The sequence below is a fragment of the Miniopterus natalensis genome, chromosome 6, assembly GCF_054644295.1.
Source record: "Miniopterus natalensis isolate mMinNat1 chromosome 6, mMinNat1.hap1, whole genome shotgun sequence".
Classification (NCBI taxonomy): Eukaryota; Metazoa; Chordata; class Mammalia; order Chiroptera; family Miniopteridae; genus Miniopterus; species Miniopterus natalensis.
The window spans coordinates 6,297,893-6,369,981 of NC_142086.1; the positions used below are offsets into that span (position 1 = coordinate 6,297,893).

General features: G+C 40.9%; 1 protein-coding gene across 2 annotated transcripts; it reads right to left on the reverse strand.

The window, feature by feature from the left end:
• Positions 1–771: 771 nt before the first annotated feature.
• On the reverse strand, positions 772–37,031 carry PLSCR4 (phospholipid scramblase 4). 2 transcript variants are annotated; one of them, XM_087818068.1, is made up of 9 exons: positions 36,924–37,031; positions 20,945–20,976; positions 19,719–19,829; positions 10,646–10,881; positions 7,639–7,681; positions 6,372–6,598; positions 3,701–3,862; positions 2,204–2,362; positions 772–1,387 (listed from the first exon to the last, which is right to left on the reverse strand). In XM_087818068.1, the coding sequence occupies exons 2-9, from the start codon at positions 20,949–20,951 to the stop codon at positions 1,343–1,345; spliced, it is 990 nt and encodes a 329-aa protein (XP_087674194.1). In that variant the 5' UTR covers positions 20,952–20,976; positions 36,924–37,031; the 3' UTR covers positions 772–1,342. The 2 variants fall into 2 exon arrangements, with proteins under 2 accessions (XP_087674194.1, XP_087674195.1); XM_087818069.1 differs by lacking the exon at positions 36,924–37,031 and adding an exon at positions 21,734–21,809.
• Positions 37,032–72,089: the final 35,058 nt, after the last annotated feature.

Below are 72,089 nucleotides of genomic sequence, written 5' to 3' on the forward strand. Positions count from 1 at the left end.
AACCACCAAATCTAAGGACACTCAGCTGGCTGTTTAATAAGGAGAAGAACACATTCCACTCTACGCACTGACTGTGTTAAAAAACACACAGTCCAGGTCCAGGCAGGAAGCTAGAGTGCACTAGAAGCAAGTGGGTTTATCAGAGTGTAGTCACTGACACACGGTGCTGTTAGTTAATACAAACAAGTACAATCTATACCTTATGTTGATCTTATATAATCTGTACTGATCCTATGTAATCTGTAGAATGCTTACTATTTTCTTATCTTTGCATAGATACAGATTTATCTATTATTTAAAAAGCAGCAAAGCAAAATAGTAAGCAGAGTCAGAATTCATAGTCCTTGCTTTTACAAAGTGCTACACAGACTGTCACATTTTAAAATTTGAAAACAAAACTCCAACTCCTGCCAATAAAACAGCACAGTGATTATCAGGGATCTTTTTTTTTTTTTTAATTTATCTTTATTGTTGAAAGTATTATAGATGCCTCCCCCTTTTTATAGGGATCTTCTAAAAAGAAAAAAACTTGTATCTTCTGTGTTACATCAAAGGAGATATGAAGGTTCAATAGGCAATCTTAGAAATTTGGACAAAAATATTTTATATATAAGGCATCTGTGACCAAGAGTGGTTAGATGTATTAAACGCAAGCTTTTATAAGGGCACTGATGCCTCTAAGTTGCTAAGAGCTCGAGAGTGGCTGTGGCCCTGGTCCCCTTCTTTCCTGAGTGTCTGACCTGGTCTTCATATGTGTGACAGCTGACGAGGGAACAGGCATGGAAAACATAAACCTTACGATAAAAATTTTTATAATAAAATCAAATTTTCCATTGAAACATCTGTAAATTTTGCAAAATGAGGCTTTGATACATGTGCACAAGTAAAATGCTCCTTGTACAGTAAGATAAAATATTTCTGTCTGCCTTTCTTTTTCTTTTTAAAGATGAAGAGTGTCATCCTTTCCACCTCAGATCAAAGTTGTCTTTGGTGAGAGGACATGCTGATGAACAGTATTACCTATTAATGTGAGGGCTCTGGGGTTCACTTCCCCCATCTCATATTAAAGTGTTTTCAACCTCCTCATATATACATTTACTTGGTTAATGAGTCATAGCTTTTTCAGGATGAATTCGTCTACCACACAGATGAGACAGATACTCAATTGAAACACACATCAGATTGTGTTCTTACACTCTCAGGCTACCTGTCAAGGCTAACACCAAATAAAAGCAGTCTGCAAAAGCAGATAAATACATCTGCAAATAATTGAGGGTTGACTGTAACTCCAACCCAGCTTTTCTACATTTTTTTAAAAACCGTAATTGCTGATTTGCTGTGTCTATCTTCTATTTTGGTGTGGAGATCTTTCAAAATACATGAAGTCCTGAAAAAGAGAGAGAGAGAAAATTATATATATATATAAATAATTTGATGTAATGCATAAAATATCATCCTTTATAATTTATCTGGCAATCTTCCCAAGCCAGTTAAGAAATAAATCTAATAAATCTTTATAAAGAGGACCGAATATAAAAAGCAGCAATTACATACTTAAAATTGTTGGTAGCCAATATGTTTTCCATTTGGGATACTAATTAGCTAAATTTTTATTGTTAAAGGGAAAAAAAACTTGATAATCAATATTAAATATGTTAAATATACCAACTGCAATATGTTAGTGAGCTCTTTAGGGTAAATATTATCAATTTTATTTCTATGCTTTACTTACGACTATTAACCACTAGTCAGAAATACAGCAAGGGGATTGCACCTGCTAGATCTAAGGACGGTATAGCGCCAAGAAGCTCACTGGAGAGGCAGGAAGGTGGAGGAGAGGGATATCCGTTTTAGAGTTATTTTATTTCATTAAAAAGTCATAGGACAGGATTTTTTAAGTAGTAAAAATAATCCATAACATGCAATAATGACCCCATTGGATGCCTAATATCTTTCAAGCACTCTCCTGCCCCTTTATTCATATGGTAGCTAGCATTTATAACCCTGAAAATATCAGTATTTTATCTCCATTTTACACATGAGGAGACTGAGGCTTGCAAGTGCTAAACACTTTACAAAACATGTAACCAGTAAGTGGTAGAGACAGAAACTGGTCTAGTTTCAAAGCTATTGCCTTTCTACTACACTGCTTCTCATCAGAAATAATAATTCTCTCAAGATAACGCAAAAGCAAAAGGCTTACAATGAGGAAGCAAGCTCCAAAAATCATAGCTTTCATCTTCACATCCAGGTCCAAGGGGAAGCGAATGTCGAAGTGGTCAGCCTGGCCCATGGCTGACATCAAACCGTTCCACTTCCTAATGATGCTGCCGACGCTGGAGGCACCGTCCAGGGACGTCACCTAGGAGGATAAGAGGCTGCCTTTATGAAAACGGGAAAATATTGTAAGACATGTTTTATTCTTCTACGTAGAAGCAGCTTCACTGAGCTTAAATGCAGTGCAGGAGATGAATAAAATGTTAATAAATAACAATTTCAAATAGGAAATTATGGCCAAGAGGATTCAGTGCCTTGTAACCGGTTGATAACTGAGCTGGAATGCTGTGTATCTTACACTTCTCAGCCAGTGCTCTGGCTTCGTCCTCAAGGGAGTTATTAGGGAGGTTGTTCTTTTGAGGGTCTTCTCCACATAGCAAAGGGTGGGAATTGGGGGCTAGAAGGGAATTTCTTCCAGCCTAGGGAAACACATAAGCAATGATGCATGGTTCCATGCCCATCAACAAACTCCATATAATCACCTAAGCTTCTGTGTGCCAAACAAATTGACCCTGTCTCCTTAAATTATGCCAGGATCCCAAAGGACTTCTGCTTCAGAAAGGGGAACCCTGGCATTTGCCAGAGGGAAACCACTCAGATACTGACTCTAGGTGATCAGAATGGTCCCACGCATCCTGCCCCTAAAATCTGGCTTATCTATATTTTCTCTCTCTATATATGGTCTTTCAAAAAATGAGCAATGCTTACTGACATGGTGACAGAAACTGAGAACTAAGGAAGTTTACTGGGTGTCACAGGCAATGCTGGGAAGAGCACTTTAGACGATGAGTCTGCTGAATTGCAAGGTGCTCAGGAAAGGCTCTAAGAAGCTCAGGGAATGTTTCTAGGAATCTCCTTTGTCAGATTCAGAGGATTATAAGCAAGCATTTTTATTCACTGAGATAAAGGCAAAACAAAAGGATTTCTCTTTTTCCTGAGAAAATGTTATAACTATGAGTTTGATTCATGTTATCAGCATTGCCCTATGTCCTGAGGACACAGACTTCTATCCTGCAAAAGAGCAATGTGCTCAGCTCAGGGGTGCCACACGATCTGTGATAAGATGGACACTTCCCTTACTCAGGATGGATTTTCTGATCCTGGAAATCTTTGGTAAAAAGCAATTAACTAAATACAACCAAGAATAAGATAAATAGATTTATGTCAGGCTACTTACTCTCAGGATTAATGTTTTAATGGTCTCTCTTATCTTTACCAAACACTAAAATCATAAAAAAAAAAAAAAAAGCTCACATTTTGGAAAACATTAAGCGACCCACTAGCCATAATCTAAAAATCATAGCGCATCAACCGGTCAACCGCTCACACCAATTTACTGGTTCTCAAGAAAGTGATCTAAACCCCAGTCTCTGTGAAGCCTGCGGGCAGGCGGGAGCAGGGAAGCGGCCCTCGGGGTGCGCACCTGGAACACGGAGTCCGCGCCGCAGCCGTAGGTGGAGCAGGGCCCCCGCACCCGCAGCGCGGCCTCCCTCCCCGCGTCCTGGATGCTGTAGACGGCGCGGCACAGGTTCCAGTGGTCGCGGACGAAGCCGATGGTCACGCCGGGGGGACACTGCACCTCCAGCTGCGGACGAAGCACGACGGGCCGTTACACACAGGCGCGCAGCCCGGGTGTGCTCCAGCCAGCCGAGGACGGGCCGCTCCCGGGACGCCCGCTCCACCCGGGCTACTCCTCAGGCTCGGGTTTCAGCGAGCAGCCGGGAGAGCGGAGGCCACGCTTCGCTTTGGGACAAGGTTCCCCAAGCTCCGTGTCCTCGGTGGCACACGCGGCCTCTCTGGGCTCCCCCGAGTGGGCCCGCGGAGCTGGGGCCCAGGGGACCTGCACGAACAGGCCCAGGCCCCTGCGGCCTTCTGCGCGGGAGCGAAGGCGGCTGTGCATGCGGGTGTCCTACAGCTTCTGGCCCAATCCACAAAAACAGTGACAAGCTAACGTCCTCGGCTTAAATCTCAGACGTGACAATTGTAATAGAAAACAAAACAGAAAAGAAGTATTCTGGACACGGTGCTGGGAAAACAACAGAATGTGTTATGGGTATATAAAGCCATTTTTAAAAGTTTTAAAATGTCCAATAAATACTCTCTTACAGCTAATTATCTTTACAATGCTCCTTTGGGAAGAACCAAGATCTTCATATTTAATAATAACAAGAGTCATTAAATTATTTGGTAAAAGACCAAAATATAAATTCTACTGACGATGTTCCTGGTGTTATATATAATTTCCTAAGAATTTTGTGTCCCCTGCATCTCATCATAGGGCAAGACTACACACTTCATGAATTGTGAAATCGATATTATTGTTCACCCAGCTGGCGTGGCTCAGTGGTTGAGCATCGACCTCTCATCCCAGAGACCGCGGTTTGAGTCCCAGTCAGGGCACATGCCCGGGTTGCGGGTTCGATCCCCAGCCAGGGGATGTGCAGGAGGCGGCTGATCAATGACTCTCACCATTGATGTTTCTCTCTCTCTCTCTCCCCCTCTTTCTTCTTCTCTCCAAAATCAATAAAGACATATTTTTTTAAAAAGATATTAGTTTATATATATACAATCACACACATATACAAACACAAATATGATAGCTTCCTAGGACTGAGATTTCATGTAAGTTTAGGTTTGAGATAAAAAAATCAAAACTGTATACAAATAAGTTTTAAAAGAATCCATATCATTCAGTTATAAAAAGGAATGAACTGTTGATACATGTCACAACTTGTATGAATCTGTTTCTACGACATTCTTGAAATGACAGTTCTAGAGATAGAGAACAGATTAGCGGTTGCTAGGGGTTAGGAATGAAGAGAAGGGAGGGAGGTGTGGTTCTAGAAGAGTTTTTTGGAGTAATAAAGCTGTTTGGTATTTGAATTGTGGTGGTGGATACAGGAATCTACATAGCTGATAAAACTGAATGGAACTCACACACACACACACACACACACACACACACGGGAATGATAAAGAAAAAGGTATCTGACAGCACTAGCTAACATCCAGCAAGCACTGTGCTTGCCAGGCACTGTGCTAAGAAGTTGACTCTCATTTATTACTTAATCCTCACAACAATCACCCCATGAGATAGGTGTTATTAGCATCTCCATTTTACAGGAAATAAATCAAGGTGCAGAAGGGCTGTACAGAAATTACTAGAGTAAATGCTGGACTTATCATTTAAATATCCTAGTAATTGAGGGGCTATTTTTCTGCCCAGTGCACAACACTGAGGATCAAAGAAGTTAAATTATCCAAATTTAAGCAGGTGGCATACCTGAAGTTCAAGTCCTCTTGGACCTCTCTAAAACTGCTTTACTTTTCCCTGTAGCAAACAACTTTCCTAGGACGAAACAGGTTGTAAACAGTCACCAAACCAACCCAGAACGTCTCTTTTCCGGCTCGACCACGGCCGTCTACCACGTATAACGCCATCAGCAGGCACATCAGCAGGTGTAGGTTGTGGTAGGAAGAGTAAAAGTATTTAAAGTCCCTTCCAATTCTAAAAGTATATGGTTACATTCCACATACCTTATCTGGGGACATTTATTTTTTTATATCTTTTTACTGATTTCAGAGAGGGGAAGGGAGAGGGAGAGAGAAACACCAATGAGAGAGAGTCATTGATCAGCTGCCCCCTGCACGCCCCCTGCTGGGGATCCAGCCGGCAACCTGGGCATGTGCCCTGACCGGCAATCGAACCGTGACCTCCTGGTTCATGGGTGGACACTCAACCACTGAGCCACGCCAGCCGGGCTTATATGGGGACATTTAGATAAATGTGTGTGACTCCTGTTCTAGGTGACAGGTAAACTTCTAATACAGTGGACACAACTCATAGAACTGTGGTCACTGAATACATAATTTTGCTTGATCCACCCATTAGCACTGAAGAGCATAAACCACAAGAAAAAGGCCTTTGTGACTTTCCTTCCTCAGGTGAGGCCACGCGGCCGCCTCCCTCCCCACTGTCCTGCTGCATTCTGAGGGGCGGAGCCAGGGGACACCCGTCCTGTGCGGCCTGGAAGGCGCACGGCCTGTGGGAAGAGCGGGGCGGGGGGAAACGGGGGTCAGGCTCCCACCCTGACCTCCTGCCTGGTGGAGGCACAGCAGAGGCAACAGCAGGTGCATCTGAAGGGCCTCTGCAGCGTCATGACCTCTCGGCCCGCACAGTCAGTGACCCGGAGCACAAAGGGCCGCAGCGTCCGGTACGCGTTCCTGATGAAGTCCCCGGTGTCTTCAGTTACCATGTAAACCATCTGGTCCAGGCTGTTTTTAACATCATATTTATTATTACATTCAAAACGTGTTATCACTAAAAAGTAAAACAAGAAAACCATCTTAAGTTAGAAGTAAAGGGGGCCTCAAAAAGGGGAGTAAGAGATATAAACCTCCAATTACTAAAAGCAAAAAAAGTCACGGGGATGTAACATACAGCACAGGGAACAGCCAATCATAGTGTAACAACTCTGTATGGTGACAGGAGGACTTATTCTGGTGAGCACATCATTAGAAATATAAATGTCGAACCACTATGTTGTACAGTCGAAACTAATATAATATTGTATGTCAACTACACTTCAGTAAAAAAATAAAAATAGGGGCTTAAAGCAAAATAGCTTTTATAAAATTTCAGGTAAAATATATATAATGGATTAGAATAGTAAAATAATTTGTAAGTAATTTTTAAAGTTTTAAACATTTCTATTATGAAGTTCAGGGTAAAATGATTTTTAAAACTTTTCCACAGAAAAGCAAAGATTGAAACAGTATTCCTAGAGTATCTGAATTCAGAAAACGACTATACAACCATATATATGAAATTATATATAATAGACCATAAACTAATCAGCTCATGGAATATGCTGAGATGATCAGGGTCAATACTAACTGCAAATAAGAAAATGAACCATAAAAGTCAAAGGCCCATGTGGTGGTCAAAGGAATGTGCAGAGCTGGTCCAGGGAGGGTCAGTGACCTTGTGAGAATGGCCTGAGAACACACCGGCACCACCACTGATTTCTTCTTACTTCCCACCGGGCTAGAGCCCAGCAGACCGCTGACTGCGGTGCCCGGGCTGACTAACGAGACGGTGACATGGAGGGGCAGGGACGGGCGCTGGCCAGGGCAGCTGTCCAGGTGAAATGTGAATCTCTGTCCAGTCTCAGAGCTTACGTGTGATGTATGAATAGAGAGTTATACAAAATCTTTCCTTTCATTACTTTCCTGAAAAGAGGAACTCCTTTTCTCCTTAAATCACTAGAAAGTGATCAATATACATGAGGAACCAGGTACTGGATAATGCGAATTGCCACCTGGTTCAAATACTACTGAACACTACTGAATTATACATACTTTCCAGAGGTTCAAAATGCTGAAGAACATGTATGTTGTCCAGCTGTTGGGAGAGAACAAAGCAATTAGGATAGAAATAACAGAATTAAATCAAATCTGCACTAGAAAAGAAACTGATGAGATAGGTATCAAAATTCATCTCTTACTACCAAAACATATTTTTGAAATTGAGTGAAATACAACAAATTTTGATCAAGTGGAATTAGCCTATCTGCACCTGATTAGATGGTTATTAGTAGAGCTGTTGAGATAGGAAAACACTTTCCTCCTGTTTCACTGTAAAAGATTAAAACATTTGTCTAAAATATCAGAAAATCACCTCCCACCACAGTAACGGCACCTGGAAGCAGCTGGGTTGACACAGGGTGTCCCTAGCTCAGTTTCTACGCACTGGTCTCTGACGTGTCACTCACACACCGGAGATGCCCAGGCAGGCACGGACAGGTCGTTTTAGCATGGACCAGCCAGAGTTAAAGCAATTTTCTCAGTGGCTTAGGGAGAGCGAATCAGCCAGGGTGGATTCCACTCCACACAGGACTGTCCGATTTTCTATCATTTGCCAGGTACTTCTGAGAGATTAACTTACTGACTTCCACTCACTGGAGCTACTAAACACCAAGACGTCCCCTAGGTACACACTTTAATAACGGGAGGGTCTGAGAGGGCAGGAAGCATGTGAACATGATGAGGACAAAGGGGAAGAAACTTCAGAGGTGGGATCCCTTCAAAAGGGAGACTGGGAATATCATTAAGTACACTTCTCACTTTACTTAGGAATCACTCTAACGGGAGACGGTTTAATGGGTCCATTATGTTATCCTTGGGAACATGCTAGCAGAAGAGAAAACCCTCCTTGCAGACACACTGATCATTTCTACACAATTTTAGATGATATAGATTAGATCATTCCTAATCCCTGAGCCCATGCCTGAAATGCCGTATTTCACCCAATATTGTTGAATACATTAACTAATGAAAAATGCACAAATGTGATAATAAAGAAAATTTAAAATTACCACTTATGTGAATGTTTTGTGGTGTGACTGAGTATCGGAGGGTAGAGAGAGCACACAATCCTTCCTCCAATCAAAACTTTTCTTGTATGAAAACACAACCAGGTGAGAAGTCTAAACATTTAAAAAGTATCCAAAGTGGCCACTAAGGTGGGTTACAACCCCTTAAAAAAATCTAGAATGTTAAAATCTAGGCTTAAGAAGTAAAAATATTCACTGCATGTAAAAGCATCTACTGCTGAACAAAATTTTCTAAGGACATGACGCCCATTAGCGTGGTTCTAAGAAGTTTGCCCAATGAGATACTATGGCTGTTAAGAAGCAGATTTCTAACAAACTGGTGGAGGCACTGGCCAAACCAATACCCTATAAATGATACAACCCTGATCCTTCGGATGCTACAATCTTGAGAGTCCTGATAAAGATCCGTGTGATCGCACAGGAGACGGCAAAAAGGCCAGGCTAAAGAAAATGATGAAGGTGACGGGCTGGGCTCCACGACTTCTGCTCACATCCAAGGGGTTTTAAGAATAAATGCACACGGCTTTCCTCTGTGGGTGGGCCCTGTGTGCCAAAAATGTTAGGTACGTTACAAGCCTTACTCAAGGCTGTGCGGTAAAGGGGCAGCAGGGCTAGAATTAAACACCAGGTTTGCCGGCTCCAAACATGTTTTGTTTCTTTTTCATTTTTTTTTTCCCCCAACTCAAAACAGTCAAGAAAGGGAAAAGAGAATCCATGAAATGTTTATGCAACATTAGTCAGAATAATAGAAGAAACTGAGAAACTGTTTTTAATATTAAAATAAACAATATTTAAGCTATACATTTTCAAAAGAGAAATGACTCCAGATCTTGGATTTCCAAGGACAATTTCAGTTATTTATCGAGTACAAAAACGGCCTCCTAAACTTGATTAACTTGTAAACATTTCATAAGCTTCTAAAGCAATACAGGGGTTTATTCTAGCACTTTACCTGAATGGCTGGCTTTGTATTTTGTCATTTTGACAAAACAATTTAATAAAAACTTTGGCTCATGTAAAATCCCAATTTTCCTCATGCAGCTGTACCGACTTCCAGGCACCCACACCGTGACACTGCACCAGTGGCTTCAATGCAGAGGACTGTCAGGGTCCCTATCTTTATACAAAATTGAAAACATACCAGCTTCAAGGAGTATTTGGTTGACTACATGGGAAGACACGGATTGAACTATCAAGTCCCTTACTTGTCATGTATTTCAACACTTCCTTTTTCTAAAGGCGAAACATGACCCAGCAGTTTCTAAGGGATTTCCGACACCAGCTTTATCTTCTTTTCCTTACGCAACCTTTTTCAGTTTCTGGCATGGGTTTTGAAACATACCGTTTGGTCCACCAACCCGGCATATCGCCATTTCTGACCTGGACGTCCTGGCAGCTCCAGCATGTTGACACAGATGGAAATCAGAGTTGCTGTGCTACGGGAAGGGGTTCTCTGGAACTTGGACTGCAGGGCTATCTTTGGGAGGTCCCCTATTTTTATTTGCATTGCATGTTTTGGGGGGTGAGGGGCGTGGGTGATAAAAGCTATGGTTGGTGAGAAAAGGCAACGGGCTAAGGCACTCAGTGACTCGTTCGCTGTCTGCTCTTCTGTTACTTTGTTACGTTGCTTTTCTTCGTGTTAACTCTACTTCTAAGCAAAGAGCACCCTGACAGGCATCTTTGAGAGCTTCTTATATTCGTATTCCTGTATTTTAAACTGCCTTCGACAGAGCATCATGAATGTCTGAGAAGTCAACATATATCCTTCACAGAAGCCACACTCATCACACCAGAAACATGCCTGTACTCTGTCACCTCCTTTCACATTCCTAAAATCAGTCCCATCACTCAGTCTCACAAACCAGGCATCTGTCAGCACTAACCCATGTTATCCACTCACTTCAACCTTCTGTCTCCTGTTGGATCCCCAGTCATACTTCATTAGGAAATATAAACTGATTTGGGTGAAGTACCTGGGTTAAGTATTCCAGACCAGGAGGGCAGTTGGGCACAAGAGTTGTCCCTGGCATCCACGTTATTGGAGCAGGCTGGCTTGACACTGGATATTTGCCAGGCTGGTACTGGATGGGATGGGTACCACAGATTGGCTGGCAGTAGGGGAAGGCCCTGGGCTGCTGCAGACCATAATATGCCATAGGCAAGCCTCCTGGGTAGCCTGCAAGAGGAGGGACAGCTACTCCAGGGGGTCCTGTGTGAAAAACAAATGCGAGTATTATATATCATTAACCCTGCAATACGCTGGAAGTTAGCATGACTTTTTACGTGATGATGATATGGATCACATGACATTCACTGACAAATAACACGATGTTCCAATTCTTAGTGTGTGCCATGTACCAACACTGTACTAATGGTGTCACACGCCAACTCACTTAATCCTTAAACTTTATGAGATGATTACGCCCGTTTCAGAGGCGTAGAAAGAAGGCTGAGCCATGAATAGGTTAAACTCGCTATGCACGAGGATTGTTCCTCTCGTGAAGAAAGAATATACCTACTTCATTAGGCTTCAGTGGGATGACCACAAGGCTCGCACATAATTAGCACTGTAAACTTCTGTTACACATCACAGAGAGTAAGGCCTACCTAACTTTAGAGGAGTGCTGTAATGACTGCTACCTGACTCCAGAAGTTTCATCATCCATACCCATTAGCAGTCTTTCCCCGCCCCCCGCCCCTTCCACAATTCCTGGAAACTGTCCCTACAGACCTGCCTAATCTAGGTATTTCACAGAAATGGAACCAAACCATACAACATGCAGGCTTTGTGTCTGTTTTCTTTCACTTAGAATGTTTCCAAGGTTCATCCATGTTATAGCATTCCTTTTTACTCTTTTTATCTTACTCTTTTTTAATATTCAATTAAGTTTGGATTTATTGTAATGCTTTTTTTGTTTATTAAGAAATAATTTACATACAATACACGTAACCCTTTCTTGGTGTACAGTTGATAAATTTTCACAAACTTACAGAGTCAGGCAATTACATCCACAATCAAGATACAGAACTTTTCCAGGATCCCAAAAGTTTCCTTCAAACCCCTCTGCAGGTCATTCCTTTAAAAAAACTTGTTTTTACTGATTTCAGAGAAGAAAGGAGAGGGAGAGAAACATCAATGAGAAACACCAATCGGCTGCCTCCTACACTGGGGACCAGCCCACAGTCCGGGCATGTGCCCTGACTGGGAACTGAACCGTCAACCTTCTGGTGCGTGGGATGACACTCGACCAACTGAGCCACACTGGCCGGGCACTTCCCCCCCCCCCAATTCTTTTTGTTGCTTTACTTTTTATGGGCAACTAACATTCCACTGTATGGATATGTCATATTTTATGTATCCATTAGTCAGTTGATGGACATTTGGATTGTTTCTACTTTCTGGCTATTCTAAGAAACACTGCAGCGAACACTGGTGTAGCAGCTTAGGTGTAGATATATATTGGAGCTGGCAAATGATAACTCCATGTTTCGCTTTTTGAGGAATTGCCAAACTATTTTCCAAGTAGCTTCATCATTTCACACTCCCACCAGAAGTGTATGAAGGTTCTAATTTCTCCACATGAACACCAATATTGTCTTTCATTTTAGTTATTTTACTGAGTGTGAAGTGGTAACTTAGTGCGGTTTTGATTTGCATTTTTCTGATGACTAATGATGTTGAGCATCATTTCATGGACTTATTGGACATCTGTGTATCTTCTTTGGAGAAATGTCTATTCAAATACTTAGCCCACTTTAAAACGGGATCTTTTGTCTTTTTGTTGTAGCATTTTAAGTACTGTTTGCATATTTAGGATAAAAACCTCTTGCCAGATAGTTTACCAATATTATTCATTCTGTTGATGGTCTTTTCTCTTAGTATTAGTCTTTGACACATAAAAGTTTTTAATTTTTTTGAAATTCAATTTATCTATTTTTCTTTGGTTAATTGTGCTTTAGGTCTCATACCTCAGAAACTTGCTTAGTCCAAGGTTATGAATACTTATACCTGTATTTTATTCTAAAAGTTTTATAGTTATCATTCTTATATGTAGGTCTTTGACCCATTTTTAGTTTGTCGGGGGTTTTTTTGTATGCAGTATAATACAGGGGTTCAAATTCATTCTTTTTGTATTGACATTCAGTTATCTCAGTACTATTTGTTGAAAAGACTATTCTTTCCCCAAGGAATTGTTTTGGCACCTTTGTTGAAATCAATTGGTCACAGATGTTTGGGTTTGTTTCTAGACTTTCAATTCTATCCTGTTGGTCTACATGACAGTTGTTATGCCAGCACCACATGGTCTTGACTATGGTAGCTTTGTAGTAAATCTAGAAATTGGGAAGTGTGAGTCTTCCAAATTTGTCTTTTCCCCCCAAGATTGCTTGGGCTATCCTGAGTGGTTTGTATATCTGTATGTATTTGAAGATTAGCTTACCAATTTCTTCAAAAAAACCTACTGGGAAATTGTTAAGAATTGTGTTGAAACTGTAGATCAATTTGAGGAGTATTGCCAATTAAAAATATTTACTTTACCCAGCTCAGTGGATAAGTATCGACCTATGATCCAGGAGATCAAGGTTCGATTCCCAGTCAGGGCACATGCCTGGGTTGCAGGCTTGATCCCCAGTAGGGGGCGTGCAGGAGGCAGCCGATCAATGACTCTTTCATCACTGATGTTTCTCTCTCCCCCTCTCCCTTCTTCTCTTTGAAATCAGTAAAGATATATTTTAAAAAATAAAAATATTTACTTTACAAATTTATTACTATGGGCTATCTTTCCATTTGTCTTCTTTAATTTCAACAGTATTTTCAGTGTACAAATCTTACACTTCTATTACATTTATTCTATGTATTTTATTCTTTTTGATGTTATTATATGTAGAATTGCACTATTACTTTCTTTTGGCTTGTTCATTGCTCATGCATAGATATAACGGATTTTTGTCTTGTATCTTAGTACACTGGTGAACGCATTTATCAGTGCTATGTGCATTTCTTGGGATTTTCTGTATACAAGATCATCTCATCTGCAAAGAAAGATAGTTCACTTCTGTATTTCCAAAATCCGGATGACTTTTACTTCTTTTTCTTGCTTAATTACCCTGGCTAGAACCTCTAATACAATGTTGAATAGAAGCGGCATGAGAAGACATCCTCTATTGTTCTCAATTTTAGGGGGAACACGTTCTACTTTTATTAAGTATAGTGTCAGCTGTGGGATTTTTCATAGACGCCTTTTATCAGGTTGGGGAAGTTCCTTCTCATTTCTAGTTTGTTGAGTGTTTTTATTATGAAGGATGTTTCATTTGGTCAAATGCCTTTTCTGTATTCACTGATGTAATAATGTGGTTTTTGTCCTATACTCTATTAATATAGTATATACATCAACTAATTTTTTTAATTAAATTTATTGGGGTAACAAAAGTCGATAACGTTTTGTAAGTTTTAGGTGTACGACTTTATAGTACATCACCTGTATCTTCAATTGTCAGTTCATAGCCCAAAGACTAGTCTCCTTGCTTTCACCATATGTGACCCGTTACCCTCTTCATCTTCCCCCACCCACTTCCCTCCTTATAGCCACCAAAATTTTGTCTGTGTCTATGAGTTTATTTCGTTTGTTCATTTGTTTTTTGTTTTAGATCCCACATATGAATGAAATCATAGAGTTCTTGTCCTTTTATGTCTGCCTTATTTCACTTGTATCAATTAAATTTCAGATGACAGACCAACCTTTCACTCTTGGGATAAATCCCACTTGACCATGGTGTAAAGCCCTTGTTATATATTGCTGAATTTGGTTTGCCAGTATTTTATTGAGCATTTTTACATCTATATTTAAAAGGGAAATTAGTCTGTAGTTTTCATTTCTTGTGATGTCTTTGTCTGATTTTGCTAATAGGATAATACTCGCCTCAGAGAATAAGTGGGAAAGTATTCACTATTCTTTTTTTTTTTTAAAGAGTTTGCAAAGGATTGGTATTAAAATGTTTATTGAGCATTTGGTAGAATTCCCTAAGGAGGCCATCTGACCTTGGCTTTACTTAGTCAGAAATTTCAAATTACTAATTCAGTCTCTTTACTTGTTATATATTATCTATTTGGGTTTTCCATTTCCTCTTGAGTCTGTTTGAGTTGTTTGTGTCTTTCCAGAAATTTGTCTATTTCATCCAGGTTTTCTAATTTGTTGGCATACAGTTGTTCATAGTATTCCCTTACAGTAGTCTTTAATTTCTGTAAAGTTGTTAGCAATGTTCCCATTTTCATTCCTGATTTTAATAATTTGTGTATTATTTTCTTGGTCAGTTTGGCTTAAGTTTTTTCAATGTTGTTGCTCTCTTCAAAGAACCAATTTTTAATTCTGTTGACTTTATCTATTGCTTTTCTTTTCTCTATTTCATTTACTTTCAATCTAATCTTTAAGGTTTCCTCCTGTTTGTCTTGGGTTTGGTTTATTTCTAAGGTGAAAAGTTGGATTACTTATTTGAGATTTCTTATATTTTAATGTAGACGTTTATAGCTATAAATTTTCCTCTAGGTACTGTGTTAGCTGTACAACATAAGCTTTGGTATACTGTGTTTGTTTTTTCATCTCAAAGTGTTTTCTAATTTTTCTTGTGATTCTTTTGCCCCTTTGATTACTTAGGCGTGTGCTGTTTAATTTCCTCATATTTGTAATTTCCCAAATTTCCCTCTATTGCTATTGATTTCTAATTTTACTTAATTGTGGTAGAATATACTTTCAATGATTTCAGTTGTTTTAAATTTATTGAAGCTTGTTTCATGGCCTAACCAGGAGGTGTAGCCTGGAGAATGTCCTATGTGCACTTGAGAAAAATATGTATCTGCTGTTGTTTGGTAGAGTGCTGTATACATCCATGTTTGTTTTATAGTGCTGTTCATGGCTTTTACTTCCTTTCTGATCATCTGCTTAGTTATTCTACCCATTATTGTAAGTGAGGAATTATAGTCCCCAGTTATTATTTATTGAATTGTCTATTCTGCCCTCTAGTTCTTTCAGGTTTTGCCTCATGTTTTTTGGAGCTCTGTTTTTAAGTGTATTTAATTGTTACACACTCTTGATGGAGTGACATTTTCACTATTATAAAATGCCCTTTATGTTTAGTAACACTTTTTTTAATCCTTACCGAAGGATATATTTATTGATTTTAGAGAGAGAGGAAGGGAGAGAGATTCCCCCACCATCCCTTCCTCCCTGTGGTTTTTAACAACTCGAGAAATCCAAATCAGAGTTTCTAGTTAGTGGAAAGTACCATTCCCCCTCCATTTCAAGCCCAAGCCTCTCCCTTTTGAACTCTTTGTAACTTTTACTCTGAGTGTTTTACAACCATGTGAAAATGCTGGTAACATGACCTCCCTAGGACATCTGCCGGACTATCTCCTGGAAAGCAAACAAACTGCAACTTCTCAAAACAACCTCCGGAATCTGGAAAACTCCAACGCAATCCCCCAAGTCCTCTTCCCTACTTTTTTCAATTTGCCCCAGCTGTGTTTACTCCCTCATGCACTAATAAAAGAACCACCATAGAGATAAATGAAAAAAAAAGAACAACCCACCCTATCCTAGGTGCCTTGTGCCACCAAACAGCACCTAGCCCTTTCACCCTCGGCCCAGGGAAAGTATAATAATAAGCTCTCTTTTTGCATCTATCTCTTCTCTCAGTGTGAGTTCTTTCACAGCCTGTGCTGGCCAAACCCTAACAGTATGTGGGAGGTACCATTATTATCCTTAATTCACAGAGAAGGAAAACTGAGGTATAAGGAGGTTAAGTAACTTGTTAATAGCTAATACATGGCGGAGTCAGAATTAAAACTCAAGCATTCTGACTGCAGAGGCCGCATTGACTAAATTATGACAATGCTTCTCCCTAGATCAGAGGCGAGGAAGATGAACTCCCAAAATGGGATTCTGTGGAGGGCCTGGAACTATAGACTGAAAGAGCAGCTCTAGCTAGCAGCTATTTCATGTCCTTCAGTCCTTGGGTTCTGCACTCTCCCATTGCCCACAGAATACCACAGTGCAAGGAAAAAACAGCTTAGCTGGCAGAAAGATGGTCTCAGGACAGTACAGGGCGACCAGCATAGAGACAGAGCGTGATCTGCAGTCACCTAATGCTGGGAAAGCCAGCCACCACCAGGAAGGGACATGGCCCGAAAAGTACTTTCGAATGAGAAATAAAACAATCCCTATAAGGCAATTGGACAGAGGCTCAGGTTCCGCTAATTTGGGCATTAAAGGGAAGTGTAGCTTTTGAAGCTGATGAAGTCTGGGAGATTTTGGTTACTCATGAAAGTCATGAATTGTAAAACCATTTCTCTTAATACTGAGAGCAAGGCCATGGAACGAATCAACATTCCTTTATCGCGGAAACAGTCCTCAAGCCCATTTCAAGAACCAGGTGCTGTGCTTACTGCCAGAAACAGGAAGGTGCACAAAGACATGTCTGTCTTCAGGACATCCAGTTCTATGGAGAATTCACAAACTGATAAGAAAAAATGAGTGGCCATTATGAAGCGAGAGACTGCTGTAATCAGAGGCAGACGCTCAGTGTGACAAGATGACAGAGGAGGGGCAGCTGACCCAGGCACAGGAGGCACCGCAGAGGGAAGTGCTGACACTCAGCCCTCACCAGCGACTCCACCGGGGGAAAGGTTCCACAGGGGGAAAAGACGCAGACAAGGGGAGGCTCAGTACTGCGGAGGGGGATGGCCACAAATGGAGGGAGACTCAGCAGGTGAGGTAGAAAGGAAGGTGGGGAAGGAGTGAAACTTACAAAAGATCTGTACTCTGCACAAAGAACTTGAACTTTATGCCAACAAAATGGAAAGTGGAGTGAACAGTTTTACATTTAGAAGCTTTATGAACGAGGTTCGCTTAGGCAGGGGCTGCCTGCAGCAGTCCAGATGGAAGGCGGTGAAGTTTGATTGTGATGAAAGGAGCAAAAAGTGCAGAAATAATGACCAACATTTAAGAACAGTATTGTCTTAGTAACAGATAGGATGCCAGGAACGATTCTCGAGGTTCTGCCTTGGGTCCCTGTAGGGGACAGAGTAGAGAAAGAATAGAGGCTATGTGTTCAGGAACAAGGTACCAGAATTGGATTGAGAAGCACCAAGTTTGATATCCACGAAAAATGAATATGTTCTGAGCATGGTGACTACAGTTAATAATCCTGTACCATATACTTGAAATTTGCTGAGAGTAGATCTGAAGTATTCTTAGCATTAAAAAGTTAAAAGGTAACTATGTGGGGGGAAAAAAGAAGTCTGTTATGGAGCATTTTCCCGCCAATACTAGTGTGAGAAATACTGCCTTGTGGGGTTTGTGTTTTCTTATTTTGAATACTATTATCCTTTTTTATTTCAAGAAATTATGTCATTTTCTCTGTATAGACTACATATAACAAAGGTTTATTAAGTATTCTTTTAAATATATTTTGGACAAAATCATTTTGGGGAAGAATACATACCCAGTACTATAATGCAAATGGAAATTGTATAACTGAATTTAAAGAAATTAATTAAAGCCAAATATTTCAAGTATAATATTTCAAGTTCCTTAATGTGAATCTGTCACCATAAGAAAGTACATAGTTCAGCCACTAGGTGGCGGTCACAGAAAATTTTTGTTACTATTTCATAACAAAATTCATTAGTTGTATGCTCTGCATCATCGTATTTTTCCACTTATCTAGTCATTTAATTTGAAGAATGTCTCCTACACTCTTCTTAATTTTTTTTATATATTGAGGAATAAACGCTTTCTCAGATGACCAGAATATGACTGAAAACCAGTGTTTATGTCTTAGAAATAGTGGAACTTCTGTTCTAATAGAATCTAGGTACCTGGATAGAGTGACTGGTAAAAATAAGACAGATTTTGTAGATTGTGTTGATAGTCACTGAAATAAAATATAATGAAATGATCAGATACACTAAGATTATAATTTTGGATTGTCAAAATCTTCGATTTAGCTGGGCCAAGCCAGTTATGGGGGTTATACTGGATCAGAGCCACACAATATGCATGCACATGAGGGAAAGGGGAAAAATAAGCCCTGCTGTTTCCAGAAAACACTGCAGGGCAAAGGCTACCTGAGCTCCATGGATCATACATTTAGGGATAAAACAATACACATCTCTGGCATCTCCTGTGGATATCAGGGTTTCTTCTGCCCTTTCACAGCCTAACTCAATGATTCCACCTCTAAATGTACATAAATATATGTTTGAAGAAATACTGCTACAACCTTATCTCTCATTTTCTAAATCATTAAAATGTATTTGAATACAATCCAGATGAAAACTATTTCCTTAGAAGTATATTTTTAATTTTAAAGATTTTATTCCTTGCAAAATCACTTTCTAAAAAGACTGTACCTCAGATTTGCATTAGCAGTATGTGTATCCATTTTCCTCAGTCACCACCAGCGAGCACTGAGACTGGAACACCTGCAGAACTACGAGCTCCTGAATGAGCAGGCAGGGCCTCTCACCTCCATGTCCCTTGCCGTTTGTGCCCTGCATGCTTCAGACCAGACCTTCATGACCTATGCTTTCGGATACATTGCTCTTTCAGCCACCCATGGTCCCTGCCCCCTCCCTTTTGTTTGAGAACCTATTGTGCCAGCACAAAATGATCTCCTCAGTCAGGGATCCCCTCAGATCTCTGGTAGTCAGTTACTGTCACCTGCGCCCCTACAACGTTCTCCTCACATTTCCATAACCGAGCGAAAAGAGTGGCATCGATGTTTGCACCGCTTCCTTCCCCAGTAGCCTACACAGCCTATGAAGGTAAGAGTATGTTCTTGATTGACACCTAGTAAAGCACTTGGCAGCCTGTAGGTACTTAATATTTATTGAACTACTCAATTAATTTATTTTATTTTTTCCATCACCATTTATCCTCTCTATGCCTCCTTTCATCTCTACTCACCCCCCTAATTATTTTTAAAAGCAATCTTAACTATTACTATCATTGTCTGGAGAGAGGAAAGAGCCTTTCTGAATATGTAACGTACCTTGCACAAAATGGGAATTGTAGTCAGGAGGGGCATCAGGCCTTGGATCGGGTGACTTTAATTCCTTTTCCATTTCATCTGCCTGTTGCTCAGGGGCTGTGGGGCCTAAACCTTAGGGGAGAGACAGGAGACATGATTTATAACAGAATTGATAATATAACAGAATGCATTCATTTTTTTCTTGTTGGCATGGACCAATTCATATAACCAATATAAAATACACTTATATTTCATATAAAAACATAACTCATATGTTCAATAGACATCAACCTATTAATATATTCGATGAATTTCCAGGCTGAAGATGGATTTAAAAAGAAAATATTAAACCACCGTGCTATGATCAAAGCAACGAGCTTTCATGCTACTAGCTGGTGGATGCTGATTCCTACCTACATAAATTCCTTTCACAGTGTCAAAAATCCTTTTTACTAATATGTACAGCTGGATATACAGTAAATCAGATTTTTCCTGAATTCACTTTGGAAAATGGCTGTTTAAATAAATTCAAAACGTAACACAATATTTGGTAAATTCAAAACAGAGCATGATGAATACTAAGCGGTTTAAAAGCCGGCGGTGCCACACACAGGTCAATGAGAGGCGGCTTAGTCTACATCTCCAGGGACTCACACTTCCACCCTATTCTTCCCAAAAGACCTAAGTCACTGTAATTGCTTCAAGGCAGTACTGAAGCCACTTTTCATGTTAAAACCTGTCCTCTTGTTGAAATCAGAGAACCTTCTCCTTGGACTCACTATGAACCTCTTAACTAATAGACTTTTATCTAAAAACACACACACACACACACATCCCGTAAACGCGGTGTTTCTCTCCTTACGTTACCCTTATGGCGCTTGAAAATGCAGGCGCTGCTTTTGAGCCCCCCTCTGTGAAGGCGGCTGCCACCCAGGCTTTTATTACTACTACCTCTCTTTGCAGACTTACTTTCCTACCTTTATTTTTCCTTTACCCAAATTTCTCCACACACTTTAGAGGTCTTTTAGTACATATGTGCCAATATAATTCCCTTTTAATCCTTTTTGTCAAAGATAGAAAAAAAATGTTCACATGTATAAATGCGTCTATATACATGAACATACCCTCTCCAAATACTAAATAATAAAAAACTTCAAAATGAAATAAACTCCTATTTTTAAGGAAAGCAATCACACAATTCACATTTGAAAACAAATCATATTAAAACTTTATTCACAAACACTTACCTGACATTTAATCCAATTAATTCCAATTAATCCTGAAAAATAAAAATATTACATATATTATAAAAAGTTACTATTACTTAGTGATACATGTAACTAGTTCTATGAATCTTTTAGCCTCCAGTTACCTTCCACTCATTCCTTCGTTAATTCAACAAATATTTACTGAGTACCACCTACTATGTACCAGGCACTATTATAGATGTTGAACATATAGCAGTAAACCAGATGGACATGCTGCTGGACACTATATTCTAGTGGAATCAGATTTAAAAACATAACAAATGTTTGAAATTAAACTTAGTACAGTTATGAAGAAAGTGAAAAGTTTAAGGAAAACATGAAGGGAGGGTAACCCTCTCTCTTAAACTATTTGAACTATGGAGACACTACACCAAAAACGTGGGAAGAGTTCCAGAAAGAGAAGTAGGGACAAAGGGCCTGGTGTGGCACTGAGCTTGGAATACTCAAGGGAGAGAAAGAAGTCAGGTGTGGCCGGGACACAGCGAATAAAAACCCGAGGAAACAAAAGGAGACAGAGGTCCGGTCATTCTTAAAGGCCGCGGCAAAATGTTTGGAATCTGTTGCAGTTGCAGTGGAATGATCAGATCTGACCCATGCGTTGTCTTTTTTAGTTTTCCCATCACCTTCCATCTCCTCCATGCCCTCCTCCACCTCGAGTGCTCCACACAGCAGTCACCACGCCTGTCCAGGTCCCTGAGTTCTGTTTTCTTCTTCTGCTCAACCCCCCAACCCCCTCCTCCCGCCCCGAGCTCCCTGCCTGCTCTCTACCTGCGTCTGTCTCTATTTTGCGCCGTAGCGCAGTTCGTTCATTAGATCCCACAGATGAGGGAGATCCCGTGGTACTTGTCTCTCTCCGACGGCTTGTTTCACTTGGCATGTCGTGTCCAGGCCCCTCCATGCTGTCCCAAAGGGTAAGAGATCCTTCCCTTTTACAGCAGAGTTGCATTCCACGGTGTGACTGTCCCCCAGCTGTTTTATCCACCCATCTACTGATGGGCACTTGGGCTGTTTCCAGATCACGGCGATTGTGAATAACGCTGCTACGAGCACAGGGGTACATACTTTCTTTTAAATTAGTGTTTCAAGTTTCTTTGGATAAATTCCCAGAAGAGGAACCACTGGATCATAGGGCAGTTCCATTTTTAATTTATTTTTTGAGGTAACCCCATACTGCTTTCCACAGTGGCTGCACCCGTCTGCATTCCCACCAGCACTGCAAAGAGGGTTCCCCTCTCTCCGCACCCTCGCCAACACTTGTTGGCCTATCCACAGTCATTCTGACAGGTGTCAGGAGATACCTCACTGTGCTTTTAACTTTAATCTCTCTGAGGACTACTGACGTTGAACCACCTTTCATAGGTCTACTGGCCACCTGTACGTCTTCTGGAGATATGCCTATTCATGTCTTCTGGCCCCAATTTAACAGAATTCTTTCAGTGTTTGTGTGTGTGTGTGCGCGTGTCTTGAGTTTTATAAATTCTTTATAAATTTTCAGTATTAACCCCTAATCATATGTATCATTGGCAAATAAGTTCTATTCAGGGGGTTGTCTTTTCTTCTTGTTGATGGTTTCCTTTGCTGTGCAAAAACTCTTTAGTTTGATGTAGTTCCATTTGTCTAATTTTTCTTTTATTTGCCTTGCCCGAGGAGATATATCAGAAAAAATATTACTACAAGAAATGTCCGCAACTTTACTGCCTATGTTTTCTTCAAGGATTTTTACGGTACTGAGTCTAAAATTTAAGACCTTTAATCCATTTTGAGTTTATACTTGTATGTGATGTAAGAAGGTGGTCTAATTTCTTTCTTTAAAAAAAATACCTTTACTGATTTGAGAGATAAAGAAGGGAGAGGGAGAGAGAGAGATAGAAACATCAATGATGAGACAGTCGTTATTGATCGGCTGCCTCCTGCACGCCCTCAACTGGGGATCGAGCCCACAATCCTGGGCATGTGCCCTGAGAATCAAACTGCAATCTCCTGGACCCTAGTTTGATGCTCAACTTCTGGGCCACGCCCAGCTGGGCTAATTTCATTTTTTTAGCACATCTCTCTCCAGTTTTCCCAACACCATTTATTGAAGACTACCTTTAGTCCATCCTATGTTTTTACCTCCTTTGTTAAATTTAATTAACTATAAAGGCATGGACTTATTTCTGGGCTTTCTATTCTTTTCCATTGTTCTGTATGTCTGTGGGGTTTTTTTTGTTTTTTTGTTTCTGAGAGTGGAAGGGAGAGCAAGAGAGATAGAAACATCAATAATGAAAGAGATGCACCGATTGGCTCCCTCTTGCACACCCTCTACTGGGGATAGAGCCCAGAACCTGGACATGTGCCCTGACTGGGAATCCAACCGCGACCTCCTGGTTCATGGGTGACACTCAACAATTGAGCCACACCAGCCAGGCTCTATGTCTGTTTTTATGCCAGTACCACGCTGTTTTGATTACTATGGCCTTGTAATATAATTTGGTATCAGGTAGGGTGATTCCTCCAACTTTGTTGTTCTTTCTCAAGACTGCTGTTGCTATTTGGGGTCTTTTGTGGTTCCATACAAATTTTTGAAACATTTGTCCTAAGTTCTGTGAAATACGCCACTGGTATCTTAATAGGAATTGCATTTAATCTGTAGACAGCTCTGGGTCATCTGGACATTTTAATGCTATTAATTCTTCCTATCCACCAACATGGAACATGGTATATGCTTCCACTTATTTGTGTCTTCCTCAAATTCTTCTGTGTCTCACAGTCTTCTGAGTACAGGTCTTTTACATCCTTGGTTAAATTTATTCCAGATATTTTATTCTTGTTGAAGCAATTGTGAAAAGGATTTTTTTTAGTTTTCCTTTCTGATAGTTCATTATTGGTGTATAAAAATGCAATGAATTTCTGGATATTTATTTTGTATCCTGATTGCCAACTGAATTCATTTATCAGTTCTAGTAGTTTTTTAGTGGAATCTTTAGGGTTCTCTATATACAGTATCATGTCATCTGCAAATGATGACAGTTTTACTTCTTCCATTCCAATTTTGGATGCCTTTTATTTCTACTTCTTGTCTGACTTCTATGGCTAAAACTTCCACCACTCTGTTCAATAAGAGTGGTGACAGTGGACACCTGTCTTCCCTGATCTTAGGGAAACACTTTTAGTTACTGCCCAAGGAGTAAGACATTGGCTGTGGGTCTCTCACACATCCTTTATTACGTTGAGATACGTCCCCTCTATTCCCACTGCTGAGAGTTACCATAAATGGGTGCTAGATTTTATCAAATGCTTTTTCTGCATCTATTGATATAATCATGCTATTTTCATCCTTCCGTTTATGCGATGTATCACATTTATTGATTTGCAGCTATTGTACCAACCTTGCTTCCCCAGAATAAAGTCCACTTGATTGGTATATGATCTTTTTAATGTATTGCTAGATCTGGATTGCTAATGTTTTGTTGAGGATTTTACTATCTATGTTTGTCAGGGATACTGGCCTATAATTCTCTTTCTCTGTAGTGTCCTTATCTGGTTTTGGAATTAGGATAATGCACACCTCATAAGATGAGCTTGGGAGTTTTCCTTCTTCTTGAATTTTTTTGAATAGTTTGAGAAGGACAGGTGTGAGTTTTTCTTTCAGTTTGGTAAAATTTACCTGTGATGCCATCAGGTCCAGGACTTTTTGTTTGTTGGTAGTTTTTGATTACTACTTCAATTTCATTAGTTATAATCAGTCTTATCAGATTTCTGATTCTCTGAGTCTTCCTGATTCAGTTTTGGAAGACTGGATGTTTCTAGGAATTTATTTCTTCCAGATTGTCCAATTTGTTGGCATAGAGTTTTTCATAATATTTTCTGTCAATCCCTTGTATTTCTGTGGAGTCAGTTGTTAATTCTCCTGTTTCATTTCTTTTATTTATTTAGGTCCTCTCTCAATTTTTTTTTTTTTAATATATCTTTATTGATTTCAAAGAGAGGAAAGGAGAGGGAGAGAGATAGAAACATCAATGATGAGAGAGTCATTGATCGAGTCCGCAACCGGGCATGTGCCCTGACCAGGAATCGAACCCCGATCACCTGGATTCTAGGTCGACGCTCAACCACTGAGCCATGCCCGGCCGGGCTCAATTTTTTTTCTTGATGAATCTGGTTAAAGGTTTGTCAATCCTGTTTATCTTTTCCAATAACCATCTCTTGGTTTCATTGATCTTTTGCACTTTTTTTTTAGATGCCATCCCACTTATTTGTGCTCTGATCTTTATTATTTCCCGCCTTCTACTCATGTTGAGCTTTGTTTTTCTTTCTCTAGTTGCTTTAAGTATAAAGTTAGACTGTTTGAGATTTTTCTTGTTTCTTGAGGTAGAACTGTAATGCTATGAATTTCCCTCTTAGTACTGCTTTCACTGTGTCCCATAGATTTGGGGCTGTTCTCATTTTCATTTATTTCAAGGAATCTTTTGATTTCTTCCTTGATCTCATTGTTAACCCATTCATTTTTTAGTGAAATGTTACTTAGCCTCCAAGTCTTTATGTTTTTCAGTTTTTATCTTATGATTGATTTCTAGTTTCATACTATTATGGTCAGTGAAGATACTTGATATGATTTCAATATTCTTAAATTTATTGAGACTTGTTTTGTCCAAACATGTGGCCTATCCTAGAAAATGTTCCATGTGCACTTTAAAAGAATGTATAGTCTGTTGTTTTGGGGTGAAATGCTCTGAAGACATCAACTAAATCCATTTGATCCAGTGTGTCATTTTAGGCCACTCATTTGTGAAAATGTCTTGATGTTGATTACATTTCAGTTTACATAATTTTAATGGCTGCACCACAACTTATAAAACTGGCTGCTTAGTGATGAAAATTTAAATAGTTTCTGAATGTATACTATTATACAAACAATGCTGAATTAAACTAATATATTTCTTTGGGTGCCTGTGTACTAAATTCTTGGGACCAGAAATGCTGGATCAAAGTTTTATGCATTTTTATTTTGACATGTTGTCTAACTGTACTACGAAATATTTAAATCAATTCACATACTAGAGAAATGTGTTACATTACTAATGTGACGTTTTTTCCAGTCTTTTCTCACTAATCTGAAATGTAAATACATTTTAGTTTTATTTTCCATATTTTAAATGAAAAAAAGGGAACTTTTATTATGTGTTTAAGTCATTTGTCCACCCAAGCTTCACCCCCATATTTGAAATCTGCCCCACCAGGCCCTGGAAACCAGGCAGGACTCGAGCCCAGGAGGCAGGGCTGTCACAGAAAGGAGCATGATTTTAGTCTAGGTAGACTCTGCTCCCTTGGCAGTAGAGGTAAATTCCCAAAGATAATTTATTCTTCAGAAATCTTCAGACTCTCAACTTCTGCTCACTTCTAAGTTACGCCAGAGGAATGACAGTGTGAGAGATCCCCTTGGTCTCTCCCCTTGAAGTTTCAATAATTTAAAAAGTTGTAATTCAATGCACAAACATACCTGAGAGATCCATGCACTGAAACATCTAAAGGTGGACAAGTGGGAATGACCTTGAGGTGAGAATGGAGAAACACTGAGATAGCCACGATGCAGCCCTGCAGCCAGGGGCTCAAGGTGGGGCTGAGTCCAGTGAGGGGAGGAATCATGTTGTGGCTGGCAATCTCGAGTCAGGAAGAACACAGAAATTAAGTGAGCATTCTTGCAGAAGTGAGCACAAGCTATGGCTGAGCCCAGTGACCTAGGCTGGAACACAGCACAGAGGTGTGGCCATGATTATCTGGCGGTGGGCACTGCAGACAGAGAAACAAAGCCACAAAGCCTGGCTACCCCTTAACCTCCCAGATCTCATCTCCCTTCACCCCCGGTGTTGTGTTGGAATAGCACAAAATCTGCAAACCTGAGAACTGGTGCTATAGAATCACTTTTACACTGAGCAAAGGGCAGTTCTGTGACTGCTCCCAGGGGAGTGGCACAGGGGGACTTAAGGGAGGGCTTCGATTGCAATACGGGACGGGGATACAAAGTAACTTAGAAGGTGGCCAGGTTACCCTAACCTACCCCACCACCACACATTGTGGCTACAATGATGGCAGCATCTTGCTGCAAGGGACAGCACTGGGATTTCACAGATATGGAGCTCCATCACCCACTGTGTTCCCCTGCAGGGTTGCTCCCCAGGGACTGAGGCGACCAGGTCACAGAAGAGACATTCATCTTCCCATTTTACACTACCCCACGGAGATCAAAAAAGTCAGAGAAAAGCAACAGAACTAAAAACCTTATGATTCAGCACCACATACTAAAATAATAGAATTCTTCATGTCAATCTACTAGAGAAATGCCACTCATACACAGATGCCTAGACAGAGGAGCCCATAAAATACCATAAATAACCAAGGTAGTTTGGCAGCTCACAGAAAAAAATTAAAAATCTCCAGTAAACAAACTTAAAGATATGGAAATATATTATTTAAATGGCAGAGAATTCAAGACTGCGGTCCTGGAAAAATTCAGCGAGATGCGAGAAAATATAGATAGGCAGTTTAATGAGCTCAGAAAACAAATCAACAAACAAAGTGAGTACTTTATCAAAGAGACTGAAACTTTAAAAAACAATCAAACTGAATTTATGGAAATGAATAACTTAATTAAAAAGATCGAGAATAAACTAGCAAGCGTAAGAATAGAGTGAATCATATGGAGGAAAGGATATTAGTTATATAGAAACTAGAAATCTAGAAATGACACAGAGGAAAGAAGAGAAACTTGAGCAATAAAAAAATTGAGAGAACTCTATGAGAAATATCTGACTTTATCAGAAAAAGCGATATAAGAATAATAGGCATACCAGAAGAAGAAGAGGGAAAGAAGGGAACAAAATGCCTATTAAAGTAGTTGATGAGAACATCCCAAAACTATGGAAAGAGCTATAGCCTCAGATCCAAGAAGCAAATAGAACACCTAACTACTTCAATCCAAAAAGGCCTTCTCGCCTGGCCGGCATGGCTCAGCAGTTGAGCAGAGACCTATGATCCAATAGATCTTGCTTTGATTCCATCAGGGCACATGCCCAGGTTGCGGGCTCCATCCTAGTAGGGGGGCATGCAGGAGGCAGCTGATCAATGACTCTCATAATTGATGTTTCTCTCTCTCTTTCCCTCTCCCTTCTTCTCTCTAAAATCAATAAAGACATTTATAGCCAAACAAAACACAAAAACCAAAAAGGCCTTCTCTAATATACATTGTATAAAAACTGTCAAAAATTAATGACAAAGAGGAAGAGATTAACCAAAGAACTTATATGCATATATACATAACCCATGGCCTCAGACAACAGTGCAGTAGATCTGGGGTGGGGGGACAGGTGCAGGGTGGAGGGGGGTCAATGGGGAAAAAAGGGGCGACATCTGCAATACTTGCAAAAATAAAGATAATTTTTTTTAAAAAATATATATATATTTTTATTGACTTTAGAGAGAGGAAAGGAGGAGAGAGAGAGAAACATCAATAATGAGAGAGTCATTGATCGGCTGCCTAGCCTGCAACCCAGGCCATGTGCCCCGACTGGGAATCGAACCCTGATCGCCTGGATCCCAGGTCAACGCTCAACTGCTGAGCCACGCCCGGCCAGGCAAAGATAAATTTTAATAAAATTAATGACAGAGAAAGAATTCTCAAAGCAGCCAGGGAAGAGAAAGCTGCCTATAAAGGAAAGCCCATTAGATTATCACCAGACTTCTCAGCACAACCTCTACAAGCTAGAAGAGAGTAGAACCAAATATTCAAACTATAGAGGGAAATTACCAGCCAAGAATAAAATATCCAGCAAAGTTATCCTTTAGATATGAAGGGGAAATAAAGACTTTTTCAGATACACAAAAGCTGAAGGAATTTGTCACCAGAAGACCTCCAATGCAAGAAATACTCCAGGGGGCTATTTTACCCGAAACAAAGAACAAAAGGTCACAAAACTGCGAGTAAGATCGCCAACAAACTTACAGCATAAACAAGGACAATTTGTGAACAACAAAAACATAAAAGGGGGGGTAAAAGTCAGAATTTGAAAAGAAGGATGGAGAGCAGACGCATTCAAAATAAAAAGGACTATAGCATATACGAAACTTTCTTTTTCATAAACCCAATGGTTAACACACACACACACACACACACACACACACGCACAGCAACCCCAAAATTGAGACACGTAATTTAAAAACAGGAGAAACAGAGAAAAGAGGTATGGAATACAACCAAACAGAAGCAACAGACAGAAAAACAAAAGATAAAATGGCTATAGGAAATCCTCATAATCAATAGTCACCCTAAATGAAAATGGTCTGAATTCACCAATAAAGAGGCACAGAGTAATAGAGTGGGTCAAAAAACAAAATCCAACCATATGCTGCCTTCAGGAGACACGTCTTAGCTGCAAAGGCAAAGAAAGGCTAAAAGTAAAAGGGTGGGAAATGATTCTCCAAAAACTAGCACCCATAGAAAAGCAGGTGTAGCCATACTTATATCTGACAAAACAGATTTCAAGATAACAAAGGTCATAAGAGACAAAAAGAGACAGTTTAGTCCTGGTTGGGCAGCTCAGTCGGTTGGCGTATCATCCCTTAACCAAAAGGTTGTCGTTTTGATTCCGTCAGGGCACAGGCCTAGGCTGTGGGCTCCATCCCTGGCCAGGAGCACAAACAGGAGGAAGTGACTGACGTTTCTACCCCACTGATATTTCTCTCTCTCTGTAATCCCCTTTCTCTCTCTCTCAAAATCAATAAAAATATATCCTAGGGTGAGGATTAAATTCAATCAATCAATAAAATGGAAATTTTATAATGATAAAGGGACCCGACATCAAGAAAACTTAACACCTCAATATATATGTACCCAATCCAGGAGCACCAAGATATATAAAGAAACTACAAACAGAAATTAAGGGAGAAACTGACAAAAACACAATCACAGTGGGTGACCTAAATACTCCATTGACAACTCTAAACAGTTCATAAAAACAGAAAATCGATAAAGAAATATTGGCTCTAAATGACACAGTAAACAAAATGGACATAATTGACATTTACAGAGCCTTTCATTCCAGAACATCAGATTATATTCTTCCCCAGGGCACATGGAACCTTCTCAAGGAAGGACCATATGTTGGGTCACAGAACTGGCATCAACAAACTCAAGAAGATTGGAATCATACTAAGCACATTCTCTGACAATGCTTTGAAATTAGAAACCAACTGCCAAAAGGAAGTAAAGAAACCCACAAATACATGGAGATTAAACAACATACTATTAAAAAATGGGTCCAAGAAGAAATAAAAAATCAAAAGGTATATAGCCCTGGCGGGCATGGCTCAGTGGTTAGAAAGTCAGCCTGCACCCTGGAGGGCTGCAAGTTCACTTTCCAGTCAAGGGCACATACCTGGGTTGCAGGTTCGATCCCCACCCCCAGTTGGGGTGTGTGTGGGAGTTAACCAGTCAATGTGTCTCTCTCACATCAATGCTTTGTCTCTCCCCTCTCTCTCCGTCTCCCCTCTCTTCCACTCTCACTCTAAAAAAAAGAAGAAAAAAAAAATCAACAGAAAAAATATCCTTACTCCTCAGGTAAGGATTTAAAAAGATGATTATATAGAGACAAATGAGAATGACAATATGATATATCAAAAATTTTGGGATGCAGTGAAAGCAGTATTAAGAGGGAAGTTTATATCGTTACAGGCCTATCTGAAGAAACAGGAAAAATCTCAAGTAAACAACCTAATTTTACATCTTAATAGAAAAAGAACAAAAGCAATCCAAAGTCAGCAGAAAAAAGGAAACAAAAATTAGAATAGATTTGAAATAGAGAAAAAGACTATACAAAAAATCAATACAACAAAGATCTGATTCTTTGAAAAGATTAATAATATCAACAAAATCAGAAATGAAAGAGAAGTTACCAGAGACATTACAGAAATACAAATGATTATGCTAGAATACTATGAATGACTATGCCACCGAATTCAATAACCTAGAAAAAATGGCTAAGTTCCGAGAAATATATAACCTTCCTAGACTAAATCATGAAGTATTGTAAAATCTAAATAGACTGATCAACAGTGAGGAAATTGAAACAACCATCAAACTTCCCAAAATATAAAAGTCCAGAACCAGATGTCTTCACCAGTGAATTCTACCAGACATTCAAAGGTTTGATACCTGTCCTTCTCAAACTCAGAAAATTAAAGAGGCAATACCTCCTAACACATTTTATGAGGGCAACATAACTCTGATACCAAAACCTGGCAAGGATAACAAAAAAAAGAAAACTACAGACCAATGTCTCTGATGAATACAGATGTAAAAATCCTAAACAAAACACTAGCAAATTGAATAAAACAACACATCATAAAAATAATACATCACGATCATGTGGGGTTTATTCCAGGGGCTCAAGGATGGTTCAACATATACAAATCGATCAGAAACAAAACGAATGAAAAAAATCATATGATCTTATCAACAGATGCACAAAAAGCATTTGACAAGAAACAATATCCATTTATGACTGTAACACTCAATAAAATAGGTATAAAGTACCTCAATAAAATAAAGGCCGTATATGACAAACCCTCAGCCAATATCATCCTCAATGGTGAAAAACTGAAAGCTTTTCCTCTAAAATCAGGACCAAAGGATGCCCACTCTCACCACTCTTACTCAATATAGTTCTGGAAGTCCGAGGCAGAGCAATCAGGCAAGAGAAAGAAATAAAAGGCATCCAAATCAGGAAGGAAGAAGTGTCACTTTTTGCAGAAGATATGATTCTGTATATGAAAAACCCTAAAGACTCCACCAAAAAAAACTATTACAAACAATAAGCAAATATAGTCAAGTTGCAGGATACAAAATCAATGTACAAAAAATCCACTTCTCTCTTGTACACTAACAAAGAAATATGAGGAAAAAAATTAAAAAATTCCTTTTGCAATTGCAACCAAAAGAATAAAATATCCTATACTTAGGAATAAACTTAACAAAGGATGTGAAGGACCTATCTACATAATGAAAGCTACAAAGCATTATTAAAAGAGGCTAAAAAAGACACAATGAAATGGAAAGACATTGTGTGTTCATACATTGGTAGAATAAACAGTGTTAATATGGCCATATTATCCAAAGCAATATATAGATTTAATGCAATCGATATAAAAATCCCAATGACATTTTTTAAAGATATAGAACAAAAAAAATCATCAGATTTTTATGGAACCAGAAAAGACCTCAAACAGCAAAAGCAATCCTGATAAAAAAGAACAAAGCCAGAGGTATCACACTACCTGACTTCAAATTATACTATAAACCTACGATAATCAAAACAGCATGGTACTGGCAGAAAAACAGACACAAAGACCAATGAACAGAATTGAGAGCCCAGAAATAAAACCACATGTGGTTGACAAAGGAGCCAAAAACACACAATGGAGAAAAGAAAGCCTCTTCAATAAATGGTGCTGGGAAAACTAGAAAGCCACATGCAAAAGAATGAAATTGGATTACAGTTTGTCCCCATTTACAAAAATTAATTCAAAATGGATCAAAGACCTAAATATAAGACCAGAAACAACAAAACACATAGAAGAAAATATAGGTACTAAACATATGGACCTTGGTCCTTAGAAAACATTTTATGAATTTGACCTTAGGGGCAAGGGAAATAAAGGCAAAAATAAATAAATAGAGCTGTATCAAACTATGAAGCTTTTGCACAGCAAAAGAAACCACCAGCACAACAAAAAGGCAACCAACCAAATGGGATATGATATTGGCAAACAACAGCTCTGACAAGGTGTTAATATTCAAAATATATAAAGAACTCATAAAACTCAACACCAAACAAACAATCCAATTAGAAAGTGGGCAGAGAACCTGAATAGACACACTTCTCCCAAGAAGACATACGAATGGTCAACAGATAAGTGAGAAGATGTTCAACTTCACTACTTATTAGGGAAATACAAATCAAAACTACAATGAGATACCACCTCACACCTGTTAAGAGTGGCTGTTATCAACAAGACAAGTAATAACAAGTGTTGGAGAGGTTGTGGAGAAAAGGAACCCTCCTTCACTGCTGGTGGGAATGTAGACTGGGGCAGCCACTGTGGAAAACAGTGTGGTAGTTCCTCAAAATATTAATAGAGCTACCATACGACCCAGCAATCCCTCTTTTGGGTATCTACCTGAAAAACCTGAAAACATTTATTCGCAAAGATATACGCACCCCTATGTTCACTGCAGCATTATTCACAGTGGCCAAGACATGGAGACAACCAAAGTGCCCTGCGATAGAGGGCTGGATAGAGAAGATGTGGGACATGTATGTACACAATGGAATACCACTCAGCCATGAGAAAGGATGGAATACTGTCATTCGAAACAACATGGATGGACCCTGAGATTATGCTGAGTGAAATAAGTCCATCAGAAAAAGCTAAGAACCATGTGATTTCATTCATATGTGGGATGTAAAACTGAAACTCAGAGACTCAGACAGAAGTATGGTAGATACGAGGAAAGGGGAGAGGGGAACAGTACAGGGTAAAGGGGGCCAAATATATGGTGATGGAAAATCTGACTTTGGTTGGTGGGCGCGCAATGCATATACGGATCATATATCACAGAGATATACACTTGAAACCCGTATGATCTTATTAAACGTCACCCCAATACATTTAATTTAAAAATGTCCTTTGCATCTTCATTTCTGAGAATTAACTGTCATTTGTTCGCTTTCGTTTGCTAGATTTTTAAAACTTTTCTTTTGTGTTGTCTATATGAATGGTGTAAGAACTTTATAAAGGATAGTCTCTCTCTCACCCTGAAGAATGAATACTTTTAAGGTGAATTTTAGTACAACGCTGCTAAAATATATATGGAATATGAGCAGTCCTGCATTTCCTGTTTGTAAAGAAGCTAACGGGCCCTGGTTGGGTAGCTCAGTTGGTTAGAGGGTCATCCTGATAGGCCAAGGTTGCGGGTTTGATTCCTGGTCAGGGCACATACAAGAATCAACCATATTGTGAAACCTCTCAGGCAAACCTTTTTAACTCTGTGCCTACAAGAAACATCATCGCAATCGGTATTAAGGAGGGAGAGAAAGAAGGGATTTTCAGAGGGGGAAGTGGGAAGAGGAGAGAGAAAAAAGAACACGGACGCTCTGAGAAGGAAACACGTGTCTCCTACAGCGAGCAACAGCTGGATTATTATTCAGAAAAGAATGATTTGGCGCAAATTGTAAATCACATTCTCGGGATCTTTATTATGCAGTGTTTCATTATTTTTCCCATTATAACATCATTTTCCTTATAAACATGCATATGTTGAACATGAATATATGTAATTCAGTCTTTATTTACAGAAGTGTTGCTACTGTACACACACACACACATTTCCCACGTTTCAGTTTATTTTAATTTTGTGTGTTTAACTTAAATACTTTGGACATATTTCCAAATCAGAATATTTAGAGCTTTCGAATGTTTTACAATATATTATCCCACCTTTGAATGTACTACAAATTATGTAACCACATCCCAATCAATAGTCATACAATTGCTTCCAAGTTTACCATCTTACCAATCAGCCTTTGACATAGATTTTTATTTGTACACTTAGCATGATAAATTCCAATAAGTGAATATTTGAAAAATTTGTTATCACCATATAAATGTTTTACCAACACATTCCACTGAGAGTCTGTAAGAGTGTATTTCTCTCATCACATTATCAAAAATACTGAGTGTTATCTGACTTCCTTTTTTTTTTTTTAATATATCTTTATTGATTTCAGAGAGAGGAAAGGAGAGGGAAAGATAGAAACATCAATGATGAGACAAAGTCACTGATCGGCTGCCTCCTGCAGGCCCCGGACTGGGAATCGAGCCTACAACCCAGGCATGTGCCCTGACAGGAATCAAACCCTGATCGCCTGGATCCTAGGTCAACGCTCAACCGCTGAGCCACGCCTGGCCAGGTCTGGCTTTCCAAATCAGTAAAACAGGCAAAAACTGTCTTACTTTAATTAATTGTATTTTTCTAACATTTAGCGTGGCTGGGAGTTTTCATACTGCTCATTTGCATTGAGTTGATTCTTTTAATCTTCAAATTGGATTAATTTTAAAAGTCAGTGTTATAGGTATATTCGTAAAATTAGCTTTTTCTATTTTATATCTTTTTTTTTTTAATTTGCTTGCAAATGTTAGTAACAATCATGTTCCTAAGAGGGCTTTAGGTTTTGGTATCAACCTCATAAATGCTTTCCCCACAAGCCATGCTCACAAATATTCATTCAGGTTTTCTTCTTCTATTTTTTGGTTTAATTAACTTAGATTTATATTTGTAAGTCACCTGCCCTGGGTGGTGTTGCTCAGTAGTTAGGCTGATGTGCCTCTCTCACATTGATGTTTCTCTCCCCACCCCCACTCTCTCCCTTCCCCCCTCTGAAAAGCAATGCAAAAAGTATCCTCAGGTGAAAATTAACAAACAAACAAAAAAACAAAGAAATTTAAGTCATCTAGATGACATTTGTGTTAAGAGTGAGGGAAAGTTCCAATTTTTAGTTTTCCCAGCTACCTGATTGTCCAACAAGATCAATTAAATGTTATTTCACTTCTACTCCAGATTTAAAATATATACTTATGAAACATCAGCTTTACTTTTATTCTTAAATCTGTCTCTTCAGTTTCATTGATTTATCCATAAGTCTACTCCCTCTTCCATTGCTTTTTAATCACTACAGCTTCACAATACCTTTTATTATGTAGTAAAGTCTCTACATATATGTACATTTTTCTTTTAATCGAAATCTTCCTGACAAGTATTTGTTTTTCCACATGAGCTAAATAGTTGCTTTAAAACAAACAAAAATTTCGGTTAGGAATTTAATTTATACACCTTTAGAGAAATACTACTTTTATGTATAAAGATGTATTTTACTATATTAGTACCTATATACTTCATCTGTACACTTAATGTACATCTAGATTTTTGTATCTTTAAATAGGTTTTTTAATATTGTGTTAGTTCATGCCAAATTGGATGGTTTATTTGCTCTATTGTATTTTCCCGTTTATAAACATCACACCTACTGAAAGCTTTAAGTTACAGTGAGATGCAACTGGACACCGGTTACCAAATTCTTTGATTTTTTGAGATTTTCAGTTGTTTCCTGTAGACATTCAAGGAATACAACCACATTACGTGTAAAAATAATCGTCCTCTTTGCTAATCAGAATGTTAATATGCTCTTCTGCCCAATGTCACTGGCCTGAAAAATTCACAGCACTGTCCTGTGAGCTGTGGCCCTCCCACGCGTCACGGCGGGGAGGCGCGGCCCAGGGCCACCGGGGAGGGGTCCCCCGGGCGCTCCCCCGTCCCGGCGCCCAGCTGTCTTCAGTCCACCCTCCGGGTGGGTGGGAATCGCCCTTGCTGCACTATGTAGTGTTAGTGGCTACGCTTCGAATGTCCAATGATTAAAAATTCGACTAAGCTGTACATCCTAAGAGGAGATAAACAAAACCAGAAAATAAATGAAAGGAAAATCTAAGTCTTGACATGTGTATTTTTATTTTATAGAAACAAAGACTGTACAGCGGAAGGAGTCAATCGCCCCGTCTGCCCGCACTGCTGACCTGAGACGGGGGTCTCTGCCGCCAGCCCGACCCTCCGCAGCCCGCCGCGCGGGTGGCCCGGCGGCCCCGCGCAGCGCGCCCTCCTCCCGGGGGACGCCGGGCGCGCAGCCAGCTCCCCGGAGCGCGTTCCCCCCGGGCCCGCCGGGCTTCCCGGCAGACAGCCTGGGTCCCGGGGCCCCGACCCCCCCCGCCCCGGCTGGACTCGGCTCGCGGCGGGCGCCCCGGAACTTCGCCGCCACCTGAGGATGCGGGAGCGCGCCCGCCCCGGGCTCGGGTCGCCACCCCGGGCCCCACTCACCGCTCCGCACCGCGCCGCAGGCCGGGTCCCCCCTTCCCCGCGGAGGAAAGAGCCAGGAGGGGCCGCGCCGCAGGCCGGGTCCCACCTTCTCCGCGGAGGAAAGAGCCAGGAGGGGCCGCGCCGCAGGCCGGGGTCCCACCTTCTCCGCCCGGGAAGAGCCAGGAGGGGCCGCGCCGCAGGCCGGGTCCCACCTTCCCCGCGGAGGAAAGAGCCAGGAGGGGCCGCGCCGCAGGCCGGGTCCCACCTTCCCCGCGGAGGAAAGAGCCAGGAGGGGCCGCGCCGCAGGCCGGGGTCCCACCTTCTCCGCCCGCGAAGAGCCAGGAGGGGCGGGGAAAGCGAGAGGAAGGGGAGGTGTTTCCAACAAAAACAACCTGGAGCGCGCAGGGGAGGGGGCGCGGGGCGCGGAGGCGGCGCCTGCTCCAGCGCGGGACACACCCGCGAACCACACACCCCGGCTGGCCCGCAACCCCTCTGCTCTGCGCCCGGCTCGGACCCCGGCCCGCAGGGGGCGGGGGGGTGACTGGGGCGGCGGCCGAGCACGAGGCCAGGGGCTGGGGAAGGGAAGACAAACGCCAGTCGCTCCCTGGGACGCGCGGCCGTGGGCAGCGGCGAGCGAGGCCGGGCGGCTCCGGCCCCGGGGGACGGGCGCGGGGGGGAAGCGGGGAGGCCGCCCCGCCCCCTCCCTCCCGGCTCCACCCTCCCCGCGGCGGGAGCGGGCCTGGGCCCCGCGGAGCTGGGCTGGAGGTGCGGGCGCGGGGCCGGGATCCCCCCCTTTCCCGCGGGGCTGAGGGCGGCCCGGGAGGGGCTGGGCGGCTGCGCCCCGACGCCCGGGGGGAACGCCCTTCGCAGTCGCCCCCTGAGGCCCCAGCCTCTCCCAAACCGGGGGTCAGGTCCGCGGGGGTCCTGGCGGGGCGGGACCTGGGGGGGGGGGCCGATGTCCGAGCCTCAGAAACAATCCCAAGCGGACGGAAGGAAACGAGATGAAGCTCCGAGGAGCTCGGCGGGCCCCGGGGAGGTTGGGCCGCGGGGCAGAGGGCGCGGGGCTCGGGACGGTCCGCTGTCCTCCGCGTGCGTGCCGGTGCGGGGCCCGCCTGCGAGGAGGGTTATAAGCTCATATGGAATTTCTCAGTGATAACTGCACAGGGCAGTACCCAAGTGTTTTATTGAAAGCATAAAACAAGTGTTTTATTGAAAGCATAAAACAAGTGTTTTATTGAAAGCATAAAACAAGTTGGTGTCAAAGCTACCGCAAAATACCACTTATTAGCTTTGTTTTAATTTCGTAAGAGTGATCAAGAATTTGAGCGCGTGAATCCAAACATCTACAATGTCCACATGAAAGATAAAAAATTCAAGAGCAAACTATGTTTTGTGAAACATATTGCTGTGAGAGAGAAATAATTGAAAGTATGTCATATGCCCCAAATCGTAAGTTTTGAGAGGGAGTAGAATGATTGAAACCCACGTGTCTTTTTGAAATTCCTGATCTGATATCACTTCAACTTTAATACTTAAGGGGAAGACAAATTCACTACTTTTGTACCACTTCTATTTTTCATTGTTTTCTTGCTCCTTAGTTATATCTCTTTGCATTTCTTTTTACTGTTTTTTCTTACATTACCACCGTCAGCTTAGATTTAATATTGTATATCTTTATATAAAATTATACATTTGCAACAGCAAATTTCAGTTCCTCACTCATATGTACCTTTGCCATTGCTACTGTTTTTTACATGCATACAAATTATAAACTACGTGATAAAATGTCATTTTGCTAAAGCAGTCAGCTATCTTTTACTGATATGAAGAGAAGAAAAATAGAGCTTTTATGTTTACCCACGTGTATACAATTATATGCGCTCTTTTTTTTTTTTGTAGATAAAGTTTTATCTCTTGCTGCATCCCTTCAGGTTTGGAGAATTTCCTTTAGTATTTTTTGTACTGGATTTCAGCTGAAAAAAATTCTCTCAGCTTTACATATATATGTGTGTATATATATATACACACACACACACACACATATATATATATATACATATATCTGAAAATAATTTTTATTTTGTATGAATTTTTTAAATGGTGTCTTTACTAGGTATAGAATTTTGAGTGGACAGGTTTTTATTTTTTTTTTACCGTAAGTGCTGAGTTCCATTTTTATTATGGGATTCATAGTATTGGTTTTAAGATTAACTTTTTTATTTTTGCTTTTGTGTATTTCATCTAGGCATGTTTTTTCCTGTTTTTTGTTTGTTTTGTTTTCTTTTATTCTATATTTGGAGTTCTCTGAGCATTATAGATGTGTAACTTAGTATTTTTTCACTAAATTTGGGAAACTTTCAACTATTATTTCTTTAAGTTACCTTCCTAATCCATTCTCTCTATCTTTTCCTTCTGTGAATTCAACTAAATATATGTTAAACCACATAATGTTCCCTCAAAAGTCATCAAGACTTTGTTTACTTTTTCCCATTTTTTTTATCTTAAAATTGAATAATTTTTATGGGTCTTTCTTCAAAATTTACTGGCCTTACTTCAATCTTCTATTAAGCCATTATAGATCTTACTTTTCAGCTCTAGTATTTCTACTTGTTTCTTTTCACAGCTTCCATGCCTCTGCTCAGATTCAGCATGTTCATTCATTATAACCATAATTTTCTTTAAATTCTTGAACATAAATTTTAATACCTATTCTACTCTATTCCAGTGTTTGTTTCACCTTGGAATCTGTTTCTACAGACTGAGGTTTTGTTTGTTTTTTTGGTTTCTTAGAATCTATATTGATTCTTTAAAAAAAAAATTATCTTTATTGTTGAAAGTATTATAGATGTCCCCATTTCCCCCCTAATGATCCCCTCCACACCACATCCCACACACACACCCCAGGCCTTCACCACACTATTGTCTGTGTCCAGGGGTTATGCATATATGCATATAAATTCTTTGATTAATCTCTTCCCACTCCCACCTTCCCTCTGAGATTTGGCAGTCTGTTCTATGTTTCTATGTCTCTGGCTCCATTTTGTTTATCAGTTTATTTTGTTCATTAGATTCCACATACGAACAAGATCATGTAAAAGTGAATCGGGAAGAATCAGAAAATCTGAATAGGCAAATAACTGATGAAATTGAAGCAGCAATAAAAAAACTCCCAGCAAACAAAAACCCTGGTCCAGACACTTCACAGGGGAGCTTTCTAATTCTTTAAATTGTAGGGTTATATAGTTTATTAAAAAAATTTCTTGCTTTTTGAGATAGGTGTGTAGTGCTATAAACTTTCCTCTCAGGACTGCTTTCACTGTGTCCCATAGATTTGGGGTGGTTGTGTGTTCATTTTCATTTGTTTCCAGGATGTTTTAGATTTCTTTTTTGATCTCATTGGTAACCCATTCATTGTTTAATGACATGCTATTTAGCCTCCATGTATTTTTATTATAGTTGATTTCTAATTTCATGCCATTGTGATACAAGGAGATGCTTGATATGATTTCAATTTTCTTGAGCTTGTAGAGACTTGTTTTGTCTCCTAACATGTGGTCTATCTTTGAGAATGTCCCATGTGCACTTGAGAGGAATGTATATTCTGCAGTTTGGGGGTGAAAGATGCTGTAAATATCAATTAAATCCATTATATCTAGTGTGTCATTTAGAGTCACTATTTTCTTGTTGATTTTTTTGTTTGAAAGATCTATCCAGTAAAGTCATTGGGGTGTTAAATTACCCTGCTATGACTGTATTGCTGTCAATCTCTCCCTTAAAGTCCTCCAGAAATTTTTTTTTGTATATATATTTAGGTGCTCCTATATTGTGTGCATATATGTTTTCCAGGGTTATATTATCTTGTTGGATTGATCCCTTTAGGATTATGTAGTGACCTTTCTTGTCTCTTGTATGGCCTTCATTTTGAAATCTATTTTGTCAGATATGAGTATTGCTACCCTAGCTTTTTATTTGTTTATTTGTTTGTTTGTTTAAATTTGCATGGAGATTTTTTCCCCACCTCTTCACTCTCATTCTGTGTGACTCTCTTGTTCTGAGTTGGGTCTCTTGTAGACAGCATATATTTGGGCCGTGTTTTCTAATCCACACAGCTACCCTATGCCTTTTCATTGGAGTATTTAATCCATTTACATTTAAGGTTATTATTGATAAGTACTTATCTACTGCCATTTTAATTCTTTTTACCTATGTTTCTCTATATATACACTTCTTACTAAAGCAGTTCCTTTAACATTTCCTGCAGTGCTGGTTTGGTGTTGATAAACTCCTTTAGCCTTTTTTGAGGGTCTGCGAAGCTCTTCATTTCACCATCTATTTTGAATGATAGCCTTGCTGGATAGAGTATTCTTGGTTTCAGATCCATACTTTTCATTACCTTGAATACTTCATGCCATTCCCTTCTGGCCTTTGGAGTTTCTGATGAGAAGTCAGCTGATAGCCTTATGGGAGCTCCTTTGTAGGGAACAGCTTGCTTTTCTCTTGCTGCCATTATGATTCTCTTTTTGTCTTTAATTTTTCGCATTTTGATTATGATGTGTCTGGGTGTGGGCCTCTTTGGATTCTTATTGTTTGGGACTCTCTGTGCTTCCTGAACTTGTGTGACTTTTTCCGTCACCAGGTTTGGGAAGTTTTCTGCCATTAGTTCTTCAAACACATTCTCTAACCCTTGCTTACTTTCTTCACCTTCTGGCATTCCTATAATATGAATATTGTTAAATTTTATGTTGTCCCACACCACAGCTCCCTTAAACTGTTCTCCTGTTTTTTCATTGTTTTTTTTACCATTTGGTTTTCTGATTGAGTGATTTTTTTCTACCCTGTCTTCTAATTCACTGATTGAATCCTCAGGTTCCTGTAATCTGCTGTTTAAAGTATTCTTTATTTCTGCTATGTCATTCTTAATTTCTTTCATAGTTTCCATATCTTTTCTCAAGCTGTTGAGCATCCTTACAATCATTATTCTGAACTCTATATCTGATAGATTTCTTATCTCCGTTTCATTTATCTCTTCTTCTGGAGAATTCTTTTTCTTTCACTTGGGGCTTTTTCCTCTTTTTGTCTCCCCATTTTGGCTGTCCATTTGTGTTTGTTTCTACATATTAGTTAGATCTTCTAGGACTCCCAGTCTTTTTGGATATCCGTTGAGGGAGATCAATGTCAGACACTGTTTGTAAGTGGCCTTGAGTATCACAGCTTCTGGTTCCCTCTGCTGGGGCTAGGTGCATTTGGAAAGGACTTAGCTGTGCACCAAGGTCTTCTTTTCCTTGCCCCAGATCTAGAAACAACTTAGGCAAAGTTTCAAAGCATCTGGAAATCCACCTTTGCCTGCAGGCTGATTATTAGTCTCTTAATGAGCCTCAGGCTATTGACCACAGCAAGGCATTAACACCACAGGGTTGGAAAAGAGGTTTTCCAACAAGGTGGGATAATTGCTTCCCCCCAGGTAAAAGCTGCCTAGATAGCATAGGTCTGCCTGACAAAGATGTCCTCTGCCATATGGGGGAATGGCTCAGCCCTGGAATCTAAGCTCTATCCCCAGAGCCAGCAACCCTAGATTCTCCTCACACTGCTCTAATCCACTCTGCCCTCTCTCACTGGAGCCAAGTTGAGTAGCTGTACACAAAACTTTGTGCCTTGGCCCTTTAAGAGGGTGCCTGCATTCCCAGCCATCTCTCCCTGGCAGATAGAAACCTGGCTGCTTTTCACAGCCAGATGTTATGTGGGCGCTTTTCTCAATTCTGTTGCTCTGGGCTGGGGAGCTCAACTTGGGGTTTAGACTCCAGACTTCTCAGTGGGACACCCCCCCCCCCCAGCTGAGATATCCCTCAGGACCTTCAGCTGCTGCCTGTGGGATCCCAGCCAGCCCTGTCTCACCTCTACACTTCCTACCAGTCTCTATGTGGTCTCCACTTTACTTCCTTGGTTATGAGAATGTGCTCCAGCTAGTCTTCAGCTAAATATTCAGGATGGTTTTTCTGTATTTTAGTTGTAATTCCAGTTTGATCCTGGAGAGTATCAATGTATCTCCACTTAATCTGCTGCGGTCTTGGAATCTCCCTATGTTGATTTTTTATTGCATACAGGAAGTTAGATAATATATTGTAGAGATTCTGATTCTGTCTTCATTGTTTGAAAATGGTTAATTATTCTCTGGCAAACAGTTGAAGACTGATTGTATTTAACTTCTGGAGCCTTTGATTTATACTCTTTTAAGGCTGGTCTATCAAATGCCTTAAAGTTTTACCAAGTCCCTCTAATACTCAAATTCCAAACTCTACTTTTTTGCAGTGCACAGTAACTGAAATCTCTTTCCACTACTTTCAACAGCTACTTCCTGCTGGCATTACTGGAGTCACCCCCACACATGTACAGTTCAACCATCAATTATGGATTTGAGGGCTGTTTATAGGTAGATATCAATATTCTTCCCTCTGTGTCATTCTACTTTCTGAGATTGCCCTCAATGTACAGCCACTTTGGTGGCGTGAAAACTCTTCACTGTCATCATGCGTCAACAAGATGGAAGCACTTTGCCTGAAATCTACCGCCCTGTCCCTGAAGCCCAGAGAATGCCAGCAGGGGAAAGAAAAAGCTGTATAAACAGGGATTTTAGTTAGTTATTATAATTCATTTCTTTAACTGGTCAATTCTCCTACAGTTTCTGTCTGCTTTTGACTGTTCTCCAATGTCTTCAAATAGTTCTTTTCATATATATATATTTTTTAAGGTTTATTATTGTTATCTATGGGAGAGTTATTCCAATACAAGCTAAACAGTCTTTATTGGAACTCTTAATTCTCACAAACTCATAACATTTTAAAGCATTCATTGCTAGAGAGGCCAAACTGTTAGAAAGCTCTTTTTATTAAGCAAAACCTACATCCACAAGACATCCTTTGTTGTTTCTTGATTTTATTCTTTGTTCCAAAAAGAATATATTTTACTTTAATTCAGTTACCCTTAAAGTTTTTGTAAGTAGCTGTACACTTTTCCTTAAATATTTTCTTACTGAGATGAAACACCCTTCTTTCCTTTTTGGTATTTCTATTTGTCATGATTACAGATTCCTTACATTGAGATTACCTTACAGTTATTAATTGCCTTTTAATATTTGGTCTGATACATGCATAATATAATAAAACATCAATATTGTCAGGAACCAGCCTAAAAGATGAACAAACCTGAGTTCGAGCGGTGGGAATGAAAGAGACAAAGTTATACCATCAGGAGGACTGCCTTCCAACGAAGTGCAGCACCAAATGGCTTCAATGCCTTTATTATATAGTGAGTAACAAACAACTGGTAATGAGATGAGGGTAATACAAAGTAGTTCTTTCAAGGCTGCACAAACACCCTTTCAGAGTAAACATCCTGCCTCCGGCATGAGCCCAGACCTTGGTAATTATCTTAATTTCTGCTTCTCACAGGAACTTGTGGGGAGGGTCGAGTCCCTGACTCCAGACCCTCAGGTGGAGTGGACCATGTCCAGACACGTCACCGGTTCCCAACAAATATGACTATTAATGAGGCTTAATTGCATTAGCTTTAATGGCATATTGATTAGTTTATTGATTTTCTTTTTTTAGAGGGAAAGAAGAAGCGAGAGAGGAGAGAGAGAGAGGAACATCAATTTGTTGTTCCACTTATTTACGCACTCATTAGTTGTTTCTTGTATGTGCCCTGATTGGTGCTCAAACCCACAACCTTGGCATATTGGGACAACTGAGCCACCTGGCCACAGCTGGCATATTAATTACTTACAGTATATTTTGGTAATTAAACCTCAACTTTAGTTACCCTGAAGTCCGTCTTTTCAGTTTATACTAGGTAAATTATTATAATATTAGTATTTGGTAGATGACCTTTTATTTCCTGACCTTAGTTCTTTAGTCTAGTAAGGTCTGTATGTAAGAGATAAGGGAAATGGAACCCAAGGAACTGTAGCAAACACAAGTAGGAAATGAGAGCAGGCTGAAGTTGGGTGTGGTGGAAGATCAGCATGGTGGACAGAGCCTCTTTCCAGGAACTTAAGCTTTCAATGCCAATCCTCTTTTCTGCCCTCAACATTTTTGGAGTTAAAGTACTCCAGGGCTTCCACTATGCTCATACATTTTAAGACAATAAACTTCTCTCCCGACTAATCAGTGTGGGGGAGAGACAGTGGGAAATATCTGCATGTGTGTGAAGCATTAGATAAGAACAGGATACCAGCAATAAGCTTCAGAGTGAAGTCTCCTGTCAGATTCCTCCTTAGGGATGGATTTAACAGAAATGTTTTTATGTTTCAAACTAACTTCTCTGGCACGTGATCAAGGAATAGTCAGTAAAAACAGGAAGTCTTGCCGTGAAATTATTGCTTTTCACGGCACCTATCGTGGAAGTTTTTTGTTCTCTTTAGAACCTTCCTTACCTGCTTACTTAGGGCTATTTTTTAGGGAGGTCTCACCCAGAAACTCATTCAATGGCAATTTAAGAACACAATCTGATTACCATGTTTACCTCAAATCAGCTCTTTAAAGCCATAGATACAGTATCTATATGGGTAACTGATTTTTTATTTTAGAAACAGAAACTCACATTTTGCCTATGTAATTTTATTTTCTTTATTAAAGTGTCTCAGCCTTATGACTAGAGTCAGATGTAGCCTATTGAGGATAATTGGAGTTTGTATTCTGTTAACCTATCTTGTTAGCTTTTTTCTTAGATTTTGTCATACAAAATTTGACAAGTCTGCTTTTTTATGATATATTCATGTCATTGAGACAAGTATTGGGACAAATAAAGAATCCAGTAGGTCATTGCTAGAAACTAATCTCTGGGATGACAGAAATTCAATAATCAATACTTTCTCTCATTGTTCAGCCAACTAAAAATCCACTTAGATTATCCTGTTTTGTAATCTATTTTTTCTTCCTTGCCCATATAAATGAAAATTTCTGCTAAGTGTATATAAAAAAAACGATGTTCATCAAGTGTTCTCATGATTTTTCTACAATAACAATCAGGAAAGGGAAATGTGTCCATTTTATGAGATTTGACATTTGAGAACACCAGATGGTTAATGTTCACCACTCATTTGCTAAATGCTCTCATACTATTATTTTTTAAAATTATACTATACTATAAATTATACTATAAATTTGCCTGAAATTGATGATGCCATGTATTGGATATTGAATCATTTGTTCCCAAAAGATCACTTGAAACCTGTGCATGTGGCCTTGTTTGTAAATAGAGCCTGTGTCATCAAGTTCAGATGGGACCGTACTGCATTCGGCCTCACCCAGGGACCGGTGTCCTTATAGGAGAGAAACCTGGACACGGACAGATACACAAGAGAATCATGACGGTGGAGGCAGAGATTGGAGTGAGGCGCCTACCAGTTAGGGAACGCCGAGCATTAGCAGCAGCCGCCACGAGCTAGGAGAGAGGCCTGGGAGTGATTATTCCTTTGGGTCCCCAAGAATGAGTCGACCCTGCTCACATCTTTTTTTCTTTATATTCCAGAACTGTGACAGAATAGAATTCTGTTGTCTAAAGTGATCTGGTTTGTGATAATTTGTTAAGAAAATGAATACAAAATGATACAAATGTTGATACACCTGAAGTTGTGCCAGAGGCTTCTTACATTAGCCTCATTTTGGGGGCACTTTTTTCTTTTTGTTGTTCTGATTGTGTGGTTTTTGCTTCCTTATTTTCCAAATCTCTGACTTGATTCTTGGCTTCTTTTACTCTTCTGTTAATTCCCTGTAATTTATTCTTTATTTCAGTTAGTGTAGCTTTCATTTCTGACTGGTTCTTTATGGTTTCCATGTCCTTTCTTGTGCTTTTGAAGTTCTCACTAAGATTCTTGAGCATCCTTATGACCATTATTTTGAACCCTTTATCTGGTAATTTGCTTGCCTCCATTTCATTTATCTCTTTTTCTGGAGATTTCTTCTATTCCTTCATTTGGGACCTGTTTCTTTGTCTCCTCATTTTGGCTGTTTCCCTGTGTTCGTTTCTATGTATTAGGTAGAACTGATACATCTCCAGGACTTGGTAGAGTGGCCTTATTAGTAGGTGCCCTGTAGAGCCCAGTGGCACAGACTCACCAATCACCTGAGCAGGGTACTCTAGGTGCGCCCCCTGTGTGGTCTCTGTGCACCCTCCTGCCATAGTTGAGCCTTTATAGCTGTTGGCACATTACAGGGAGGAATTGACCTCCAGGCAGCTCGGCTGCAACTACAACGGAGGAGCTGCTGTGCAGCCGCTCACCCCATAGAGGAAGACACTTCAGTGGGCTGGTGCCTGCCAAGTCTGCCCCTTGAGTGTGTCGCTCATGGCGGTGGTTGGGTTGTAATCTGAAGCTGTCCACTGGATGCACTGGCTCTGGAGCCTCCTGAGAGTCTGTGCCCCTCCTGGGGCCACCCAACGTGAGCTAGAGAGAGATCTGTACGTAGGTGGCTGCTGCTTGTGGTGGGCTTGACGTTCCTGGGAGAGCCAAGCTTTGAGCCCAGGCCGGCTGCCTCTAGTGCAAGGCCTGGTACCGCTTAGCAAGAGGTCAGATGCTGCTTGTTTGAGAGCTTTTATTAAAGTCTGAAGCATAAGCCAAGAGAGGCCATTTCTATGGAAAAGCCACTGGAAATGGCTTGGGTGGGGCTGAAAGTTGGGTGGGGTGGGGTTTCATGGAATCACGAGAGCAGGGTGTACGCTGTTAGGCAGACTGCTGGAGGCTCAGATATGGCTCCTGGCTGCCAGGGGAGGGCTCAGCAAAGGGACAGTGGCCTCTGCCAGCACTTCTGTTGGAGAAAGCCGCCTTTCCAGCCCTCATCCTGATGCCTGACACTTCAGTTCCTCCCCGCGTGTCTCTGGTTCCTTTTAAGCTGCTGCCCCAGTGCTGGAGCTCACAGGGCGTGAGTCTGAGTAAGTCCATGTGCAGGCCCTTTAAGAGGAACTGCCTGGGACTCCAGCAGCCCTCAGTCTCACTCAGCCACAATTTCCGCTGGTTTTTACAGACAGAAGTTATGGGGTCTTCTCTTCCCGGCCCTGCATCCTTGGGCTGGGGCTTCTCAGGGTGTAGCCAAGATATCCATCTGGATTTTTAACCACCATATGTGGGTGTGGGGCCAGCCTCTTCTGAGTCTCCATAGCTCCTACCATTCTCAGTGTGACTTCTTTATATCCTCAGTCGTAAGACTTCTTCTAAGCTGGGTTTCAGGTGGCTCTGAATGATGGTTGTTCTGTAGTTCAGCTGTAATTCTGATGTTGCTGTGGGAGGTTCTGAGTGTCGTGTTTACCTACGTCACTGTCTTGACAGGAAGCCCCACCTTTCCCTAGTTTTCTGAATCTTCACACGTTCCATGATGTTGAAAATATGATTGGCAGTGATTTTGAAAATACATTTTCATGTTATTTTGTGCCCATGGGTGTAGTTTATATTTTAAGAGCTTGAACTCGTGTACACATTACTATCTGGATCAGATCATCTTTGAAACATGACTTGGGAAGCGAGTTGCATCTCTCAGAATGTGGCAGGAAAGAACGTGAAAGGGCAAGCGGAGTGTTTGGGGAACACATGGAACCCCAATGAAAATGATTTTAATACCACCTCAAGCAGGAGCAGATGGAAATGACTGATTCAAAAGAAAGAGAGGCCTTCGATATTTCTGAGGTAAAATTGTACCAAAAAAATGGGGTGATTTATTTTGTTGAAAAGCAATACTCCCATATACACGGATAAATATGGACACAGATATATAACATGCGCATATGTGTGAGTATATTGCATAGGCTTCCATATGATTATGTGAGCACGGGACAGATTGTACTCGCCAATCAGTTACACACACAGGATGCCTGAGACCTGGCAGCCGTACAATGGTGGAAGGAGGGGAGACCTGTGGCTTCCAGAGAGTAAAGTAATCGGGCTCAGAAGGTGATAGGACTGAGACCTGAATCACTGCTGGTCTTGAATCTAAAGACTATTGTCATCAACTTTGTTCTAAATGTCATGATAATTCAGTGTGAAAGGGACAGTGTTCTGCTCCTTCAATTTAATTATGTTTTCTTCTTCTTCTTTCTCAGAACACACTAACTTTTCTGTTCGCTCACAGGTACATTTAAATCATTCTTCATTATCAAACGGCTTTCTAAAATCTTTGGTTCCTGTGAGACTGATTAATACGTATGTGCTGGTCTATGAAAATGCATAAAAATATTTTTGAGTCAGTCTGTGCTTTCTTTGCAGTTGGCTAGGCCATGTGACCAGCACACATTTATGCATTTTTGCAAAATCCCCAAGTTTAATGCAGTTCAATCAAAATTTTAGAAACTAGGAAATTTCAGAGGTCAGCAAAGAGGAGAAAAGGAAACATTTCTGGACATCAGACAAGAAATTTATATGTTGAGAGATGACCATTTCAAATTTGATTTTTATGCATGGCAGTCCCAAATTCCCCAAACCACACAATTGTTATGACATCAAGGTGGTCAATTCAGTGGTATAATTGTTTATGTTGTGATTGGACACCTAAGAGTTGGCCATTGTCCTTAAATGTGAATAAACAGTTAACTCGTTAACAGAGCCTCTTTTCATACGCAGAGTGAATTATTAGCTGATTTAAAGATTATGGGCTGAATCAGAGCTACTGATATTTTATGAATATATTCAGGAATGTGAATTTGTGAGGTAAGTTGCAGAGCTTTTTTTTTAGAGCAGTTCTCTCAACAAAGCTGAGAGAAGGTACAGAGATTTCCCCTGTACCCCTCCCGACGCATGCACAGCCTCCCCACCATCCACATCACTCACCAGAACGGAACATTTTCATCAAAGAGGAGCAACCTAGACTGACACATCGTAATCACCCAGAGTCCACAGATTAGGGCTCACTCTTGATGGTGTACATTCTGTGGGTTTGGACAAATGTATAATGACATAGATCCACCATTATAATATCATACTGAGTAGTTTCACTGACCTAAAAATCCTCCGCGCTCTGCCTGTTCATCCCTTGCCCACAACTGCAACCCTCATCTTTTTTCACACTCTCCACTGTTTTGCCCTTTCCAGAATGTTGGTCTATGAAAATGAATAAAAATATTTTTTAGTCAGTCTGTGCTTTCTTTGCAGTTGGCTAGGCCATGTGACCAGCACACATTTATGCATTTTTGCAAAATCCCCAAATTTAATGCAGTTCAATCAAAATTTTAGAAACTAGGAAATTTTAGAGGTCAGCAAAGAGGAGAAAAGGAAACGTTTCATATGTAGTTGAAATCATGCAGTGTGTAGCCTTTTCAGAACAGCTTCTTTCACTTGCTCATATGCATTTAAGGTTCTTCCCTGTGTTTTTATGGCCTGATATCCCATTTCTTTTTATCACTGAATAATTCCTTGTCTGAATGTAGAAGTTTATTTATCCATTCCCCTACTAAAGGACTTCTTGGTTACTTCCAAGTTTGGATAATTTTGAATAAAGCCATTATAAACACTGAGGAGCAGGTTTTAGTAAGGACATAATTTTTCAGCTCCTTTGGGTGAAAACCAAGGAGTGTGATTCCTGGACTGTATGGTAAAAATATGTTTAGTTTTACAAGCAACCACTAAATTGTTTTTCCAAACTCACATTCCCACTGGAATTGTATGAGTGTTCCCGTTGCCCTTCACCCTCACCAGCATTTGGTGGTGTCAGTGTTCTGGATTTCGGCCATTCTTAGAACTACGTCGTGGAATCTCGCTGCTGTTTCACTTTGCGTGCCCCAGTGACCTGTACTGTGGAGGGTCTTTTCATGTGCTGTGCTCATCTGCCATCCGGTAGATCTTCTTTGTTGAGGTGTCTGTTAAGGTCTTTGGGCCGTTGATAAATTGTGGTGATTCTTTTCTTGTTGAGTTTTATGAGTTCTTTGTATGTTTTGCATGACAGTCCTTTGTCAGATGTGCCTTTTGCAAATATTTTCTCCCAGTCTGTGGCTTGACTTCTCATTCTCTTGACATTGTCTTTCACAGAGCAGAAAACTTTAAGTTTAATGAAGTCCGGCTTATTAATGATTTTTCCCATGGATGGTGTCTGTGGCGTTGTATCTAAAAAGGCATCACCATACCAAGATCATCTAGGCTTTCTCTTATGTTATCATCTAGGTGTTTGATAGTTTTGCATTTACATTTAAGTCTGTGGTTCCTCTTTACCCACAAATTGTTGACATAAGAAATTTCAAAACAATGTGGTATAAATTTCTCTTTGAACCAAATGATCAAAATGTAACAGCATTAAAATGGAATATATTTGCTTTTTTTTTTTTTTAATAGTTTGCTTTACCATGTCTCTGGGTGGCGCTTGTAACATATTCTAAAACATTGGCAGACAAAGTATATTTACTAATTATTTTTTGAACAGATACTATATTGTCTTCCAAGCTCCACATTATAGATGAATTTGGGTCTCAGCAATTGTCTGAAACATGATTCTCAAAGCTGGCTGCTCCATAGGCAAACCTGACTAGATTTTTAATACCAGTGCTTGGGCTTTACCCAGAGAGATTCTGACTTATTGTTATGGTGTGAGACCCAGAAACTAAGGACTAGGTCTAGTTCTAATATTTTGAGGGAAACAAGTAAATAAATTATCTTTCTCCATTTCTTGCTTCTCTATATTACATTTTTTATTGTTTTTGTTTATTAGTATTTTTATATTAAAACCTGGCTTTCTCTGCTTCTGAGTTCACACGACAGAAAAATGGTCTCTGAGTCAATCATTTGTGGGGTAGTTATTTTGTAAAACCATGGATACTTCTCTAGTAACTTATAAGATAAAGATGTAGAGTATTATAGATGACCACTTAAAAAAAAAAAGCCCAAAGCAATATAATATAATAGTAGGTAATACAATAGTATCTAGTTAGACAGAAATTATCTTGAATCTCTAACTTTCTTCCCTGTGTTGACATGTGAAGTAGGACATTTCAGCAAAATTCCTGTAACTACATTTTAAAAAATAAAAAAGTATTTTCAATTTCATAGGTAAACTGAATTTTTACTAATGAAGTAATTATGTTTTCTTTAAGCTGACTAGGTTCTCTTCATTAGCTTTTATTAATCCACTGTGTCTTTCCCTGTGTGGACTCAGCCACCAGGCAGTGGAGGCCTGCAAGGTCCTGGGCTTCGGTTTGCTAATGGAGGGGCCGTGAGGAAGGGGAGGAAGGGTGAATAGGGAACGTGGGAGTGTTAGGTGATAATGAAGAGATGGGATAGTTCTTTTTTGACTACCTAGTAAGGACAGCCCAACGCTCTTCTAAATCTGAGAGATCTGCTAATCTTTAAGCAAGACTTTTGTCGTCTTTGTTACTGTTGCTGTCTCTCAGACTATAAGTATAATCCCTTCTCTCCTTATGTTCTTGAAACTAGTCCTCTCTTACGTTTTACCCATCATCAAAAAAGCGTTCGTGTTTGGTTTTTCAAAGCTTTGAAGCTGCAACTTGTCCAGTTAGAAAAAAACATAGCCTGGTTTTCTTTACTCTCCCGGATGCTTTAGCCTACACATACTGCGTTCATCGCTCCACCGATGGGCTTTGGCGAAGGAGGGAGGCTTTCACCAGCGTCCCTCACACCATCACAGATTTTCACGAACATTATAAAAGTGCTCGTCTTGGAGAACTTGACCAATAAGCCTAATAATCGTAACTTGACGCAACTGTGACAAACCGAGACAAGCACCCATTGCTCCCTCCCCTCCCCTTTGCTTAAGCAGCTTGAGCTAGATTTGAAGCATTTCTTTTTGAGAAATCAGGTGACCATCTTTTCCCACAAATCGGGGTAATTTATCTCTGCTCCAGCTGCGGTGGAAATAAGTGATGTTACCATTACACTTCTCAAAAGAGCGGTTTACTTCTTGAAGAGCAAGACGCCAGCTACTTCAGCTCCAACCATTTTTGCTTATGTATCTTTTAATATAATTGTAACCCTGTCTCTTGTCAAAGTCTCTTAGCAAAGAAATAGTTGGGTAAAACTCACTTGATAGAATGAAAAGGATTAATGAAAATGCTCTCATTTCAAGTTTTAGAAAACAATAGTTATTGATCACATAGGTGTCTACAAGCTCCTTTTGAAATACAGTGGAACCTCGGTTTTCAAACGTACTGCGCTCCGCAAGGCCGTTCGAGGTCTGAAACATTCGGAAACCGAGGGATCCACAGCCGGCAGCGAGGCCTCAGGACCTTGCCCTCGGGCAGCCGTGTGGCGTGTTCCACTCCTGAGGCATGTTCGAGAACCGAAGCATTTGCTGCCGGGTTTACGGCGTTCATAAACCTAAATGTTCGTCAATGGAGACGTTCGAAAACCGAGGCACCGCTGTGCTTTAATCTCTGTCAAGCCTGTTCAAAGATGAGAAAACTTAAACTGTGAGAGGTTAAATAATAATTTGTGCGTTTTCTCTGTGTCTTTGAATGAGTTCATGAATGTTGCTGCAGGGATTCAATCCAGGTACTCTGACTTGAGTCCAATGCCCTTTTCACTATATCATGTGACACCCACTTAAAAACCCCCACACAATTAGGAAGCTGTCAACATTCATATAAAATAAACCAAAATCTGCATGACTCAGTAGACTGCTCAGTACGATTCAGCCATCTCATGTGGCTGATTCAAACTTAACCTACATTAGTAGATGTCCAGCGTCCAAGCAAGGAATGTCACATACGTTTTACTGTATTGCGCAATGCTAAGAATGTGTGAGAAATGATATTTTGCTCCTGGAGCTTTATCTCAAATAGGGTTGAGGAACTGAAGATGTCTTAAAGAAGAGTTATCAGAATGAGAGTACATCAGATATAGCTTTTTTTTTTTTGAAAAGCAGCTAAAACTGGGAATATTTAGTCCAGAAAAATGAAGATTAGGAAGGAGAAAGAGTAGGCTGGTTGTCTTGAAGTATTTGAACTATTTAGAAAACTTTGCATCTCAATGTGTTTCAGCTGAAAAGAAGGAATAAATTTTTTAGGGGAGGACAGCAGGTTTTCATTTAATATGTCACTTCTAATCATTACAGCTCTCCAGAAGCTTCAAAGGGCCATCTCATGAGCAGTCCCAGACATTGTACGGAGGATGCCCGAGCCGTGTGGCTCCAATCCAGCCCCTCGCTGGAAGACTGGGAACCTGAGAAAGGAAGATTGGGGGGGGTCACTTTTTAGTTCAAGAGGTTATATCATACCCAGTACTTTGACCATGAAAAGCGTTTGTCTGCAAATACTGATAATGATGATAATAACAGTGAATTATACTATTCATCTCTTTTCACATTTGAGAGGCTGAATACAGTACATGCACTCTCTTGGTCTTTATCACTCTGTTTCTAAAGCAATAAAATACCCTTTTGTTTTCAGTGAATGCCCTCAATTTAGAAGTAGCGTCTTCGCAAGAGAGAGCATCCTGGAACTGAAAGCGTAACTCTGGGCCCGCAGTGCGCTGGCCGGAGCTAGAGCAGACACCTGTGCCCCACCACTCTCTCGGAGAGCTTTGTCATGCTCACGAAAACACATCTTGAACTTCTCTGCTTCGCTATCTCAACAGGTCAGCTAGAAATCAGATCTTGTCACATAGTTTTATGTCTTTGCAAATGTTCTGTATCCTTTGGGTACTTCCACCCATATGGGTGGTTTTGTAAACAGCGAGACTGCTGGATTTGGAGTCATTTGTGCCCTACACCTGTCCTCCTCTGTAACAGTAAAATACCAGTAATGCTCACCACACGATTGAGGTAACCATATGTGTAACGAATTTAGCATAATACATAGCAAATCATAAGTGCTGAAAATATTATTAGTTGGTTTGATTATATTCACACACATTGTTTCAATCAAGTGTGATCCACAGTCATGGACAGCTCTGTGAAGGGCCAGCTACAGCTTCACTATACCAGCTAAAACTTTTGGGTGTTGGTTTGTCAGTTGTCTAAAATAAAGTGTGGTTTGTTGAACAATATCATCTGTGACACAAAATTCATTGTAAAAATATCAAATAAATACTTGTAGTAAATGCTATCTTTCATTGGAATAAAGCCATAACTTTATTTTAATCTGTGAGTTTTTCTTTTCTTTTCTTTAAGATATGGGAAGGTGAGAATGAAGAGACATTGTGGAATTGGATCAAGATAAATAAAGTTTTGGATTCTGGAGCAAAAATTATGGAAGGTGATGACTAGAAGACAGCTGCCTGTCTCCACCACCAACTCCCATGTGTGTGTTCCTCCCGAGTCCAGTGGGTGCCGATGCCACCAGAGTCTGTGCCACTGAGGTCTGTGTTCCATGGAATGGACAACAGATGCGGAGCCGTGAACTCTGGGGCTGGACGAGACTCTGGAAGGCAGGGTTCACAGAAAAAGCCAAGATAATACTGAGTCGTGCACAGACCCCTCCTGCTCTGTGTAGAGAAAGCAGGAGGACACTGGGCCATCAGGAGGTTTTCTTGAGGTGCCTCAGTCAAGAGCAATGGACTCCTCTGCTTTCGTTCTACCAGTCTTCTCGGAGCAGAAACAAAGTCCTCATAAAGACCTACATGATCTGGCAGCTCTGACCGCACGTCCCGCCGCGGTTGCTTTTACTCAGGTCGCTGGCATCTTTCTGATTCTTGATTATTGGAGTCATACTCCCACGTCAGGATATTTGCAATTGTTCACCCTCTGTCTTTTTCAAATACTATACATATACTTATTTGAAATTCTTATATTAATGAATGCATTTTTTAAATTTATTTTCTGCCTCTCCCAGGAAAGAGTTAAAAACATTCCATGCACAATAGAGACAACTTTGGAACTTAAGAATAAATTTAACAAGAAATGGATAGAACCTTCACAAAGAAGACTGAAATTTAATGAAAGTTGTAAAATACATTGTAAATGTAAGCAATGCTTTTGAACAGGAAGAGTCAATATTTTAAAAATCAGTACATTCAAAATTAATATAACAGTACACAAAAATTCACTTAAAAAAAAAAAAAACTGGCTAAAATGACCTTTAAATAAATGGGGAGGGAGGAATAAATGCCCAAGACTACCCACAAAAAATGTTAAAAGTGCAATTTGATTACATAGTTCCCAGTAACAGGGCCATTGAATATTTCTTAACAATGAATCAAGGCAAAAGTTACAATACAAAAAGACATGTATTGTCTCCCCTTCTGCGTATACCCACCGTGGAGGCTCTTTTCTCCTCTCTCAACTGAAAAGCGTTTGTACTATCTTATGGCCCATTAATTTCTCAGCTCCTTGCAATCTGTCTTGTTTCCTTAGTTCCCCATGGAAATGATTTTGGCACAGGCACCAATGACCTCTGTTTTCCAAATTCAGCAGGAACAATTCCTCCTTTATTTACCGGCCCGCTGTGCCTCCGCCCCGACGTCGCGCCCCGGCTCTCACCCTTCGCAGTCCTTGGGCTCTTCCACACTCGGGTCGTATTTTCTACGTGACCCCTAAGTATCCATGTTCCCCGGGACACACAATTCAAATCCTTTAGAATCATCTCATTTTTTCAAATGTTTCCTAGGATTGCCTATGTATTCAAAATCCCAAGCCTCTAGTTCCCAGAAATCTGTCCTCAAACAGAGACTCCCAGCCCGGCCGCCCGCCGGACGCGTGGTCTGGGCCTCACCGCGGCCTCGCCACGTCCAGCAGGCTCCGGACGCAGCCCCTCACCCGAGCGCACCGGTGTCGGTCCCCTGCTGTCACCGGCAGCGCCACAGCGCACGGACTAGGAACCAGGAGCTGTCCCCAAAGTTTCTGTGTCTGGCCCGCCTCTCACAGGTCCCGCCTCTCAGATGTTTCTCCAGTGATTCTTTGTATTCCGTGACGCGTCTCGCGCATTCCACTCTCTCCATCCTGTGCGCGGTCACAGCGACGCAGCCCAGAGCGGGCGCACACAGCGACGGCGCGTCCCGTCCTCGGCGACCCCAACGCGGGGATGCGCCGCCTCCCGCAGCACCGCGCCCGCGGGGGCCCGCCCGGCGCCCCGCTGCCCGGCGCCCCGCTGCCCGGCGCCCCGCTGCCCGGCGCCCCGCTGCCCGGCGCCCCGCTGCCCGGCGCCCCGCTGCCCGGCGCCCCGCTGCCCGGCGCCCCGCTGCCCGGCGCCCCGCGGCGACCTCGCGCGGGGTGAAGCCCAACCCCTGAGCCACACCAGCCAGGGCTCCTATTTTATTTTATTTTTATGCCAAAACACAGGTTCAGAGAGTGTTTTGATAACAATTCTTTCATCAGCTGGTTGAAAAGCAATAAATTCTTTTTTTCTTCCCTCAATAACCAAAAGGGGAAATTCCACCCTGGGCGTAAACAGCGTCCACGCGCTGTCATTAACAAGGCACAGGCCCCGCAAATTACCCACGTTGTAATTACCCGTGTTACAAATGTGATTCTTACAGAAGTATCTGTAACCATACGTTTTAAAGGTGGCAATGAGTTTTCATCAAGAGGCTCACTGTAATGTGTTTACTCGGCCGTTAGGAAATGTTGGCTCGGGCCGCGGCCTCCCCGTGCGCCCCGCGGTCAGACGCCGGGAGGGGCCCCGCCGGGCGGCTGCGGAGCGCGGGACCCGGGCGGGGGAGGAAGACGGTCGCCGGTCCCGCCGCTGGGACGCGCGGCCTCTGGCGGCGGCGAGCGAGACCCTGCGGCTCCAGCCCCGCGGGGAGGGCTGGAGGCGCGGGCGCGGGGCCCGGATCCCCCCTTTTCCCGGGGGCTGAGGGCGGCCCGGGAGGGGGCAGGGCGGCTGCGCCCCGACGCCCCGGGGAACGCCCCTCGCAGTCGCCCCCTTGGCCCCAGCCTCTGCCACACCAGGGGTCAGGTCCTCATGGTCCTAGCGGGGTGGGCGGGCCGGGACCTGGGGGGCCCGACGTCCCGGCCTCAGAAACAATCCCAACCGGACGGAAGGAAACGAGGTGAAGCTCCGAGGAGCTTGGGGGGCCCCGGGGGAGGTTGGGCCGCGGGGCAGAGGGCGCGGGGCTGGGGACGGGCCGCTGTCCTTCGCGTGTGTGCCGGTGCGGGGTCCGTCTGTGAGAGGAGGGTTATAAGTTCAATTATATTTTTCATTAGCAATTGCACAGGATGTATCTCAAGTGTAGAAATAGTTTGTTAAAATATAAAACAAAGAAACAGGCACCAAAGCAATGGCCATCCATCCACATTTAAGACCTTCTTAAAGTAACGATCTGGTGATGGTCCAAATAAGTAAAGTGGTAACAGTATTACTTACTTGTTTTTCTAAGTATTTGATTTTACTTGTCCTGATGCTTTCCTGCTACATCTTTTCATATTTTATGATGTTTAGCTGTTTGCATTTACTTTTCCACAGTCCACTTAGTAAATATTATCTCAGTACAAAATTAAGAAATTTGCAACAGCACATTTCAATTCTTCAATTCTTTATGCCACTGTTGTAACATATTTTACTTCCAGGTGAGATGTAAAATCCATATACATTGTTATAATTTTGTCTTAAAGAGTCAATTGTCTTTTACAGAAATTAAGAAAATGGGGGAAAAAAGATAGCTTTTATAGTTACCACATACACACAATTCCATATGTACCTGATCCTTCCTTGGACATTCCCGTTTGATATAGTGTCACTTACCTTCAAACTGATGAATTTCCTTTCAGATGCTTTAAAGTGCAGATATGCTGGCAATATATTCTCTAAGCTTTTATTAATCTGAAATACATTTACTTTCCTTCATTTTTGAAGGTCATTTTTACTGAACATAGAGTTGTAGATTGGCAGTGCTTTACTTTATTCCCCAACACTTTGAAGACATCACCACTTTGATGTCCATTTTTATCTGTTGGCAAGAGGGCTCTCATTGCTTTAAGATAGGCTTTCATCTTTGGTTTTCTACAGTTAGTCAACAATATGTGGTTTTCTTCATATTTTTCCTGCTTGAGGTCCTCTGAGCTTCATGGATATATCAGTTGATACTTTCCCCCAAATTTGGTTACATTTCACCCATTTATCTTTATTTTTATGTTTTAATTTAACTTTATTATTGAAAGTATTACAAATGTCCCCTTTTTACCTCCATTGACCCTCTCCACCCTGCACCCCCCCCCCCCCCCCCCCCCCCGCACCTCAGGCATTCACTACACTATTGTCTGTGTCCATGGGTTATGCATATATACATATAAATTCTTAGGTTAATCACTCCCCACCCACCCAGCCACCCCCACCTTCTCTCTGAGATTCCTCAATCTGTTCCAGGCCTCCACGTCTCTGGGTCTATTTTGTTCATCAGTCCACCTTGTTCATAAGATTCCACAAATGAGTAAGATCACATGATACTTGTCTTTCTCTGCTTTTTCCTTCATCAGATTAGGGACATTTAATGCCATTATTTCTTCAAACAGGTTCTCTAACGCTTGATTACTTTCTACATCTTCTGGCACTCCTATGATGTGAATATTGTTTCATGTCATCCCACAGCTCCCTTAAACTGTCCTCCTGTTTTTTAATTGTTTTTTTCTTTTTGGATCTCTTGAGTGATTTTTTTTCTACCCTGTCTTCTAATTGACTGATCTGATCATCACCTTCCCTTAATCTACTGTTTATTCCTCCAATGTTTATTTTATTTCTACTATGTCATTCTTAATTTCCTTCAGAGTTTCCATTTCTTTTCTCATGCTGTTGAGCATCCTTATCAGTGTTCTGAACTCTATATCTGATAGATTGCTTTTCTCCATTTCACTTATCTCTTCTTCTGGAGAATTCTTTTGTTCTTTCATATGGGGCTTGTTTTTTTGTCTCCCCATTTTGGCTGCCTGTTTGGATTTGTTTTTATGTATTAGGTGGATCTGCTAGGACTCCCAGTCTTTTGGATGGTCTCTGGGGCAGGCCAATGTCGGATGCTGTTTGTGACTGGCCTTGAGTACCCTGTTTGAAGCTTTCTGCCCTCCACAGCTTGTGGTTCTCTCTGCTGGAACTGGGTGCATTTGGGAAGGACCAAGATGTGCACCAAGGTCTACTTTTCTAAGCCTCGAGTACAGAAGCAAATCAGGCAAAGACTCAAAGCACCCAGAGGCTGATTGTTATTTAGTCTCTTAATGAGCCTCAAGCTGTAGAAACTCCACAGGATGGGGCAAGATGTTTTCCAATAGGGCGGGGCAATTCCCCTCCCCCCCCCCACCCCGGTAAAAGCTGTTTGGATGGTAAATGTCTGTGTGTGAAAGATGTTCTCTGCCATGTGGGGGAATGACCCAGCACCAGAGTTCAGATGGGTGCCCTCTAACCTCTATTCCCCCAGCCAGCCCCTCCCAATTCTCCTCATATAGCTCTTGTCCACTCTGCCCTCCCTCCACCAGACCCCAAGGTGAGTGGCTGCACACAGAACTTTGTATGTTGACTCTTTAAGAGGGTGCCTATTTTTCCAGCTGTCTCTCCCTGGCAGACAGAAACTTCGCTGCTTTTCACAGCCAGATGTTATGCGGGCACCTTTCTCAGTTCTGATGCTCTGGGCTGGGAAGCCCAGCCTGGGGTTTAGGCCCCAGAGTCCTCAGTGGGAACCCCCACAGCTGAGATAACCCTCGGGACCTTTAGCTGCTGCCTGTGGGAGCTCAGCCAGCCCTCTCATGTCCTCACTTCCTACCAGTCTCTATGTGGTCTCCCCTTTATGTACTTGGTTATGAGGGTGCTCTCCAGCTAGTCTTCAGTTGGTTTTCAGGATGTTTTTTCTATATTTTAGTTGTAAATCCAGTTTGGTCCTGGGAGAGTGTCAGTGTGGCTTCCACTCAGTCTGCCCCCACCTTGGAATCCACATTTCAGCAATTTCTAAAACAATTGTTGTCTGCTTTCGTGTCCTTATTTTTAGGAATATAACAGAATATATGCTAGAACTCTAGATACTGTCCCCCAGATCTTTGTTCCACAGAGATTTTGTTTTTGTTTTCATTGTTTTACCCTTTTCTTAGTACTGAATGGTTTCTGCGGATCCTTCTTCATGTTTTTTTACTTATTTTCCAGTCTTCCGTTAGGGCTGCCCAGTGATTTTCCTGTTTCAGATGCTGTGCTTTTCAGGCCTAGTATCGCTTTGGTTCTTTATGGCCTCTGTCATGTCTCTGATGAGGTTCCCCGTATTTAGTTATTATGTCCACCTTTTTTCTTAGTTCTGGAATATATTTATGAAAACTTACAATCTTTATCTGCTTATTCCACATTTAACTCATCTTGAATCTATTTCTATGGATCTCTTGTTATGTTTCTAGATGTCAGCTTATAATTTCCTGTTACTTTTGAGGTATAATTGAGTCATCTATATGATGAAATATTGTTTGGCACAGAGAAAGTTTATATGTACTGATAGGAAACAATTTCCAGACAACTGTAGGTAAAGGATCAGGAAACTTCAATAGATAATTGCATACACAAATGACAAAGCAATAAATACTTACCTATGCACTGATGTATTTACTAGACTATACAATAAACTAAATAACCGACTCTAAGGCAATCACTAGGAATGGAAGGGCACTTTTTACTCTATGCTGTTTATGTTATGTATTATTTATTTTTGTGTGTCTAATGTATATCTTTTATTTTTGTAAAATGCATATTATTTTATGTGCATCTGTTTTATTTATTTTTATTGAATTTATTGGGGTGAAGCTGGTTAACAAAATTATACAGGTTTCAGGTGCATGATTCTACAACACATCATCTGTACACTGTATTGTGTGTTCACCACCCCTAGTCTCCATCTATCACCATTTTCCACCCCCTATACCCCTCCCCCCCCAGCAATCTCCACATTGTAGTTCCTGTCCATGAGTTCTTTTTCTTTTTTTGCTCAATCCTGCCCTCAGTTCCCCTCCCCCCAACTAACAGCTTTATTGAGATATAACTCATTCATTTAAAAATACAATTCAGTTCCATTGCTTTTAGTACATTAGCAGGGTTGTACGAACAACACTAGGGCATTTCATTATCCTCAAAAGAAACCTCTACTCCTTACTTTTCACCTTGATCTCTCACCTATTACTCCACTGTCCATCCCTAGGCAACTTTAAATCTACTTTCTAGACTTTTCATATAAATGGGATCATATAATATGTGGTCCTTTGTGATTGGTTTCTTTCACTTAGTAGGATTTTCAGGTTTATTCCTGTTGTATCATGTATCAGTACTTAATTTATTTTTATTGTTGCATATTTCATTGTATGGGTATATCACATTTATTTAACCACTCATAAATGGATAGACTTAAATAATTTTTCTACTATTTGTATGTATTATCTTTCAAAAAATAATAAGACTTTATTGAAACACGAATAGTGTAAGAGCTTTTTAAATTGTATTTTAAAGTCAATGAATTTAAATGTCTAACATATGGAAGTCTGCAAGCTTTTAAATATTAAGAGCTGGATGCTGCAATGAACATTTGTATACAGATATATTTCATCAAGTACATGAGTATGGTGGTTAATTTTATGGGCTATGGGGAGCCCAGATTAAATATTATTTCTGGGGGTGTCTGTGAGAGTGTTTGCAGACAAGGCTAGCATTGGTGGACTCAGTAGAGAAAACTGCCCAATGTTGGTGGGTGTCATCTAATGTGTTGAGGGCTCAAATAGAACAAAAGGTGGAGGAAGGAGAACTTTGCTCCTTTTTTCCTTCCTCACTGGGGACAGCTAGCCTCACGTTCCCCTGCCCACCAATTTGGATTTATACCATGTGTCCCTGGTTCTTGGGCCTTTGGACTCAGACTGAATTACACCACAGGCTTTCCTGGGTTTCCAGCTTGCAGACAGCAGAGATCCAGGAACTTCTCAATATTCAAAATCATAACCTCCTCCTCCCTCTCCCCTCCCCTCCCCTCCCCTCCCCTCCCCTCCCCTCCCCTCCCCTCCCCTCCCCTCCCCTCCCCTCCCCTCCCCTCCCCTCCCCTCCCCTCTTCTGTATATACACATTTACACACATGTATTATTGGTTCTGTTTCTCCATAAAACCCTGACTAATAAAATATGTATGGAATAAGTTTCTGATAGTTAAATGAAATGCAGTATATTGACTTACAATTTAATGTATCTTTCATTCATTCATATATCCATATAATGGCAACTATATACATCAGAAGTGATTTTTAACATGTATCTCTATTAGCTTAAGACAGTTTTATCATTACTAGATTCATCTAGGGGCAGATATGAAGGCAGCCCAATAAGCTAAAAACTTGACCTTTCTTCAAAGTAACGTGCTTCAAATATTTTCCAGCACTTTTTAGTGGGATTGGGTGGACACTGATTTTAAATTACTTCTAATTTACATTCTGAACACTTTTAAAACAGTGTAGTGTGAAGAAAATTGCAGAAACATTTTTTCACTGTTTAACAGTTCTCATTCTCCCTTTTGTTTGTTTACATTTCTTGAACCAAAAAATTTCTTGGAAGTCATATTGGAAGACTTACAACTTTAATTATATAGTAAATCACTGATTCCCTGCAAAGTATGCACCATGTCTTACTTGGTTTTGGTATTTCCACCAGACCGTAACTGTATCAAATAACAGAAAGTTACCAGCGATTAGTTGTCACAAGCAAACACTGTACTTCACTGTAATTATGCTCTACTTTCTCACTACTTTATTGTTCATTTGACAAATCCATTTCATTTGCAAGTTTTCTCCAGGCAACTTTCTGACTAGCCCCTTTCTTAATCCCGTGTTTACCCTCAGAGTAGAGTGTGGGCTTAGCTGTTTCTAAAATGATATTCTGTTCAGCAGATCGCTTTTCTAGTATGGTCTTTATCATTAGATTTTGAATTTAGCCTGCAATTCTTTATCTTGTACACATTGTATATTTCACCTATGTATGTTATGCTGTATACAATATGAACATATTACCCTGTAGCAGGGGACAAGGTAACGATTGTTTCAACTGAGTATGTAGGGAATTTTGCTAAGATGAAGAGTCCAGAACAAGAAAACTAACAAAATTGTAGAAGATTGAGAGCTAAATTTATACAACTAAGACTATCAGCTAGATCTCAGAATTTGGAAAGTTAATAAATCCAGCCTTTAGATAAGTACTAATGGAACAAGGAAATGGAATTGAATAAAATACCTATTCTGATATCATTTCATCAACCAGCTACTTTTAAGTGTCTACTATTTGGGTTTCTTGTACATCGAAATGTGGGTGGATAGTGAAATAACATTTCCTTTCAAAAAGTACAAACTTAAAAAAAAATTTTTGAATCTGTGATAAAACAAATAACAAAATTGACTTAGTAGCATATCATCTCTGTCTTACACCTGGGAAGGCCTGGGTTGTGGAGGCTCTGGACTGGGTACAAGTGTCACATACTCTATAAGAGTAACCACTGCCCACCTCCCTGATAGCTGCCACCTGCTCTCACTGTTAAAGGCACAAAGGCACGACGCCAGTTAAAATGGTAAGATCAGATTGTAATTAGTAATATACTATCGCATTAAGGAAAACAGTTAGTGTAACCTTAACTTCAGTTTCTGTAGGCCTGACTTGGTGTCTTCAAGGGAGTACGAGAGAATAGAGAGGGGAGGCTAGTGAGGACTCCACAGAGACAGGAGCGTGAAGAACTAGGGGAAGCAGGAAGGGGTGACTGGTCTTTGTGAAGCCTCTCTGCGTTTGGTAACCTGCGCTTTTTGAAATTAGGCTCCCTCCCTCCCTTCCAGAGGCTGGAAGACAGGATCCTATCTTAGGGTGTTGGCAGTAAATCCTTTAAGCGGCCTTGAGTTTTCCCAGGCAGGCACTATAAGGAGTGTCAAAGTCATCGTAGGAATATGGCCGTTAGCTGCTGGAAACCATGTTAGTATTTGGTTCACGTCTTTATGGGGCAAGGCTGAGGTACAGTCAAGGTGAGGACTCGGAGGACCCTGGCTAGCGCTGGGCCAAGGCCAGCATCTTTGTCGCCTTGGTGCTCCAACATCTTTTCGCTGTCAGATCAGTTCCCAGTTTCACGTCTCCTCTCTTAATACTTTCCCACCTACATACCTAGCTGTAGGAATACACCACATCTAGAAACAAAAATATTAAAAAATTCTTGACACGTGAAAGGAAAAAATAAGGGAATTGTGGTTATGGTTACCTTCCATTTTTCAACTGCACCTCAATCTAGTCGTGCATCGGGGGTAGAGAAGAAAGGGAGATGGCCAGGGATTGGAGAAGCAGCAACGTAAGACAAAGTGGCTTGAAAATATTAAAGTTCATCTGAAAATATACAGTTGTTGTGTGTCCGCAAGACCCATGGCAAGGCAGTCGGTGCTTAGAGAGCATTCTGATGAGTAAATCTAATCCTTTCTTTATGAATCTTAAAATGTTTTTGAAGCTGAATACATAATTCAGTTCATAAATTTTGAAGCTGAATACATAATTCAGTTCATAAAAATGTAAACATGGAACTCAATTTCATGGAAATGTCTCAAGTTGGCATTTTGACATATTGATTACATTGCAGGAAAGAGATTTTGGAGTGGATCATAAACCATTTTACAGTAAAGAGGAGATGATACATTTAAATTGGGCCAAAGAATGGAGATAACATCTAATACATGAGAAGTGGGTTGGTAATGCCATGGAAACAGGAACTCTGCAGCTTCGTAAAGGTCAACCCGACCGAGCTCAGGACATTCGGCACTGTTGGGGGGAATGTCACTGCCTGATGCACCAAGAGGTGGAAACGGGAGGGAGGGAGACGAATATCCTAGTGGGTTCTAGAAAGTCTGTGCTGGCTCTTCCATTATCTTGGAAGAAGTTGGAGTGAAGCAAAACACAGGATATGATACGTATCTGGCACTAAACTATTTGTGGACTGAGGAGTGGATCCGACTGGGAACAACGGGTGTCTTTCCTGGAGAAGAAGTTGCTTCAAGAACAGCAACCACGTTACATTAATTCAGACTATAAATTATCCAAGTAAAAACAACCAAAGCAAATGGTTTCATTTCTTTTATTTTCTTTATTTAGTCTTGGTATTTTTATATCAAGATTTTTTAAAAAAAAAGGATCAGTAAAATTGCATTTTTATGCATTGAAAAAAAAAGGCCTGAAAAAGAATATGAAGATTTAAGTTCCACTTTTACTCTAAACATGCACTGAATCTTCATTCTTTCCTATTATTGACGTCATAACGCCAACCCTCGTGTTTCACAGAATCTCTGTGAAGATTAAGGGGAAAAGGCCGTGAGCTCCACGCTGACAGCGTCTCCAGGCCTGTGGCCGGGGTCAGTACAGCCCTGGCACAGGAGGTGATTGAAAAAAACTTGCTGAATATTTCATAATCGAGTGGTTATTGAAATGAAGGTTGTGCAACGTAACATCGGAAAGAACACTGCTCTTTTGGGTCTCTCTAGTTTGCCAGTTCGATTACTCCCACCCTCCCCCAGTTTGGTTATTTTTGTGTTTCACTTGTTTAAATTACCAGGTTGCCATTTCTGAGCTGATAGAAGCAACTTCTACAAAATTTTTGAACACAATACATTTCCTCCAATGGAATAAATAGTAATTAAAACCTTCCTTGTCTACCAATTGTAGGTAAGTTCTAGGCTGTTTGAAACAGCGAATCTGTCCATCTGTAAGAAGATGAAGGAAATGTCAATCTGTCAAGGTTTATTTCTCTAGTTCTTGGAAAATAACAAAGTTTTGCAGAAACCCATAAACTTTTTGACAGTTAAAACTGTATCAGCCCTGGCTGGTTTGGCTTAATGGTTAGAACATCAGCCCGCGGACTGAAGTGTCTCGGGTTTGACTCCAGTCAAGGGCACGCACGTACCTGGGTTGCAGGCTCCATCCCGGCCCTGGTCAGGGCACGTGCGGGAGGCAACCAGTCTATGTGTCTCTCTCACATCGATGTTTCTCTCTCTCCCTTGCACTCTCTCTGAAAAGCAATGGAAAAAATATCTTCTGGTGAAAAAAAAAAAAAAACTGTACAAAAGGGAAAGTTCAACTCTTGGAAAATCAGGACAGATTTCCCAGAGAGGGGAAAAGTGGAAGTAATGCTGGAGTATAGACTGTTAGAATGTAGCAAGGAAGAAATAATAGAAAGACTAAAAAGCTAAGGTGGTCTAGCTACAGAATTTTTCACCTGGAAAGTAAAATGGCCCCTGACGCCTTGAGTCTAAACAATCTTGAGAACTGAGAGAACAGCTTTCCTTGGCTGCTTTATCGTTGTTGTTGTTTTTTATGGCAGATTCAGGAGAACTGAAATGTAGTGTTTAAAAAACCCACCAGCCCTGGCTGGTTTCTCAGTGGTTAGAGCGTTGGCCTGCGGACTGAAGACTGAAGGGCCCGGGTTTGATTTGGGCCGAGGGCCGGTGCCTGGGCTGCAGGCTCGACCCCGGCCCGCGTCAGGGCGTGCGGGAGGCAACCGATGGATGATGTCTCTCACATCGATGTCTCTCCCCCTTCCACTGTCTCTGAGAAGCAATGGAAAAAATATCCTCAGTGAGGATTAAAAAAAAACAAAAAGAAAAATACCCCACCAACCAAACAAAATGTGCAGCAGTCACATTTCTTTTGTTTTCTTTTTTTTCTTTTACAACAGTTGTATTTCAAGAAAGAACCAACCGTGATGACAAATTTCAGGTACAGCATGTTTGTAGCGAAAGTTGTTAGGTGACAAGAATGAACAGACACAGGGCCGGAGGGGACCTTGAAAGAGAAAGCTCCTGGTTCCTGGGTTAGCGTCAGAAAAAGGAACCAGCTCCTCAAAGAGGGAGGCCTTGTGATGTTTGCTGTCACCTGGATGAAGGGAATGCTGGTTTGGCTGGGACAGTACGGTTGTCTTCACGACCAGGCACCCCGGTGGACTGTCCTTCCTCACAGGTGACAGGAAAGGAACCACGTAACAAACCAGGACGCAGCCCCAGCCTCTCCCCCCGATGCACAGGATTCTCAAGAGAGTCACAGATCGTAAAAATATGCTGAAAAAAAAAGTGTGTCAAAACTGCTTAAATCCTCTACTGTATATCAAATGCTAGAGAAATTTCCAGGAGAAAAAAAAAAATCTGAAAAGCTCATCAAAGAACAAACAAGATAAAAATTGAGCCTGAGGCTTGAAAGGGAAAAGAGAAGCCAAAAGAGATTTTCAACCAAATCTGACAAAATAACAAAATCAACACTTGGAAGATGTTTCTTTCCAGGAAAAAATAAAGGTAAATTTCAAAATGGTTTTCATTTTCCCGCAGACGGTGCCCTGTCAGAGTTTATGTGGTTTCCACATACAGGGCAGGCAAAGTGGAGGAAAACATCGCTTTCATCAACGTCGGGAAAACTAATCATGCTCAGGAAGCAACTGCTGGCCTTGGCCCCGGGCGGAGCAATTAATTCTTACCGTCGAGGAGGAAGGAGAAGTCCATTGTCAGAGGAAGAGTCTGGAAGTCTCTCAACTATGTTGAAAGTCCGTAGGGACAGATGCTCTGACACAATGAGGAAAAATATTCAAAGCTGAACAATAACTAGACAAGGAGAAGCAGGTTTGGAAACCCACGTACCAAATGCACTTAAATGAACAGGTGAAGTAACATGCATGCGTGTATTTTGGAAATACGTGGAACCTAGACAAATTTGGACTCTACACAATAATCCGAAACGGAATCCTCTGCTGAGCTAATAAGGACACAGAGAACGTTTATGTTCTTCTTTTATTCCCATCTTGATTCTTTCTCACTTCTTTTAACATGAAAATGAACATGAACATGAACATGAACATGAACATGAACATGAACATGAACATGAGGAGAGTCAATTTGAAAAGCAGATAAAAATGCAGGCTAAAAAAAATATGACACTTCCCCAACTACTTACTCGCTGTAACAGCCAAGTATGTAGAAAGGGTTTTGGTTAGGACTCTGCCATTAACTTACACTCTGAACTCAAGCAAGCTTTTGATAGAATGAGGTTTACCTTGGGCCTGAAACTCAGATTCCTACTAAACCAATTTAATTGTATATATTTTGTATGTTCATCTAGAACTACAAGGTCTTTTCCTTTGTGGTTTAAAACCTCTGGTCGAAAGAATGACACTGTAGGTATATGGCAAATTTATTTTGAATCAACTATTAAAATGTAACACTGTATTAAATGGCATATATTTGCTGTTTGGCTTGCTATCTCTCTCTGCAGCACTCTAAATTTTTGGTAGATACCCTATATTAATTCAGAGTAATAAATTGGATGGATACTGGGGTATCTTTCAAGCTCCACGTGGGAGATGCATTTGAGCCTTAGCATTTGCCTAGAAACATGATTCTCAGACCTGACTACTCTTTAGTCTGGAGAAATTTTTAAAATTCCAGTCTTTACCCACAGAAACTCTAACTTCATTGTTCTGATGTAGGGTCCAGAAATCAAGCACTGCTTCTAGCAGTGGCATTTTAGTGGAGCCAATATGTCTTGTCTCTCTGTCTCTTTCTTCCACCTCTCTATGTTACATTTATTTTCTAATTGCCGGCTGACTTTTTCTGCTTCTGTGGTCGCATGGCAGAAAATGGTCCCTGAACCAATTGACTATGAAGAGAGGAGATGGTCATCACGTAAAAGCTTGGTTGCTTCTGTAGTAGCCTCTGTATAAAACGTGGTCCATGGCAGATGCCCCGTTTCCAGAAAAAGAGGCGCAGAGCTGTGATATAATAGTGCCCAGTTATAGAGTGACTACCTGGAGCCTTTACTTCTCTTTCCCATGCTGAAATGTGAAATAGGACATTTCAACAGAACTTCTCTTTATTTATTTATTTGTTTTTAATTGATTTTGAGAGAGAGAGAGAGCGAAACATTGATATGATAGCGAGACATGGATTGGTTGCCTCCTGCATGCCCCACACTAGGCATCGAGCACGTAACCAGGCATGTGGCCTGATCAGGAATGGAGCCGGCAACCCTGAGGGGCATGGGATGTCACCCAACCAACTGAGCCACACCGGCCAGGGCTCTAACTACATTTTTAAATGATTTTTTTTGGACTGAAGTATTTTCACTTTGATAGGTAAAGTTAATTTTTAATAATGAGATTATTTTTCCTTTAAACTGACTCAGTTTTGTGTTTGTTAGATTTCTTGAACAGACTTAATTTCTGCTGAGCGGATGTATCTGCCACCTGATGGCAGCCATCATGTTCTTGAGCCTTCGTGTATCTGATGGAGGGGGAGGGGAGGGGTAGAGGGAGCTCTGAGGCTCCTTCATACATTCTATGCTTCTTTGTTGGATATGTAGTTTGCAAATATCTTCTCCCCGTCTGCAGCTTGTCTTTTTATCTTCTTCCTTCCTTGTGCTTGCATTGGGCTTATTTTGCTTCTCTTTAATTTCTTGTGGTAAAAATTTAGAGTGTTGAGTTGAGACCTTTCCTCTTTTGTAATGTAAGGATGTAATGCTATAACATTTCCTCTCAGCCCTGCTTTAGCTGCATCTCACATATTTTAATATACTGTATTTTTATTTTTATTCATTTCTTTGTATTCTTTTTATGTCTTCTTTCACTGATGTATTGCTTAGAAGTGTGTTGTTTAATTTCTAAGTGTCTAGAGATTTTCTTCTTGTCTTTCAGTTTTTTGATTTCTAGTTGACTCCATTATGATCAAAGCACACATTCTGTATGATTTCTACTCTTTTTAATTGGCTGAGATTTATTTTTTGATCAAAGATATGGTCTACCTTGGCGCATATTCCACGGACACTTAAAAAATGTGTATTTTGCCCTGCCGGGCGTGGCTCAGCTGTTGAGCGTCGACCTAGGATCCAGGCAATCGGGGTTCGATTCCTGGTCAGGGCACATGTCCGGGTTGCGGGCTCAATCAATGACTCTCTCTCATCATTGATGTTTCTGTCTCTCTCTCTCCCTCTCCTTTCCTCTCTCTGAAATCAATAAAGATATATATATATTTTTTTAAAAAAGTGTATTTTGCTGTTGTTTGCTGGAGTGTTCTTTACATATTAGTTATTCTTTATTGGTTGTGTTCTTCTGATCATCTACACCCTTGCAGATTTTCTGTGTAGCAATTCTCTCAGCTGCTTGAAGAATGTGGGACTCTGGATCTTACTAAAATTTTTTATGTTTAGCAGAGAATCACACTGTTTAGTTTTAGCAAGTAGATCACAATCACCCTGTTTAGTTTTAGCAGTAGATCACAATCACCCTGTTTAGTTTTAGCAAGTAGAGTCTGGTCTACTTTTTGGACTGTGGTTCTAAAATCCATTTAATTTTCAGAGCCTTTGTGGTGCTAATTTTGTCTGCTTAATTAATCTGGTGCTGACGAAGCCATCACCAGTCCTTGTTCACTCTGCCTGAAGATGAGGTAGTATCCCCAGGCTGGCCTGCTGGCCTGCCAGGTGTCACCCAGTGGGAGAAGGGAGTCTCAGACCAGCAGGGTCAAGAGGTTTCTGGGGCCAGGCTTCTTGTGGCTGAGTCCCAGTTACCAGTTCTGCCTGTCCGCCTTGCCATGCCATCTCCCAGTTGGGGAGGTAAGTCCCAGGTCCACAGGATCAACAAGATATGTAATATTTTAATATCAACACTTTATTGCTGTTCTCACTTGCTACCATAACCACTAACTTGGAGCTCATTGGATAATTTGACGAGAGCCTCACCTTTCCTCCTAGCCCAAATCTATCACCACTTCATGAACAGGAGCATGAACATGATGGTTAGTTGTTTTTATTTTGTTTGTTTTTTTAAATATAAACACACAGGAAAAAGGAAAAAAATAGCACATCCATATATGTGATTTTTATAACATTGACTCTACCAATCAGTAAATGTGACCCAAATGGTGCTTTGAAATCAGCAAATCAAATTAGCAACCCCTGGATGTGGTGTGACAGGATGATCAAGAAGATGTGTGACATATGGCAGTGGTTTCCTTCTTCTTACCGAAGATGTCCAGTTAAATTCAAGCGAACACATATGTAAAGCATGAACTTGTCTACACATTGCGTATGGAGGTATTGGGTACTGCAGTGTGCCAGGTGCTTTGCATTTATATCATTTAATCCTCAGAACAAACATATGATGTAGACCTTATTATTCCAATTTTATTGATCAGGAAGCCAAAGCTTGGAAAGGACAAACTTTCCCAGGATTAAGCAGAGAGCCAGCCAGCTACTTACATTTCATTATATTATACAATGTTTAAGACCTCTGATGAGAATCTGGTGGGAGTATCGTGTTTCGTTCTTGACATCTCATTTCAAATGGGGTTATGGAAGGTGAGGA

Excerpts from the sequence above, each read along its gene's own strand:
- PLSCR4 (XM_087818068.1), bottom strand. Across the intron at positions 10,882-19,718 it reads CAATTCCCATTTTGTGCAAG|GACCCCCTGGAGTAGCTGTC; the intron begins GTACGTTACATA and ends TTTTTCACACAG. Across the intron at positions 7,682-10,645 it reads GTCTGGAATACTTAACCCAG|CTGGACAACATACATGTTCT; the intron begins GTACTTCACCCA and ends CTCTCCCAACAG.